The sequence below is a fragment of the Malania oleifera genome, chromosome 4 (genome assembly GCF_029873635.1).
Source record: "Malania oleifera isolate guangnan ecotype guangnan chromosome 4, ASM2987363v1, whole genome shotgun sequence".
In the NCBI taxonomy this organism is placed as follows: domain Eukaryota; kingdom Viridiplantae; phylum Streptophyta; class Magnoliopsida; order Santalales; family Ximeniaceae; genus Malania; species Malania oleifera.
Window position 1 is genome coordinate 99,701,709 of NC_080420.1, and position 72,089 is coordinate 99,773,797.

Genomic DNA, 72,089 nt, shown 5'->3' on the forward strand with positions numbered 1-72,089 from the left:
ACACTCCTCAAGAGCCTTTTCAAATAATAAAGGAATGAGAATTTCCTTTTTGTTTTTTTTTTTTTTCAAGCAAAAACCCCTTTTAGAATCCCTTCTCCTTAGAAAAATCTTCACCTTTCCTTCACTTGGACATTCCCTAAACTCTCCCACAAGGGTCCTTTTATAGACTTCCATGGATTGGAGGGAAACCTCTTTGAATTTGAATTTTAAAATTTCAAATTCTAAAACTAACTACCAAAAACTACCAACTACTGACTTTCATTGCCGGTAGTTGACAAGTGGCATCAAAGGGAAACATGACAAGCCCAAAATCACCGACCAATTAGAGAAAGACAACTCAAATTTTCCAAAATTGGTAGGACTAGTTGACCACCTATATAGGTCGTTCGACTACCTATGGATGGCACCAACGGTCAGTTTTAGAGGGAAGGTCAGTCAACCCCCCAAAGGGGGAGGTAGACTGCCTAAAGTGAATTTCCTTCTCTTTTTTAATTTGTCTCAATCTTTCATATATTCAAATCAACCTTTATTTTAGAAGGTAAAAAATGACTATCAAAAGTGAAAAATAAATAAATACATTATTATATTATATAAATAATTTGATAATTGGAGTTGGTGGTTATGAGCATCAAAGGTGAATTCTGAAAATGAAAGTAGTGAGAAGACTTGTGTTTGATGGCCAATGGTTGATAACCAAAAGACCCAAGCTTAAAAGTAAGGCAAAATTTTAAATACATTTTCTCATGTCAGCTGGACCAATTGAATTGGTTTGGATCAAGAACCCAATAGCTACCCAATGCACTTGCTTTTGAGTTTAAAAACATTGTATATAGATCCTTTATATATGTAGTACACAACTGGTAGTATTAAATAAATTTAAAACGCATTAGTCCAGCCAAAGGGGGAAACGCTGCAATTAATGGACACATGCAAAATTGAAAATTCTCTTCAATGCGGCTGGCCAACCATTTCCTATATAGTTCCCAAGCATAATTAATAGAACCTTCAAAATATTTATCACTTGTCCATTAATGAAATCAAGGTGCTTTAAAATAAATAAATAAATTGATGATGAATTTGTTTAGATTCTTTGGGCATATTAGAATATGATCATCATTTTGTTTGAATGTTCTTTTCTTGTTGCACTGGATTATAGGTCGAATCTATTCCTAAAGGGTAAGATATGATTCATGATCTATCGTTGCTATCTCCTTTGGAGCCCACAGAAAAAATCTCATGTTGTGCCTCACAAAGCTCACTAGACACTGCTTTATGTTTAAGCTGGTGAATCCAACCTCGACATTACTATTTACAACATCATCATTAAGAAGGACCTTGGCTATGGCTTTAGCTACCTGGGTTTCTACTCTATGAGGTGTTGGTTGAAGTTCCTATATGGCCATTGTCCCTTCTCAAGTTGCATTCTTTTCAAAGCCTTTGAAATAACATTTGCATATAATGACCTATCTTCTTGAAGTTTCCTATCCCATTGAGGGTTGGGAACTTCAACATAGATAGTAGGTTGAGATTACATTCCTACCAAGCTTAGACATGGTCTCTCTAGGATCATGTTATAAGGGAAATGGGTCTTGACCATAAGGAAATTTGTGATTTTTTAGGCTTTGCAGCGTCCAACCCCTAGTAAATATGCAAAACTATTTTATTTTAGGGTTGTACTATTTCTCTTACAAAGCCTACCAATCATGTCCTTCATATATTAAAACATCTATCAATATAGCATATTTTTAAACTACAATTGTCAAATAAGACCCTTGTGCATCGTAGTTCACGATGGTGATCATGACCACCACCAATGCATTGTCTTGACGATGATGGCGACCCTTTAAGGCCTTGATCTGAGAATGAAATCACTAGTTTTGCCTAGGTGAATTCTAGCTTCAGCTTTTTGTTGGGACCAAGTCGTTCCCAAGCCAGTTTTTTTCCAATTGATGTGAGATCTACTTCTTTAGGGACTCCAAATATCACATGGATGATGCGTTCTATTCAATCTTCCTCTCTTAGCTTCTCCTAAGTTGGTTCCATTATTCATAAGAATTGTGCTATTATCTCTTATGAAAGCCTCTACCACATCCCTCAAGTGCCAAGAGTCCTCTATATCATGATGCTAGTCTTGGTGTGATTGACATTGCATATCCAAGTAACTCCTTTACATTCTTAGCTTTGCTAGGTAAGGCTAGCATATCCTTAGGTCATTTCAAATTTGCGTAAGGATATCAACTTTTGTAGGTACTAATTAAGGGATTGAAGTTGTCAAATTTCTTTATGAGAGCTCGATCTCCAGGCAACTTAATTGGCGTCTTTTTGCTTCTCTTTTAGACTAGCTTGGAGTAATACCCAACCCACTCCTTAAATTTTTTTCCCATTCAATGCTTAGTCTCCCTCCAGGCTTATTCAATCACTTTTGCATTGCAATACTCCTCTATTTTCTTCAAAAGATACAAAGTCTCTAGCAACTTCTTTGAGAGCTCAAATATTGATTTGGAGGGTTAGCCTATACATTAATGTAGCAATAGCCACCCCTTACTCCAAATCCAAAACTTTTGTGCCATGAAGTTGAAGAATTTGAGGTAGTCACTTGAGGATTCTCTAGGATTCTAACATATCTCCATGGTGCTTAGGGAGGTTTTCCTCATGCACTAGCCATTTATCAAGTTTCCTATAAATTGTAAGTTGAAGCCTATAAAAGTTGAGATTAACCCCAAATTTTGGTCAAATGCCATGCCAAAGTTGCCTTCTCAAGGGTGGTCATGAGGTCTTAGCACTTGATGGCATTTAAGACTCCTTGTGACACTTAGAGCTCGTAAGTCTCCAAGGGTGATCTACAAGGTTCGCCACACCATTAGCATCCGAAACTTGGTAAGAAATCAATGGTCCATCCATTATTTCTTTCAGTAATGGATTTTCTTCAATCTTATTTTTTGGCTCTATATTGCTAATGCTCTTTGACAACGCTAGCCAATCTCCATTCTTCCTACCTTTAGCATGAGTTGTTTGTCCACCCTCCTTCCAACTCACTTAGTTAAAGTAACCGAGCTCCCTTCTATCTGGAGCCTTTTGCTTTCAACGCGGTTGTAGTGACCCGAACCCATATGGGTTCCTATAAATAATTCTACAACGGAAGCAGATATAAAATCCTCGAATATATTTATTACCAAAGTACTAATTACTTAATTACAATAGTATCTCCAATATTAAAATAAACATTCTCAAAAATTCCAAAACATTAAAAATATAACTAATTTAATATTTAATCTAAACAACTCTTTCTAATCCCCCTCACGCTTTCGCTGTGTCACTCTGATTTCCGGAACGCTCTTTAATCCTATTTGTAATATGGAATAATGATTGGGGTGAGACAACGCTCAGTAAGTATAGGCTAGATTATTATCAGTGTGTAACAAAAATAAGTTTTAGGGTAAATAACATTTAATATTGTAGGTCATGTTTACATATATAACAATCTATCTTTCAGTGACAACATCCGGTACATATCCAAGCACTCACTAAAATTGAGCACTTATCCAACACCCTACCCTGTACAATAGGCCTACTCCGTAAGTCCCCCCAATTTAGCAAGCCCTCAAACTAAAGTCCGGAGGATTGGGGTCCGTAAGTCCCCCCAATTTAGCAAGCCCTCAAACTAAAGTCCGGAGGATTGGGGTGTTACGTATCGCCGTCCCCCTTTGCCTTGATATCACCAAACATATCCTTTAGATATGCAATAAAATACAACATCATATAATCTTACCATATCTGACATGCATCGTAATTAAATACAAATAAGCTCATACCACACGATTTTCGTGCTAAAAGTATGTATTTTTAACAAAATATAATAATGCTGTAAATTATTCCAAAATAAATAAACTTGGAAACATTTTAATAAAAAGCTTAAATAATCAAGCCCACTTACCTTTCAATCAACTCTTCTTTGAAATTTCTTATGAAAATGAATTTAAAAACTGATCCTATTTATAGGGAATTCATAATTTCATAAATTTCTTAAGAATTAGGAAATGAAATAATTAATTAATTAAATTAAAAGGAGAGAGAGAGAGAGAGAGAGAGAGAGAGAGAGAGAGATAAAGACGAATAGTGGGGTGGGTGCCCATCTCAATGGATTCAATCCTATCTTATATATATATATATTATTATGATATCTTATATACTTACATATACATATGCTTATCCATATATTATATTATATTATATATTTATTTATTTAATAAATAAATTTAATTTAATTTAATATTTTTATTTTTTTAAAAAAAATTTATCCTAATCATGTATATATATTTTTCGGGTCGTTACAGTGATTAACAAAATTAGTGAAGAACAAGTCGCTTCTCCCCTTATTTAAGGGGTTATGTTCTAGCAATACATGAACATTTTATTTTAGTAACTCTATTTGATATTGCATAGTTTGGAATTGTTGTTAAGCAAGGAGAACATGTGCTAAGGAAATTGAGGTTCATGTTCTCTGAAGGGGTCACCAAGATATGAGAATACTAATTTATGCTCTTCACCCCCCTCTTAACACATATTGCCTTCATTATTTTGAGAACACCGTAAGTGCACTATGGCTTATTGTAATGTTTTCCACAAACTGTGGCGAATTCTTGAGGCAATTTTTGTATTGGTAGTCTCCTCAATCATCTTGCCTCCTTGGATTCAGTGTTCTTACAAAAATAGAACAAAAGGGTGCCTATACCGAACTTTAAAAAAAAATTCCTCTCATGCTTAAATTATTTAGGATTGTAAGAAGGATATTCAAGAGAGCATAAGATAGAATTTGGCTTACTCCTCCTCATGTTGTGCCTCCCTATGCTCCTTGGTGGTTACCTAGCTAGGGTTTTAACACCCCCCACCCCAACCCCTAATATTGATAATGGGCCATTTTTGGTGATGCAAGGTCATATTATTGGACTTTAAGTTCTTTGGTTGGTGATGGAGTTCACCTAGTGCCCCCTTGTACCCTTATGTCTTCGCTGTTAAGATTGGAGGAGCTCATGAGTGGGCTTGATATACATGAGTGAACGCCAACTTGACCCAAAAGCTTAAATCTATTGGGTCTTGAGCCCAACCATGTATATAAGCACCCATCATCCACTCAAATTTTCCAATGCGGGACAAACTCACAAGTGAAATGATCTACAATCTTCCCCTCACTTGTGAGTTCCAACTGCTCCCCCCTTAAACGGAAACCGTCTCCCTTATGGGAGTAAGCCCAATTTCCCAAAAGTTGCTCAAGTGGGTCTTACCACTGGCGTCTTACGTGCCTTAAATTGCATTCCACGTGCCTCTGAACCAATCCTACCTCCCACGTTTTGACCCTATTCGGATCCATCCTCAGGTTAGATGATCCTTATTGGCCTCAGTCATACACTTGATCCTCCAACTATTAGCATGTCGGGAGAATTAGTTTCACGTCTCAACTTTTACGATGTCACTGACTCAGAGTTACAAACCGTTAGCTCTGATACCACTTGTTAAGATCAAAGGAGCCCATGGGTGGGCTTGATACACATGAGTGAACACTAGCTTGACCTAAAAGCTCAAGTCTATTGTGTTTTGGGTTCAACCATGTATATAAGCACTCATCATCCACTCAAATTTTCCATTGTGAGACAAACTCACAAGTGAAATTCTATACATTCATTTCATCGTCAAGCAACTCAATATCAAAAGAGAAAGATAATTTGAATGTAAAAAAAGTAAGGACCAATTTGTCATATTAATTGGTGTCATTTATAGAGTAGATGGTCATAATACCAGATTTTTGCATTCCCCAAACCTAACGTTATTAGGTAGACTAAAATCCATGATTAATTAGTGCCATTTGTGGGAACATGCAAGATGTAAGCACTAATACACCATTTATGCATAATTGTATTCCAAACTTAGCTCTATTATGCAAGTTAAAATCTTGCATTTTTCATGAACTTGATTTAACATAAAAACTAATTCAAATTGCTAGCTAGTTAGGTGATGTAATTGCACCTAGACTTTAAAATAATAATAAAAAAAAAATAGTGTCAACTCCATTGAATTCAAAAGCAAAAGATCTAACTAGGCTTAGGACCTTGACTCCATGTTTGGGAAAGACCTTCCACTATATTTGGAAATATGGATTTTGAACTTTGAATTTGGATTTCGATGGATTTCAACAAGATTTAATACAATTTTATACTACATTTTGTTGAAATCCAATATAAATCTAAATCTAAGGCCTCTTCAAATATAGGGTTAGATTTCAATTTATATTTTCATTTGTGAATTTGGACTATTACATTTTATCCAAATCCACACAAATTCAAATTTAAAGTGTGAAATTGCAATTTAAGAGTATCAATAAATCAAAATTTAAAATTCTGCACTTACATTAACCACATAAAATAAACAGTGAAACAAGAGCTATAAAATATTAAATAATTCAAACATGAATTTTTATTTCAATATTTAATTTAAACCTAATTTTAGTACATCCCATGGGACTTATATATAAATACATCTCTCTATCTATATATTATTTCTCAAGCGGGAAGGGGACACGTGTCAATTCCATATTTTTCAGCCAATTTTTTTTATCGTCTTTTGTCTTCTCTTATTTATTTATTTTATATCTTACCTTATGTAGTTGTGTTCTCCCATCTCTTCCCCCCCTCTCTCTCTCATACTCTCTCTCTCTCTCTCTCTCTCTCTCTCTCTCTCTCTCTCTCCATTATATTATATTTACATAAATTAAAATTGTAAACCCTATCTAAATTATTAGTCTCACTTTCTTTATCCTTTATTTATGTTTTTATACATTAAAATTATATAACTAGTTCAGATATAAATTATTAAAGAAATATAAAAATATGCATATCATATTACATTTATGTTTATATACATTAAAAATTATTAAAGTAATTCAAATTATTTTTAATTATTAAACTAGTTTAAATCCAAGCTGTTAAAAAAATAGAATTATATATACCATTATATACATTAAAACTATAAAAGCCATTAACATTATTTATAAAATATAAAGATGTGTTTATCAAGCATGTATGTATGCTCATTGATTTTTAAGAATATGTAACGTGCATTCATATTTTATTTTTAAATATAAAAATAAGGGTAAAAGACATTGACCTCCCTAAAATTTGACAAAACGACAATAACATCCCTGGAGGTTTGAAAACTTCCAAGGACTTCTCCTAAAGTTTCAAAAATTTTAGAGACCTCCCTTGAGGTTTGTCAAAAAGACACAGACTTCTCCTTTTATTTTTGAGGGAAACTATGCATCTTTTTCTGTAAACCTCAAGGGAGGTCTATGATATTTTTGAAACCCCAAAAGAGGTCCTTGTCTATTTTTTTTCAAATTTTAGGGAAGGTGAGTGTCTTTTGTTCTAAAAATAAAATAAAATATCATTTGCTTTGCCAATGTTTAAGTTTGTCTTACAAGTTAAACATGTAAAGGTCATAAATACTTATGCTTTAGTTACCAAGAATTCAATGATATTTAAGAAGAAGAAAAAAGAATTACAACTTAAATTTGTAGACCATTTTCCAATCTTTAGAGTAAATTCACTATATTGTATTCTCAAATTGAGATTCAAATTACTTAATAAAGATTTAGATTAAAAATGTAATTTCATCCTATCAATGACAATACAATTATCTAACTAGACCCTTTTATTGTTGTCATTGTTTTACTTTTTATTTTTTTTATCACATAGGAACTCCAACCACCAACGAACCCTTCGAATCCCCTGGTATGACACCAAACCTACGGATTAGCGTCATTCGCCCCTAGGTCTCGCTGATCAGCCCTTCGGACCCGTCAATCCCTTTCTAATTATTACTAAAATATTTGAGGCACTGAGCTGAGTTCTAAAATTAGGTTATCTGATTTGTGGGTGTTTTCTATGTGCAACTTGGATTGCAAATTACCCATCTAAGCTTCAAAGGTCTTTTAGGTAGATTTGGAGTATGTGTCACTATAGAGCCTATAGACCTAGCCGTAGAAATTGACCATACTCAGTGCCGTTTGGCAAGGGCTATCCCTATCCCTATTGCCAGTCCATTAAGAATGTAAGACCAAGAGTTAGGGATGGTGACCTACTAAGCATTTTCGTTGAAAAATGTTTTGGTGGGGGTGGGTGGGGGGAAGAGAAAGAAAATTATGAATGAATTTAACTTTTAAAATTTAGTTGTAAAAGAAAGCAAAAAAATTAAAAATATGTATAACAAATGAGTGGAAAATATTTAATTTTGCATGGCATTAATATTTGATTTTTTTAAGTTTTTAATTATTAGAGTTAATTTTTATTTTTAACAATATTTGACATAAAGAGATACAGCAAAAAATGAATTTGCTTTTTATTTTCTTTTTCTTTAGGTGGTTTGAACAAAATCCATGGTCCAAATAGGCCTTATTGTGCAAGTATAAATAATTTTGTGGGCAAAATATTGAATAATGTACATATACTAGCAACAAGAATGTGCAATCCTTTACTTTTCCTCCATAGAGGCAATTTACTGATCACTTTTAGTGAAAACACCACCATAGTTATTACTTCTTGTCGAGTCTTGCAATGATATCGATGGAATGTGAAATTGGGATTCTACGATAATAGTTTAAGGGTACATATGTGTCATGGGCCGAATATTTTGCATCTTGTGAAGGCTGTGTAGCGCTACTTGAAGTACTCTTATTTTTAACTAGTTAGTCAAAAATTACCATAGTTTACTGACAGAACATATTCATAGTAGTTGAATGTGAAGTAAGCGAAAGCAATAAGCGATTCAAGGAAACAAATGACAAACAAGCGGAAAACATTAAAGTAACATAATTTATTAATAAATACTTTTGTAAGCAACGTATATTTAGTGAGAGAAGCAAGTGGATTAAATACGATTAACAAATGCTAGTGAGTTTTACAAAACTAATTAATATTTACTCTACTCTAAAGAGTTTTATATGTTATTTTGGCTCCGGTAGTATGAAACATCCAATCGTTTTGAAAAGTCATACTTCTTTTTTACACTAAGTCTTACACCTACTCAAACCATAAAACCTATACTGGTATTTATATGATAGTAATCCACCACATGCACACAAGACAAGCAATCACTAGTAAGCATAATGCCCTAAACAAGTTTGACTCATGACAAGAGGTATCGCCATAGATGTTGAATTTGCTTCCTCTATTGAAAGTCTGTTGTAGATGCTCGATTGGCCCCTGCTGGCATTGCATCTGTGATGAATCCCACAACCATTGCTAGTGCTTGCTACCACCACCGACCACTTTGATGCTAACAAAAATATATAAAATATAAATTTTAAGATGCACACATGCTATTGTAATGATATATTATTGCAATCAAATTTTGATAAATTTTAAAAATAATTTTAAACTTCAATTCATGCAAATTGAATATAGGCTTTTGGTTGTTCAGTTGATGGATGCAAAAGCTCAATATGAAAGGAAATCCAAACATAAAAAAATAAAAATAAGATGTACGTTGAGCACATGCTAAAATCTCTTGAAAAATTGAGATGCTACAATATTGTTTTATAAAATGTCTAGGGACATGAAATGAGAATTTTTTAACAAGGTCAAAATTGGGAGCCTTGTAAAAAGGATATGTTGGGGATGTGGCTCATATTTAGAGCGAATCACATGTACTAGAGAGAGTTTCGTGAAACGAGGGATAGTTGCATGAGAAGAGGTTTCAAGCGGTATACAGGAGGACCTTTGCTTAGGGCAAAATCGTCAACGATTTCTATCGGTGCGAATCACATAAATTCAAATCGGGGCTTGTAGGTTGGGTTTATCTGGAGGATTTTCCTCCAGGGGATTGCTACAGATGTAGTTTAGATATACTAGAACACTTCTGTATGCATTAGATAGTTATATAATGATTATTATGTAACCCTAGAATAGATTAAGCTTCAAGTAAGCTTCAAAGCTTGCAAGCTTCATTGATCATAGTGAAAACTGAAGTGCTGCTCTCATGGACGTAGGCTATTTCCAAACCACGTAAATCTTGTGTATTCTATTTGTGTTTTTTATTCTTGTTATCATTGTTCGATTGTTTCTTGAGTATATTTCATCGTCGAGTGCTTGCATTAGGTTGTTGATTCATTCATGATTGATTGTGTGCTTCTGCTACACATGTTCAAGTTGAACGAATGTCAACAAGTGGTATCAGAGCTATTGGTTCTACAATGGCTAGGGTCTCTTTGATTAGGTTTGATGAAACTTGTAATTTCGGGCTTTGGCAACAAATGGTGAAGGACTTACTAATGTAGTAAGGGATAGTGAAGGCATTATACGGAAAGAAGTCGGACGACATTAACGACGCAAGTTGGAAGGAGCTTGAAGCAAAGGCGGTTTCCACGATCAAGTTATGTTTGGCCGATGAAGTGTTGTATCACGTCATGGATGAGGACTCGCCAACAACGATTTAGCTGAAATTGGAGCGTCGATACATGTCCAAGTCGATTGGCTTAAGATGGCGGAAGGTTCGAACTTGACTAAACACAACAACACATTTAATCAGATCATTAGTGATCTAGGGTGAGTTGATGTGAAGTTCAAGGAGGAGAGAAAGGTGTTGATGCTACTGAATTCAGTATCTACGTCGCCTACATACGAGAATTTGGTTACGATGCTAACTTGGGGGAAAGAAACCCTAGAGTTTAAGGATATCACGAGTGCCTTACTGAGATTCCACCAAAGGAAGAAGGCCAACGATGAGGGTTCACATGGTGAAGGGCTCATGGTAAAGGGTAATCAGTATCGTGGGAGAGGCAAGTCCTGGAGTGGATCGAGTGGTAATAAAACTTAGTCTAGTAGGAAAAAGGATGTTCATTATTTTAAGTGCAGGAAACTAGGGCACATAAAAGTGAAATGTCCAGAGTGGGAGAAGCGAAAGGCAAAAGCTCAAGGGGGTTCGTCAAAATTTGTGAATGTAGTTGAAGAAGGGGACTTGGGGAGCAGGGATGGTGAGATGCTTACTGTTTCATCAAGTTCAAAATGCTTCACAGGTTTATGGATCCTAGACTCGAGATGTTCTTTTCACATGACGCCCAACAATGTCTGGTTCACCACTTATAGATTGGTGAGTCCTGGTTCCATTTTGATGGGAAACGGAGTGGTTTACAAAGTTATCGAAATGGGGGACATCAAAATCAAGATGTATGATGGGTATAGTTATAAGTCTAAAGGCGGGACGATGATGGTGTGTGATGGTGTATTGATGGTGATGAAGGGACAGAGGATAACAAGGAATCTCTATGCACTGAAGGGTAACATAGTTGTAGGTGGAGCTACAACTGAGTGTCCTAAGTTAGGAAATATTGTTTTGTGTAATGTAACCACACACAAAATGGTGGGAATTTTTAACTACATTGGTGCAGGTGTTTGGGGACCAGTAAAGGCAGCATCACAGGTTGGACATGGGTATTTCATGAGGTTATCACAAAAGGTTTGGGGCATCTCATGTGGCACAAGTTGGAGATGTTTGTCAGGTGTAACTTGTGGCTGAGGTGGAGTACCAGATCAGGAGAGAGTTCCTCAGGTCAGATATTGTTATTGAGAACGTTGGCAATCTAGGAGTTTTGTGAGCAGGGCATAGTGTATGCAGGGCTTGCAAGGGACTTCTTGGTGAAATCAGTGAGTATGACACGTTTCTCGATTGATCGATCGCCAAAGGTATCACTAGAAGGGAGAGTTACAAGAGAGACTTGGAATGGTTATGCGATAGACTTTGGAGGTCCAGCCATGCACGTTTCTAGTGAGGTGGGGTCTAGGCTTGGTGTTATGTCCAGACAGTGCATCTTTTTGGTATATAAGAAAGATGGGTTAAATCTGGGTGGTCCAGTGGGGAACAAGGTGGCGATTGGTGGAGATATGGTTTTAGGTGTTAAAAACATGGGACAACGTACTCATGTAAATGAAAAGAAACGGGTGCCAGAAAGCTACAGTAGCAGTAATGAGCATGTTATGCAGGTGGAGTTGGAGACTCAGGGCAGAAGGGTAGGGAGTTCTAACTCAGTATACTTGCAGTATCACAAGATAAACTAGAGTAGAAAGGAGATTGTGATGAAGGTGGAGTTTTAGACTCAAGGTAGAAATGTAAGGAGTTCAAACTCGGGAGACCAGCAAAATCACAATAGGCTCAGAGGCACCATCACGCCACTGCCCAGGTGTGATCTAATGTCTTATGCAACCATTACTACCAGGAATGATCCTACTACCTTTTAGGAGGCAGTGCACGGCCAGGAAAAGGTTAGGTGGACAAGTGTCATGGTGGAGGAGATGGAGGTATTGTATAAAAATAATACGTGGGGGTTGGTGGTGCTCCCAGAGGAGGAGAGGGAGATAGGCTGAAAGTGGCTAGGTATTCTGTTGTTTTATGTGAGTGATATGTCGATTGCTAGAAAGGTTCTGACTAAGGTAAATTTGTCGAGGACTCTGTTAAGAAAGGAAGTTAACATGAAGGTGCTGGGTGCTACCAAGAGTGTTCTTGTGTTGGAGATTCACAAGGTTAAAGTTACAAGGAGATTGGTATTATCTCAGGATGACTTTGTAGCTGTGGGGAGATTGGTGTTATCTCAGGGCGACTATATAGAGAAAACTACATGGAGGTTCTGGTTATCTCAGGGTGGTTTTGGGGATCAAGTGTTGGTGAGGTTTAACATGGTTGATGTTAAACCTGTCAGCAGTACACCATTGGTTAATCTAAGTAAATAGTCTACTGCTCAGTATTCAAGGACGAATGGTGATGTTTGGGTCATGCCAAAGGTTTCCTATGCTAGTACAGTTGGGTACATTGGCGGGCAACTAAGGGTTTCGTCAATTGTAAGGTTCGCAGATGGAAACTACACAATGGGCTTGGATGAAAGAAGGCTTGCAATGAGATACGTTGTGGGAAGGCCTAATTGTTGTAATTCCAGGCTATAATCTTAAGGTGCACTGGTTACAACTAGATTGGAGTTCTTGGCAGAGATTGAAGCTACCAAGGTAGCATTGTGGTTTAGAGGATCGTTCAAGGAACTAGGTGTTCAGTTAGGTGAAGTTTGTGTTACCACGGTAAAATTCAAACATGGCTTGGACTTCGTTTACGTCTCCAAATGTTAGAGGGGAGGTGGGTCTCAATCTATAGGCCTAGGTAGAGCAGCGGTTATGCTTTCAAATTTCCAAGGTAGTGAATATTTGCCAAGGTGGAGATTGTTGGGGATGTGACACATATTCAAAGTGGATTACATGTACCGAAGAGAGCTTCAGGAAGTAAGAGAAAATTGCATGATAAGAGGTTTCAAACAGTACGTAGGAGGACCTTTGCTCAGCACAAAACCGTCGATAGTGTGGCTAAACCATCGACGGTTTCCATCAGCGCAGATCATGCAAATTCAAATCAGGGGCTTGTAGATTAGGCTTATCTGGAGGATTTTCCTCCTTCCAGGGGATTGCAACAAATGTAGTTTAGATATACTAGAACACTTCTGTATGCATTAGATAGTTATATAATGATTATTATGTAACCCTAGAATAGATTAAGCTTCAAGTAAGCTTCATTGATCATAGTGAAAACCGAAGTCTTGCTCCTATGGACGTAGGCTATTGTCAAACCATATAAATCTTGTGTGTTTTAGTTGTGTTTTTTATTCTTCTTATAATTGTTTGATTGCTTCTTGAGTATATTTCATCATCGAGTGCTTACATGTTGATTCGTTCGTGATTGATTGTGTGCTTCCGCTGCACATGTTCAAGTTGAACGAACATCAACAGGATATATATTATGTACTAGAAAATGTAATTATGGGTGAGAAGATCTACCAATGTTCCAAAACTCTAGTCTCATTTTTCTAAAATTTTTTTTCCTTGAACTCAATAATACATGGGTCAATGGGTCATTTTTTAAAAAAGAATTATAAATAAATATGTTTTTTTTTTAGTAAAAGACATTGACCTCCTTTAAAATTTGGCAAAAAAATAAAAATCTACCCTCGGTTTTTAAAAATCTTAGAACCTCTCTCGAGATTTAGAAATTTTCGCATATATTTTGCGAAAAACACACAAACTTTCCCTAATATTTGGCCAAAAGATAATTTTTTAAGAGGCATAAGCATCCCAAAAATTAAATGTTAGGGGAGACCTCTAAGAATTTTAAAATTTGAGAGAAGATTTGTGGGGTTTTTTGAATCAATAACAAACTCAAATACACTTACTTCCTTTAAACTATTTACAGTCTCATAAACCCCTTTAAACTTTTAAATGTGACATTATAACCTCTTCTATTATTTTTTTAATTATAAAAATCTCTTTATATTTAAAAACCAGTTAAATCTAAAGAACAACGATCACGTGCACTACATATAAATTATCACAATGTCCCGAAAGGCTATCCTTAGAGAGGGGATGGGATCAACTTTCTAGATCTCCTCAATTAAGTGGAGAACTTGATATTACGTAAACTCTAGTGTAATATATGGAATTGAGGAATGAGTTACTTAAAATTCAACGAAATCCTTACTAACCTATTTATTATGAGTGCGGTTAGAACACCTATTTAATATACCACTAGTTCGTTGGTCATTAGACTACATCTAGGTTCAAGAAAACCAGTAGTCTATAGTTTGCATCACTAGGTTTGGATTCGGGAGCACTGTTATATAAAGGGAAGATATTAGTAATGTAACACTCCCTAAATATGCTATGATATAATAATAATAATAATCATAATAATGTCATCACATGACATCTCTGATACCATATTGTCACGTCCCCATTTTTTTTTTTCATTTTTCATAATAATCATAAAACATATATTCACAATATTTCAAATATTACATCTGTATATATCCACTGCTTGCAAAAGTAAAAATAGACCTTTCCAAAACTATACATACCAGAGTACTACCTCTTAACCAGTACTATACAATTTCCCAAGACAGAACTATAACCCAAAAATTACCAAAAACATTTATATACGCCGATTCATATCAGCACTTACCCTATCTATAATATCTATACCCCGACCCTGAGCTCCTAGGCTTGCTTTCCTGGCTATCCTGAAATGTTGAAATATTTATTGGGGTGAGACACCTCTCTGTGAGATGGAATAAATTATTATTAGTGTGTGACAAAAGAATTTTAGTATTTATAAATTGTACTCTCACCTATATAATTGCATAACACATATTTATTTTCAGTTCATAATTTGCCTAAAAAACACCCATTAAAAAAACTACAAATTACATAATCCGTACATATCAAGCACTCGCTGAGATTGAAGTGTTTCGTATTGTCGTCCCCCAATTCAGCAATTCATATCAAGCACTCGCTGAGATTGAGGCATTCATATCGCCGTCCCCCAATTCAGTAAGCCCTCGGGCTAAAATCCTGAGAATTAGAGCATTTCGTATCACCATCCCCCTTTGCCTTTCTCCGCAATTACTTTAACAAACATCAGTATGTCCACAAATCTAATCATTTACGAGATCGTATCAAACTATCAAATTCGCAACTCGGTATCAAAACATCATATCCATAACTCGGTATCAAACCGTCATTTTTATAACTTGGTATAAATTCACATTTCTGTGTGTAATTACAACTCAGTATAAAATTTCAACTTTGCATATAATCATAACTCAGTATAAAATCACATTTCTACATAAAATCACAATTTCTCTGTATAATATCACAAAAGATTACAACCAATTTATTTATGTAATTATAACCATTTATTCTCATGCTACACAATTTAAATGCTTAAATCATAATCTGATAAACTGCCCGGGAAAAATATATTTTGCTGAAAATTAGGGTATGATCATCTCCATAATTTTACTTTAACCCATAATATACATTTTTTAGGAAAAATGAGATGATTACCCTACTCACTTGGTTTTTCCCAAATACATATATAATAACCAATTTGCATATGACTAAATCATTCAGAAAATCATATACAACATTTCCGTACTCATAATCTCAATTTTAATCGGTTAAATTTCAAAAATAAGCTAACATAATTTATTCTCCTTACCTTATTTCTGAGGTGGTGCCTACGATGCCCAAACAATGAAACCACTCTGGCTAAAATGTTGAGGATCGGAGTTAAGACCCAGAAATGATATTTATTTATCAATTTAGCTGAGTTTTGGAGAGAAATTGAAGAGAGAGAGAGAGAGAGAGAGAGAGAGAGAGAGAGAGAGAGAGAGAGAGTTTAAAAAAAATGAACTTCTATCTTTTTATAGGCTACTGGCTTAGACGAAACCTTCAACGTTTTGGCTTTTAACTAAACCGATTTTTACCGTTTTACATTTACTAGCCCTCGGTAATACGAGTCGACGGTTTGGTCCTGCACTAAACCAAATTCCCCTTTTCATTATTATTATTATTATTATTATTATTATTATTATTATTATTATTATTATTATTATCTGAGTCTCCACAAGCACCCCTTCACATCCGCCAATGGACGGTACCTAATTAACTATGGATTACCTTAAATTGATTTGGATGATCTCTAATTAACTTTTAAGTTATCAGATAAATAACGAAAATGTAAAACATGGTGTGATTTACGAATTTCTAATAAGACCTCCAAAAGAGGGGATCTTACTAAAAAAACTCTTCTCAGAATTAATATAGGTGAAGTCAGAAATACTTTTTTACCTTTCGTTTTATCATTGGGTCACACATGCATACACATGCGAATATGAAGAATACAATAATTAAACATGCAAAATGATCATGCAAACACATCAATTTAAGCAAAAATAGTCTAGAAATAATCTCCTAACTTTAGAGAAATTTCTATAATTTTTTAAATTTTATTTAGAATTTTCTACAATTTTTTAATATTTTAAGGCATTTGCTCAATTTTTATATATTTTTTAAAATTTCTATTTTTAAAATTTTTTGGACCCTCTGAATAAAACAATTTTAAAAAATAAAGCTCAAAGAATTTTTTTTCTAGTTTTCTATGAACTTTTATATGGTTTTTCGACAATGTTCTCAATTTTTTTTGAATTAAAATGAATTTAAAAATAAATTTAAAATTAATAAAAAAAGGAGTGATTCAAGAAGATTGAATTGGGTCAAACTGGTTCAACTAAAATGACTAGGTCAATGATGCAAACCTAAGTCAAACTAGGTTGACCCAAATCAAAGGAGAGAGAGAGCACTAGTTCTACCATGTTTCACCCATTCGGGGTGATATGTGGCCTTCAATGAACAAACTAATTTTTTTTTTAATAATAATGAAACGACACATGGCAAGGTGACGTTATCATAACGTCACTTGCCACGTGGCACTACACTATTGGCTAAAAGTAAAGACTTGGACTTTTTATGTGACAACAATCCAGCAGTCCATAGAAAACATAAAGTGGACGATCTAGATTGTGTCACGTCATTAAGTGACATCATCAGGACATATGGGCTAGGACGCATCACGTGTCACCATTTGATGGGTGACATATGGACTACGAGAATAATATATATATATATTCTTTTATTTTTATTTTCTAAAATTCTCTCAAAAACTCTCTCGCTCTCTCTTGTTCTTTCCTCTCACAGCTCTCACCCCTTCTTTATCTCTCCTCTCTCAACTTTGCAGCCACCTATGGTGACTTAGCCTCCTCTCACTGCCATGGTGTAACGCCCCAACTTGGGTCTGCCAGGAAGCACTGCATCTCTCCTCCTCTACCTGAACCAAACAATAAGAGGTGAGCCTTATCGAAGTAATGACTGGCCCCACAGACCAACACGTGTCCTTTTCAGTGTGTTTTGTCACTCACACACTTCCTGAGAAAAATTCCCAGGAGGTCACCCATCCCAAGATTGCTCCAAGCCAAACACACTTAACCGTAGAGTTCTTATGGGAAGGTTCCCGAAAAGAAAGGTGCACCTTGTTGATATGAGTAGTAACATCTAATCTTTTAAGTCTTTCATCCATGGGATATCACATTCTCCCCCACTTATAGAACGCAACGTCCTCGTTGCGAACCCACATTTCCAAACCCAGGTGATGTGAATCTCATCACACTTCCGACTGGGTGTTAGCTCCGATACCATCTGTAACGCCCCAACCTAGGTCTGCCAGAGAGCACTGCATCTCTCATCCTCCACCTGGACCAAACAACAGGAGGTGGACTTTATCGAAGTAATGACTGACCCCACAGACCAACACGTGTCATTTTCAGTGTGTTTTGTCCTCACTCACACACTTCCTGAGAAAACTTCCCAGGAGATCACCCATCCCAAGATTGCTCCAAGCCAAGCACGCTTAACCGTGGAGTTCTTATGGGAAGGTTCCCAAAAAGAAAGGTGTACCTTATTGATATAGGTAGTAACATCTAATCTTTTAAGTCTTTCATCCATGGGGTATCACACATGGCCATAGCCATAGGTGGCCTTCACCACCTCCGATGGACCTCGCATTAGGTCAAACGTCCTTCACTTTCTCCCCTCAATATATTCTCTCAATCTCTCATCTTCTTTCCTAAATCTCTCTCTTCACTCTAGATCTCTTACCTCGATCCCTCTCTAATCTCTTGATATCTTTCTCTTTTGCAAGTTCGAGTGGAGGCACAAGAAGAGAGAGCCATTTTCTTTTTGTCTACCCAACCTTGGATTTATGTATAGCCCCTTGATTCCCCCACTCTCTCTCTTTCTCAACCTCTACCAAATCTTCTCTCTGTCTCACCTGTTGGGGATGTGGCTTATATTCCGAACTGATCACATATACTGGAGAAAGTTACGTGACATGAGGGACAATTGCATGAGAAGAGGTTTCAGGCAGTATGTAGGAGGACCTTTGATCACCACAAAATTGTTGACGATTTGGTCAAACCGTCGACGGTTTCCATTGGCATAGATTACGTAATTTGAATTCAGGGGCTTATAGATTGAGCTTATTTAGAGGATTTTCCTATGAGAGATAACTATAGATGTAGTTTAAGTTTACTAGAACTCTTCAATAGGCATTAGATGGTTATATAAATATCATTATGTAACCTTAGATAAGATTAAGCTTCAAAGATTGTAACTTTGAAAAAAAGTTCATAATGAAAACCAAAGTGCTGCTCCAGTGGACGCAGGCTATTGTCGAACCATGTAAATATTATGTGTTCTAGTTGTGTTTTTTATTCTTCTTATTATTGTTTGATTGCTTCTTGAGTATATTTCATCATTAAGTGATTGCATTAGTGGTTGTTGATTGTTTTGTGTTTGATTATGTGCTTCCAGTGTGCGTGTTCAAGTTAAACAAACATCAACATCACCCATTCATTTCTGCATTTTTCTTTAATTTTCTAGTGCTTTCTTGTGTTTTCCTACAGGCCAAACAGGGGATTAAGATTGACCAACTTGGATTTAGGGCTTGGTTTAATGTTAGGCTTCGTTTAAGGGTTAGTTTGGGTTAGTTTAGGTTTAAGGGTTTGGGCTTTGTTAGGTTGGGTTGGTCTAGGTTTTAGTTATGGAAGATTGAACTCAGGTAAATGGATATGTTAGGGTTGGGTTGATTAGACTCTAGGTCAGTTGACCCAAGTCAAGGTTGACCTAGATCGGGTTAAGTTGACTTGAGTTAAGTTGACCCAAGTCAACAGGTTGGTTTAACTTGGATCTAGGTCACAGGACCAAGGTCAGAGGCAGTATCCAGGTCAAATTGACCCAAATTTCATGTTTGTTTGGGGATTTTGATAGGGTTTTTGGTAGGTTTTTAGGTTGGGGATTTTGATTCAAATTTTGTGTTTTGAGGAACTTGGCTCAAGTATTTTAAGTCAAATTTTAGGGCTTTGGTTCGGGCACTTTAAGGTCATGTTTTGGGTTCTATGAAATATAAATCAAGTAGTATTCATGAAATTGAGGAATTAAACCCAAATTCAAATTTTCAAAGAACCCTTTTTATGCAAAGTAAACTGATTTCTACTCAATCAATAAATGAATTTCAATTTCTTTTCATTCTATAGCCCCTTTAATCAAACATTGTGAACAACTTAAAATGAAATAGAAATAGGGACAGGGATAGGGTCCTCCCTTGTAGGCTTTCCTTTTTCGTGCCTCCATTCTCCAACAACATAGCACCTTTGATGTCCTTACAACTACCTTCTTCTAATTTACTTATGTGATTCTTTGTTGTTTCGTTCTTCAATCTTCAATTTGTTTCATCCACTTTTCTTCACTCTTTGAATGTCTCTTCTACTAGCTCTTACAATCTCTTTCTAAGTAATTTCTGCTAAAATTCTCTTTCCACTTTCTCTATTTTTCCTTTGGCTTCTCCTTTCAAAATCCCTTTTTGCTTGCTCTAAATTGCTCCCTTCTTTTGACTTTCTCTCAATGGACTTTGCCAAAAATTCACCCTTTTCTCTCAATAATATTCATCCCAAATTCCTTTCTTAAATTAGCCCCCACCTTTTTCCTTTCCCTAAATTTGAACCTCTACCCCTATCAAAATGTACAAAACATTTCAAACTATTACAAAACATCACAAGCTCCAATGAAAAGTCTTTGTATCGTGTTTGTTCTTTTCCTTTCACGTATAATAGCAATTTTATCAAAAACTTATTAATTAATCATGTGTCATGCATGTGATACTAACTGGTTCCTAAAGTAAAAAGATAATTGAAGATATTTTAGTGACATTAAAAGTTTAATGAGATTTTTGTAATTAATAAATAGTTAGGGGTTGTAAAGGTTTTTTTTATTTTTTATCATAAGGGTAAAAGTATTGATCAAAATGAGTATTTACATAGATCTCTGGGCATACCCAGATATAGGGGAGACATACAAATCTCATCTAAATTGCAAGAAATAAGTCATCAATCAAGTTTACAAAAGAACCTGAGCATTCCTAGGGGCCTTTTGGCCAATTACAATAATCCGAACCTTATACAACAAGGTCCATATTGAGATTATACTCATCCAACTGTGTGTAGCCCAAATCTGTAATAGACCACTATATATATATGTTTCTGAATAGTCACTATCAGCTCCTTTGGGGATATGGATTTACCTTCAAATCTTTTTCTATTCCTGGCATTCCATATGAGATGAACAGTAGAGGTCAGACCAACTCTCTTGCCTACCGAATGTATCCTAGTGCCCCTAACCTCTTTTCGTAGCCATTTCACTGCAGCTCTTAGTGTTGACATAGCCCTGTTGAGCCCCAACCATCCTCTAATTGTGTTCCAAACCAGGGAGGAGAATCTGCAGTTGAAGAATATATGATCAATGGAATCATGCACCTAGCAGCAAAAGGTACAGTTCAGATCCCCATCAAAACCAATAAGTCTATCACATGTAGGCAATTTCCTTTTAATTCCCATCCATAGAGTGAAAGCATGTTTAGGGGTACTTCCACTCTTCCATACCTCCTTGGACCAAGATACCGTAGTTCCTTTGGCTCTCTAGAAGTTATAACAAATGGAGGAGCTGGTGTGGTCAAGCTCCCACTCCTCAAAAAGTTGAAGCACTGCATCCAAATGGTTGGCACATCTTAACATAATCTGATTCTTAATTTCAATGAGCTTTTTGAACAGTGGGGAGTCGTCATGTTTTACCCCGGCCTCCCAAAGACTTGAACCTTTCAAGTATATTTGATTAACTCATTTGGACCAGAGAGAGTCTTTTTTAGAATGAATATTCCAAAGGGTTTTTGTGAGCAAGGAAATATTCCTGGCTTTCAAATCCATCACCCCCAAACCACCTTCTGATTTTGGCAAACACACTTCCTTCCAACCAACCAACAGCTTCTTCCTCCCCCCCCCCCCCCCAACAAAAAAAGAAAGGCCCTGCATAATTTAACAACATGCTTCAAAACTTTATTAGGGATTGGAAAAATTGATAACCAAAAGCATTCAACACCCTGGATTACAGACTTAATTAACTCAAGTTTCCCTGCATAAGATAAAGTGAATCCAGGCCAACTCTTGAACAAATCAACAATCCTATTAATCAAGGGGGAATAATGGCTTGAGTTCAGTCTAGATGTAGCCAAAGGGATCCCAAGGTATCGAAAAGGAAAAGATCCATCATTGAAGCATGTAGCCTGTTTGATGCATTCAAGGTCTTATTCTTTTATACCTGTATGAAATAGGTTAGATTTCATACAGTTAGCTGTCAATCCAGAACAATTTGAGAATCCCTCCAGACAGTCCATAAGGGCTTTAACTAATGCAACATCGCCTCTAGAAAAGAGTATCAAGTCATCAGCAAAGGTCAGGTCAGTGATCTTGAGATTCTTACATCTAGGATGGAATTTAAAGTCAGGGTTAACTTCCAAGGATTTCAGCACCCTTGAGAAATATTCAAAAAAAATCATAAATAAAAGTGGGGACAAAGGATCACCTTGGCGAAGTCCCTTACCCCCTTTAAAGAATCCAAATATACTGCCATTAATGGATATAGAGTACGAGGCGGTGGAGACACATTCCATAATCCAATTCTCCATAGTAGGAGGGAAGTTCAAATGAGTCAGCATATCTTTAAGAAATCTCCATGAGATTGAGTCGTATGCCTTTTTAAGATCTATCTTCAGCATACATCTTGGGGATATCCTTTTGATCGCATACTTCCTTATTAGTTCCTGGACAATATATATGTTTTCAACCATGCTCCTTTTCTTAATAAATACAGATTGTGCTGAGTTTATAATTCCTTCCAGTGCAGCCTTGATTCTTGAAGCAATGATTTTAGTTATAACCTTGTAAAATACATTGCAGCAAGCTATTGGTCTATAGTCCCCCACAGAATTAGCATGATTGGATTTAGGGATCAAAGCAATCACAGTGTGATTAACCTGTTTCAATAGCTTTCCAGAGGTAAAAAAATTCCTTCACTGCACTTGTGAAATCATTCCCCACTATGTTCCAAGCTTTTTTGAAGAAGCATGCTAAGAAGCCATCAGGACCAGGGGATTTGCCATCCCTGATACTGAAAAGGGCCTTCTTAATCTCCTCATTCAATATTCAAGCCATCATATTAGCATGTTGAGAGTCTTTTATCAAAGGAACCATTGCAACAATGTTCCTATCTATCATTGCATAGTCCACTTCCCTTCCCAGCAACTGACAATAGAAATTCAGGAACTCCTCAGCTACCTGAGCCTGAGAGCTTGTCTGATCCCCATTTAATTTGGTAATTGCTGAGATGTAATTCCTATTCCTTCGACTTCTCATCATACTATGGAAGAAAGCAGTGCCTCTGTCACTTTCCTTTAAGTATCTACATTTGGCAATCTGAGAGATGAACATTCTATTGGCTTCAGCAAGTCTGACAACTTCAGATTTTTTTTTCATTCAGGAGCAATTGCAGGTCACCATCTGAGGGGTTATCATGCAGTTTCTGTTGTATCTCGACCACTTCCTTACCTGCCTTCTCTGCTCTAGTCGATATGTGGGAGAAATGGGTGGCATTTAGAGCCCTTAGAGGCTTCTTCAAGCCGTGAAGTCTCCTCACCAGTTTGAATTGCTCAAAGCCCTAAACTTGAGCATCCCAACCTTGTTTAATTATGTCCTGAAAGTTATGGTTTAGAGTCCACATGTTAAAAAATTTAAAAGATCGCCTTCCCAGACACACCTCTTCAAACAGTGAAACAAGGCATACCGAGTGATCAGAGAGAATCCCAGGGAATTGGAATTCAACCTTAGCACTCAGACCCTCCAATATCCATCTCTGATTAGCAATCACTCTGTCCAACTTACTCCAAACCGTACCATTTGTCCATGTAAGGAAACACCCTGATGATCTCAGATCAGATAGTCCAAAGTTGAAGAAGCATTCACCCATATCTCTAGTATCATAGTCTAAAACAGGTTGACCATTCTCCTTTTCAGTAGCTGAAAGCACACAATTGAAATCCCCTAGAAGAAGCCATGGGAAAGGGAGCTTACTATGCTAGTAGATGCTATGCCACAAAACTCTCCTAGCCATGATAGTATTGAAGCCATACACAAAGCTTACATTGAATTTGTTAGAAGTTACTAAACATTCAATGCAACAGTGAATTACTTGGGGGTTCATATCAATCATCAGAAGGTAAACTTTCTGAGGGTTCCACATCACTAGAATTCTCCTTGCCTTATGGAGATCAAAATTGTTGATCTGCTTCCAACTCTTGAATCTTTTCCTCATCATTTCTTTTATATTTCCTGTAGGCATCTTTGTTTCTAAAATGCCGATAACATCCAATTTATTCCTTCTCACGAGGCTTAATATCCCATTTTTCTTTAGGGGTTTGTTTAGACCCCTGATATTCCAACTTACAATATTCATCGGGCTTTAGAAGGGGCTCTCAACCCCTTACCAAACGCGAGTGGATTAAAGTGAGGACCTTTCCCTTTCTTCTTTCTTTTGACAAGTTGGAAATCATCAACCTTTCCTTTTCCTTTGGAAGTTTGATTCTGTTGTTGCCCAGGGGGGTTTAAATCATTCTCATTATCATTCTTCCTTTCTATTCTAACCCCCACTATGGATTTGCCTTTGTCAAGCACTGGACAAATATCATTATTCTCCTCAGCTACAGCTTCATCTGCAAACTCTGAGGAATCTTTACTATCATTTTCTATCTCTTCTAAGGGGTCTTCAAGGACCAAAATCCTTTGCCATCTTCTGCACTAGCCTGAGCAACCCCAGAATTTTTGCCTTCACCCACCACCTTCATAAAGTTGGACGTAGCCACCTTTTCATTTTCTGACCCTACAATTCCGGTAGCATCAACATCTTCCTTAGTATTTAGTATCCTGGCATTCACCTTGGGTCTATATTGAGCAACTAAAGGTTTTTTAACCCCTTCTCTAGGACCACAAAAAGCCTCATAGTGGCCAATGGACTTGCATTTATGACAGAACCTCGGAAGTCCTTCATACACTATTTCTTGGGAGATCTCAACATCATCTGGAAGTAGAATCTTAACTCTATGCTTGACTTCTTTTGCTATGTCTACCTTCTTATTATGTCTTAGGATTATTCTCTCATTATCAAGCCCCTTCTGATCTTGTATCTTTTCTAAAAGGCCTTCCACTTCAGCATCCAGATTATTATCCTTCTTACTACTTAGTGCCACAATTTTCCATTTATTTCGAGTCTTACTTTTCAAAGTCTAAGGGGATATCATTAGACCACAAACCTCTAGCTTCTTGGGGAGAGACATTGTTTTCCTCTACTACGCATGGCAAACTAGGAGCTCTTATCCCCTCCAGATTGCAACAAGGGATATCTTCACTGGAACAACGGGAGGAAGAGCATCTGTTGGAGCCCTTCTTAAGATTCAAGCCTTTCTCCTTCTCAAGGGTCGAAGGAGCATTCATTAAGGCCTCCTGAGAATCTGAAACCCCAAACTGATACTTGATAGCAACCTTCTTCAAACATCCTTCACTCGCATTACTCGAAGAAGGACAGAAGTCCTCTCTTTGTTTCTGTATCGGCACGAGAAGGTTGGACGTTTCTAGAGTCCTTTTCTCTAATACTTGAACTTTCTTCAATTGCTCCCCAGCAAGCCGAGAGAACTCGGCCATTATCTCATGTTTTTTCTTTCTCATCCATAGATCTTTATTTCCACCTTTTATTACAATGAATTTCAAGGCCTCCTCAACTTCCTTCTTCGATTCTTCTTCTTTACCCTCTCTTCGTTATGCCCGAAGGACTTCCTTTTGACCCATCTGGTTCGTACAAACTAAAAGAATTCAAACTTAACTTAGGCGGGAAAACCACAATCTTCTTTGTTATTAGACCAACAGGAAATCAACCACAGAGTTCAATACCAGCAGGAATTCAAATAAGGTTATCGCAGATTTACCCCGAAGCCATGCGCCTCTCTAGAGAGAGAGGAGAGAGCTTCTCTCTCTAACATGGTTCTTTATCGCCAGTTCTTGTTTGTAAAGGTATTTTTCTTCTTAAATGTAATTGATTTTGTGTCCATCATTTAATTACCAACATTAAAATTTTAATTTTAGCAATGATTTATCACCATCTATACATTGTTTAAAATCTTAACTCGCAATTCGGTCAATGCACTTTTTTTTAACAAAAAAAGTTATGATTCAAAAATATAAACAGTGACAATAGATGGTCGCAATAGATTTTGGTAATTAAAAATTGTATTTTAGTTTATTATATTTCTAAAATTGTGAAAATTTTAAGGGTTCATATAGTTGTGAAAAATAGTTTTCATTTTCCATGTTAGTTTTTCAGAGAATTATGAAAAAGATAAGTAATTTATTAGTTTTACAATTGTATAAATAAGTGAATAATAAAAGGTTTTGACACCATTCGTTTCAGGAATAGTTTTGTTTTTCATGTTTAAGTGTTCAAGTTATTCCAAAAATAACACATTATTTTCTAATTTTTTAAAATTTATGACGAAAAGTAAAAAAATATTTTTTTTTTATTCTCTACATGTCTAACATATTACTTTGCATATGCAAATTTAAAATTCGGATGTTAAACTTTGATTCGTATAAACCATGTAATGAGTTTGTTTTAGATCCACACAAATCCAAATTCGAGTTCCAAAATTTATTATTCCAAATAATACCTCATATAATTTTCAAAAAATTGCAAAATAATTTTTTTTATAATTATTCTAAAATTTAGAATAAAAAAATATTAACGAAGGCTTTATTTTTTACCATCTTAATATGAACTTTTAAGAACTAAAAATAACTTGAATTTTTTGTAGTTCTTTGAAAAACTAAAAAATAGAAAGAAAAAAAAAATATTTTCCACAACTAAACGAGCCCTAATTATTTCTGTAAGACTTTATCTAATTAGTATTCAAAATTTATATTTTTATTTATAATAGATTCAAAAATTAATGAACACAATCATTCCTTAATTTATTTATTTATTTATTTCACATTTGACCATGTACAATTTCCAAATACTAAAGCTTAATGTGAATGGCAGAACTTTAGCTTAATAGTGCAAGCCACAAGCTCAGAAAAAAGTGCACGCAATATATAATTAAGTGTTAAATTGTTTCATAATTTTATTATAATAGCTATAACATGAGTTTTACATTGAAAATCTTAGAATAACTACACGTGCACTTAAATTCATTTTTAAAAACTAAAAAATAAAAAAATAAAAAAAAAATAAAAGATAGAAATAATTGATAGAGATTAAAAAGAATAAATTTTTGGTTGAAGTTTCAATTGCAAATAATTTGAACACAATTTCTACTAAGGATGAGAGAGAGAGAGAGAGAGAGAGAGAGAACTAGTCCAACAAAATATTGAGCCACAGATCTTGTACCAACAATTGCATTTCTTTGAAGTAAAAAGGGGAGGATTACAGCCACCAATCCTCAGAAGGAATTGTTTATAAATGTACAACACGCTGTAATGACCAATAAAAAAACAGAGACATCACACGTTACATCTTCACATTAGACATAATATTAGTCACACTTTCTCCAAAGAGATGAACCCCTTTGGATTTCATCCATGAAAGGAACCAATTGATTCAGGAAAAAATTAAAGAGAGTAGTGATTTTCCTCTCCTGGTGCAAAAGCTCTGTTGGGAAAGTGTTCTTCACTTCCTCTTCTCTGTGCCGAGAGACAAGAGTTCAAAGCTTCGAAGTGAATCGTCCCGAACACCCCTTGTGCCTGTGCCACGGGAGATGGTAGCCGATCTGGGCTCAACCCCAGCTTGCAATCTTTGGCTGGAGGACAGGCGGCCACTGCCTGAGACGAGCCGGCTTGATCGATTCTCACTAGGCTCACCGGAAGAACTTGGCCTGCTACTTGAAATGAGAGCCCTCCTTGATGCACTGCCATGCCGGGAGGAAGTACGACCTCTCTCAGAATCTAGTTGCTGATGAAGGATGGAAAAAAAAAAAAACGTGAATTTCATATATCCTTAACTCCTAATATGCACCAGTCCAAGCCAAACGTTCAGACATTACATGCACAAGCTGTCACAGGAGTGATGCTAAACAAAAGGAAGTTTGCTTGCCTAAAGCTTGTGGATATTTTTTTGGTTCCCATTTTCATAGCCAACTGAACTAGGCCATGCAAGCAAGTTTCACTATATTTTTTAACCCTAATATTCACCACTGCAGTAAAATATTCACATCCTACATGCACAAATTGTCACTGGGGGCGCACTGAACTTGGCCGCACAACTAGGGTAGCCTATCCCCTATCAAACACTCCTCCCTTCCTCATCCAAGGTTTCAAGTCAAGATCTATAGCATGTCCCATACTCAAATCATTGGGTTGTCACCTAGGGGGCAATAGCTCATGCACTTCTATGTATGCAATGCATGGAATAAGACACAGAATAAGGACAAAAAAAAAATAGATAACACAACAAGAATTCTATATGCAGTTACTCTAGCCTTTCATGCCATCCAAAATGTCCAATCAAACAACACTATTTAGTGTGACTGAATGCATACAGCTAAAAGAAAAATTCTTACAAAAAATACTGAAAAAAAGATGTGCAGAAGCATGCAACAGATCAAATTTAAAGAAAAACATACATAAACATAAAAGCAAAATATTATCAAGAGGTGCAAAAATAGAAAGAACTCAATGCAAAGTACCATGCAAGAATGCAACAAAGCTATAAATGATAGAAAGTAAGCCCAAAAACACAATACAAAAAATGGCTAAGCCAAGTAATGCTTACAGGCCCAAACTAGAATGAAAATACTCAAAACTCAAAAACTAACCATTTTCTATAATATAGTGAGTTCTTGATGAAAGTGTTGCCAAACAACCTTATTCCCCAAAATCAGGTTTCACCCATTTCCAATAATATTTTCCAACAATTAATGCTACAGAGTTATTGCTTTAATTTTTTGGTCAGCTAGCACCAATTCATGCTGTAGGCCTTGAATGAAATCTTAGTCATTTATGCACAATCGGTCCCACCTTTTAGAAACTTTGATGTTCCATTATTGTCACTAGAAGATCCCAGAAAAAGCATTTGCAACCATCTAAGACGACACAAGAAGCATACAAAGCTTCTTGATCTCAAGTTTTCTCATGCTCATATTCTTCTTTCTGATGATTAAATACTTCAAATTATCACAACACAATGATGAGTTCATATACATACATACAAATATATATATATATATATATATATATATATATAGAGAGAGAGAGAGAGAGAGAGAGAGGCAGAGACAGTGAAAGAGCAAGAGAGATAAGAAATTGGATTCATATTCTATGATAAGCTTTTCATCATATTGGAAGTCAGGGAATCATATGCGCATGATAAAGGGGCAAGAATTTACTCCTCCTAGAAAATGCATGCCTTGAAATCAAATAGAACATGCAAACAGAAGGATCAACAGCACAATACAAGTAAAACAAATAATGCCACGTTGCTTACCACATCTTTAGATGATGGTCCATCTTCAGAGGCTTTGTGCTTTGAGTGATCACCATGCAGTCCAGAAGGGTTTCTCCTAGTAAACGCTTCGACTGCACCTGAGAATTTATCACGGAGCTCTTGTCCCACTAGACAGAATCAAGCACAACTCAGTGTAAACTAAGGACTTCAAATTTCATGAGAAGCGAAACAGGAATGACTACACAACATTTTTAAAAAGCTAAAGCACCCTATAGATGTCCAGATTGATCCAACTATCAAGATTTGAATTAGTTTAGAAGGGATAGCACATATCCAAAGCCTCATAAAGCTATCCCCACACACCTTAATCTGACAACTGAAACTTTACATGAAGAGAGTTGTTGATCCAGTACTTGAAACAAAGAAAAAAGACAATTTAAAAATTCTGAAAAAAATAGTTCAAAACTTTTAATTTCAATTCCTCAGAATAGGACTACATTTCTTAAACTTGCTTTCCTGAGTAGACAACACACCTGAAATCTTGTCAGTTCTTTCAACAGAAGGGCCAGCATTTAAACCTGCTTTCCCACCAGGCAGCTGAAACAGACCCAAAAAAGAGGATTAAGAATTTCCGGTGGAGAAAGAAATCTGTATCATGATTTTCCCAATACTGACCCGCAGTTTGGAACTAGCACCAATCTGTGGGTACTTCAATATAGTCCAGTCAAACACGTAATCAAATTGATAACCTGCACAAAGGACAGTTTAGTAATTTCTGCAGAATTCTCAACAAACATTTAGAGCAGCACACATGAGAAACATTCACCAAAACAACTAACAACAACAACAACAAACCAAGCCTTTTGGCTACATGAATCTTTTTTCACCAATTTTTTTTTTTAATAATAAAAGAAGAATTCATAAATAGAATAAGAATTTACATATAGGAGAATAATACATACCCTTAACAAAGTCTTGAAAATCGATAAAAAACATAAAGGAACAACCTACAAACTAAAGAACAAAAGAGAAAAATCCATCACTAACTAGCACTCCAACCCATAACACCAATCACACTGAAAATCAGAAAAGCCCACCCCCTTAAAAATTCCTTGTCCCACACACCAAAGAGAAGTCACAACGTATCTTTCCCCAAACCAGCACCTGAGCTGCCTTCTCCCCTAGAAAAATGTGCGCATTACACTCCATCCACAATCCCCAAAAAACTGCAAAAAAAAAAAAAAAAGAGGCACATTTCCTAAGTGCTGCCCTTTCCTTTTTCCCACCAAATCCAGCTAGTTACTGCCAAAAAAGCCTCTACTATCTTAGAGCTCACCCAACATTTGCCTAAAATACCAAATAGCTTATTCCAAACACTCCAAGCATAGTCACAATGAATGAACAGATGTGATGATGATTCTAAACCATTAAAGCAGAGAACACATATGTTTGGAGATATAGCCCTCAAAGGTCTCCTAACCTGCAGCAAGTTATTGGTATTAATTCTATCAAGCGCAACCAACCAAATAAAAGCCTTAATTTTAAGAGAGACTTTGGCCTTCCAAATGGAACTATAGAGCGAAAAAGAAAATTTTGACCTATTCAAAAAATCACAAAAAGATTTACAATGAATAAACCCCCAAAGGCTCCAGAGACCAAGACCACCTATCCTCCTCTAAAGAAAAATGACAATTATTCAACAAGACTAGAAAGAGAATAACTCTCACATCTCCCTACCATTTAATGATTTGCAGAACTAGAAATCTCAAGAAGGCAAAGGACCGCCCAAATCAACAACAAAAGAAGAAATGGACTCATCCTGCATTGAGCTTAGGTGAAAAAGGTGTGGAAAAGAAGTGGACAAAACTACATTCCCCAACCAACGATTTTTCCAATTTATGAGATCATGAACAATGTCGTTTGAAAAATTCAGGGCTATTAAATAATTACTCACTATGTCATTCCAAATTATTTTAGGTCTATCCCTACCCCTTCTACTACCCCTCACAGTGACTCACTCACTCTTCCTGATTGACGCACTATGTGGCCTATGTCGCAAGTGCCCAAATCATTTAAGTCGTCCTTCCCTTATCTTATCTTCTATAGGAGTTACGCCTAACTTAACGTGAATATGTTCATTTATTAATTTATCTTTTAACGTTATATCATTCATCCATTTAAGCATTCTCATCTCGACAACTTTTACTTTTTGGATATGTTGTTTCTTAGTCGCCCAACATTCTTACTTATGTAGCATAGCTGGTCTTACAGTCACCCTATAAAACTTCCCTTTCAATTTTAAGAGTATTCTACAATCACAAAGCACACATGAAGTACTTCTCCATTTTCCTCAACCTACTTTAACTCTATGCATTACATCCTCTTCAATTTCTCCCTCAGGTTGCATAACAGATCCAAGATATCGAAACCTACCAATTCTATTGATTTCTTAATCATCAAGTTAAACTTTGTCTCCAATATTCCTCCTACTACTACTAAAATTAAAATTTCATATATTCTGTCCTATTTCTACTTATCCTAAAGTCTCTAAATTCTAAAGTCTCTCTCCATAATTCTAACTTAGAATCTACTCCACCCATAGTTTCATCAATCAAGACAATATCATCTGCAAACAACATACACAAGAACCTTATCTTGGATACTCCTAGTCAATTGATCTATCACTAAAGCAAAAGGATAAGAGCTCAAAGCAAATCCCTGATGTATACCTATTATGATTCAAAATTCTCTAGTCTCTCCACCTATAGTCCTAACACTAGTCATTACTCCATCATACATACCCTTAATGACGTTAGTAGACCTACTAACTACATACATCCTTTTTTTTGCTAGAACCCACCATAAAAAAATTAACAATAAACAGTCATTAAATGGTAAGACTCCCACCACACTCCCTCTGCTCCTAAAAAAAAAATGCATGCAGAAAATAAATATACTTCTAAGATAACTCCCAGTCCATTTTGAACTACTAAAAAAATTAATGACATTAACAACATTCAAGTAAAAATATCACTAATTCTTTTTATATCTGGCCACAGATGGAATAAAATAGGGATCAGAAGATTCAAGGGGGGTACCCACAACAACAGTCATTTCAGAAGAGGATAGATTCCTCTTTTCTACTTCAAAAGAGAGATAATCAGTAAAACAAGCCATTATTTGCTTATGAATTTCCATAAACCCACTCCATAGAGTTCCTTCCTCTCCATTATCGCCCATTACTCTGGCATACTTAGCCCCTGCCACCCTCCATATCCCTCCCCCCTTATTCCACCATAAATCTCTGCTAGATTACCACTTAAAAACTTAAGCTATTAAGTAGTGGCCACCAATGTATATCAAGCCATGCAGCCTGATTGCAAATGGAGAGGTAAATAAAAGATAAATAAACACCCATTACAATGAACAAGATAATTCTTAACCAAACAACAAATGCGGGCACCAGGACCTCCTGGCAACCATGGTCCTAATATCGTGTCAGATTATCATTTTAACTAAAAGCTTAAGTTTTCAGGTTGCGGGCCAACAATGTAGATCAAGACCTAACAATCTCCATAACCATTACTCCAAAGTTTAATATTTTTCTTCTTTTCCTTATTATCCCGTGCATAGCATGGCAGTTTTGCTACTACAAAGATATGAATTTTGTTCAATCTTTTTGGAGGAATACAATAGTAACAACACCCATTTGGAGCCAAATCTTTGTAAATGAAAATTGGTTTGATTTCAAATTAAAATCACAATTAGAATCTAACCAACTCCATTAAATTTTATCTTCTAGAAAAATAAATAAATAAATGGCTTGCATTGTATTATACCTTTCTCAGATCATCGATGATAGCAGAGGCCAAAACAACAGTTTTAAAGGACATAAGCCTTGTGGTTATAAGGATTAATAGTGAGAAGACACTACGTGCATGTGTGTGTGTGTTGGTCCACGGCGAAGATTTCAACAAAGAATATAAAGTACTTTAGTTGATAACAGTGACAAATAATAGGGATAGGTGGGAGGAAGGGGAAGAGATTTTGTGGCGAGACATGATAGTTTCAAAAAGTATAATCTGCAATGTGGTGGGTATGTGTGCAGGGTTGGGCAGTGAGAGAGAGAGAGCACTGGAAGTCATTCACGGGAAAGGGTAAAAATAGAAAAGGCTGAGGCCAAATGAATTCAATTTTCACCCAATCAGACCTAGATGTCTTTTAGGCTTTTCTCTTTCTTTTTTAATTCTCTCGACCAATCAATTCAATTCCTTTTTTTTCCAGCTCCAAACACCAAATTAAGTAAGTATTATTTGAAATAAATTCTTTCCTAATTCTAAGAGTTTCCAAATACAGATTAAAACTTGACAACACAATGACTTTCTTGTGCATCTACAAGAATCAATTGCCTGGATCGAGAACAAACCAATCCAACCAAAATTTACAAGGTCACACTAATCCAACATGCATATCCCATTCAGTTCAACATTAAAAAATAAATAAAATAAAATAATAAATTCATAATAAATGTATTGGATTAAAATAGATCAAACTAGGAAGCACAAACCAAAATAAGTAACATTTTAGATCCATGTTTGATAAACCTCCACAAACCAAAACTATACTCCATTTTTTAAAAATTTGTTTCCTCAGATGAGTAGTAGTCTAAGAAAAAAAGTGTAAAAGTCTTAGAAAAATGGGATGATTATCCATGCCACAGTGATACATGGAAAATCACATTCACATATGAAGCTCAGTTCGCTCATGTGTGGTGTAAAACCAGTTACTGTTACACTTCTTAGTATTTTTGGTGGAGGGACCCACATTTTGATAATCCAATTGTTGGCTCATGTTGTCATCTTATTCCTGTCATGCAAGTCAAATATCAAGATAAGAGAAGACAACAAACTAAATTCAAACACTGCTCCAAATTAATGTTTTAATTATGTTTTATTGACGGTAGAATGGCAGTTAGATCTATGTAGGATCAAAAGGGAAAATTAGGGAAATCAATTTAGGGTTAGGTTTGCCAGGGAAACTGGGAATAATTTATCTTAGGGATACAAAAGAGGTTCAGGAATGACCCCTAGGGAGAAGTAAACCTCACAACTTCAGCTCGTTTGGTTCAGCAGAATAACCATTCATTGGAATAAGATGAAATATAAATTGACTTTTAGGAATCAAGGGAAAAGTTATTCCTTATATATTCGTAATTATTTCATTCAACATATAATAAGAAAGGAGTAGACATCCCCATGATGAAATTTGGGAATAGTTTTTCCTTGTCTATTCCTTATTATGGACCCATAAAATGTTTCACATTATTATTTGCTTTTGGTTGTAGAAAGCCAATAAAAAGCTTACATAGGATCTTACTAGCTTCATCATAAGTTCGTAACGGTTAAATTCAATTGTTAAAATAAATTAATCTTCACTATACATAAGTAACAATATAAAATAGAAGAAAAAATCCAAAAATAACTCAAAGAACAAAATAATCCTTAAATAGGACTCTTTGAAAATAGAAAACCAAAACTATCCCCGCAAACAACAGTACCACTACAGTGCTGCAAACTGTACTCACTCTATGGTTCTACCAATGGTACCCAAGATTCAATTGAACTCCCAAGTCAATCCTCCTCCACAATCATCCCACTAAATCAATGTTTGTTATTGATCAAGTCGCCTTTCTTTTATTCTGTTCAGTGACAGCATCACTAACACAATCTTATCGACATCATTTTTTGCAGGCATTACGAGCACGAATAGTGTATCTACTGATACAGCAGGACTGTCCAAATGTGAACATAGAAAAATATTAAGGTGTAATTTTAACAGGTTTTACAGCTGGTGTAAATGGACCCTGCATGGCTGCCCCACCAAGTGTTCAGGATCACTTGATGAGCTCTTTTTCACATATACCTTGAATCCCGGGATATATTTCTTAACCGTTGCGTATATTTATAAAGAAGCAATGTAGAAGGACAGGAGAAAATGTGTCAAGTATTTGGCTTGAAAATTGGATATCCAAAAAAATGTCTTTTGGCAAGCGATTTTTCTCTTTCCCTTTCTGTATCAGAGAGTATAGTTAGTGGATGTGTCTCACATAATTGAAATTAATGTTCACAAAATTGGAAACACGTTTTCCAATGGGGAGACTATTTGTACTGTTGTCTTAACAAAGCAAGGACCCTTCACAGAATCCATTTCAATGAAAGCTGGATCTAAGCAAACCAAAAATACATTTTTTTTAAACATTCGTTTTAAAAATAAGCAATCATATTGACACGCATACCGCATAATCACACATAAACACACACATACATATGAGTGTGAGCACATACACAAAAGAGCACGCACACACACACACATCCACATGTGTAATGTGTGTGTGTGTGTGTGTTGCTCCAATTGTACTTTATGAATGGAGTGTATTGCAGCAAGCACATACTAATCTAAGCTTCTAAGGTCGGGGCATTTTATGTCATGTCACACACTTGCATTACATCAAGGCATATGAAGAGAATGACAACAGTCCAAAATAAGAGCCAAAGTAATTGCTTAGTGTCGCGACGTTCACGGACGCGAACTGGATGAGGTGATAAAGGTGGATTTTAAAATGATATTTTCTTGAAAAACATGGTGTGATGGAGTTGCCACAAACCTTTTAGTGTGGTTAAAACAATTGATTGCTACCCCATTAAGGATAGAATTGCTCTACATTACCAGTGCCAAGATCGGGAGTTCGGTTATGCGAGGGGAAGGTATGAGCACCCCCTACACAGCCGCTCTTACAAACAGTGCCTAATTAATTGAAAATTATCCCACCAATTAAATTTAATAAGCCTTTAAAATTACTCCTTTTTAAAAATTGTAAAGAAATGCCTACTAAAAATACAATATAAGGATTCCCTCAGAACCAGAGCATACCATACTCCCAAGAGCTCATACCTCCCTTTTGCAATCATCGGGATGGAAAAAACGGGAAAATAGAGTACAAAATAAACTCCCGGGATTTTTGAAATTTTTATAGAATCTTCTAAGTATGAAAAATAATATTTTGAGAGGTTTGGGACTTCATTTGGGGTGAAAAGAGTGTCAAAAGTGTTTTTCAGCCTCAAAAATATTTTTTGGATTTTTCTCTAATTTTTCTGAATTTTTTTGTAATTTTTCCATTATTTTTCTCAAATTTTGAGCAATTTAAATATCAAAAAGAGAATTAAGGCAAAAACGATGAAAAGTGAACTTGAAAACTTTTTCCTAATTTTATGATTTTTCCAAGTGTAAGAACAATTTTTGGTTTGCAAAAGTTTTTTTTTTTTTTTTTTTTTTGAAATTTTCGGACCTTTTCTTGATTTTCATGATTTCCCTGAATTAAAATCAAGTACAAAATAAGCACACAAACAAGTCAAAAATATCTTTTATTTTTCTGATGATTTTTCTAAATTTTTTGTAATTTTTTCGGACTTTTATGATCCTTTTCCAAATTTATTGTGGATTATTGAAAGTCTAACTAATAAAATAAAATAAGAAAAGATTAAACCGGCTCCATACCGGTTCAAAGGACCCAAACCAGTTTGGTGAAGAACCAGTTCAAAAGTGGTCAACACGTTTAAGGCCTAGTCAAGACCATATGTCAGCGGCAAAGTGGATGGGAGCATGTGGCTTGGACCAAACACGTGGCTCAATACTGGCTGTGCGAAGAGGTTTCAATTGAACGGAGGCGGATAGGGTGTGTGCGGATTGATGACACGGCACAATCACGTCCGTATAAAGAAGCACAAATTCGGACAGCCATGATCTTGCTGCGTAGTTCCGTAGATGCATGGAAGAGGTGACACCACGTGTCACAAAACGGTGGTCTCGAAGCCCAAAATATTTAAACCCCCCATTTTTGCTCCGGCTCATTTTTCACTCTTCTCTCACACGCTCTCTTTCTCCCCTTTCTCTCCTTCCTCTCCCTCTCTTCTCTTCCAATCCTCCTTCAAGATCTTCGACCAGTCTGGTATGCTCGGCAGAAACAAGGATGCTACCGCCAAAACCACGCCGGCACCTGAATCGCCTCTCTCTGACAACGGCCTCTTCGCCAGCCGGACACTCAGAACCGGCCTCCGCAACTCCGGTGATGACGAATGCATCGCGTTCCAGATCTCTGATTCATCGAGCTCGAACAACTGGTCAGAAACGATCGTCGGACAGTCCCAGCCACCAGGAAGAAACCTGTAACTCCCTCTACCTAAGTAACTCCTACCGGCCGCCATTATTGATCAAAACTCGACACTCACTAACGAAAATCTCCTCTCTCTCTCTCTCTAAGTCTCTGTCTCTATCTCTTTTCTTTCGCCTCTCTTCTTTTGCAAGCCTGCGATCAGATCCCGAACCCCTAGCCTTCTCTGCAATTGCCTCTCATTCTTACTCACCAATCTCTTCTCTCTTCTTTTGTCCTTTCAAGTTCTTTCCGTCTCGGTTCCCTGTTATTCTTCAAAACCCCTCTCTCCTTTCCCGAATCTGAAAACCTAGCTTCGCACAACTTCCTTCTCGAGCCTTCGTGGTCTGGTCTGAACCATCTCAAAGTCTTTTGGTGAAACTTATGATGAGCGGTGAACACCCCAGGGGGGTTGTTTCGAGGGAGTAGGTCGATACGAACTTCGGGGAAGGCCTCTTCATATTCCGAATATATTTCCCACAAAAATAAGTCTATTTGCTTTGATTTCTTTTTGTTTGATTCCCTCCCCCCCCCCCCCCCTTTTTTTGGAATTTTTCATGGTTGCCCGTGTGTGCTCTATGTGTGAGGTTGTTCTACTATCTTGGGGGTCCTAGGTCAAAGATCGGTTGGATTAGGGTTTTGTTGCAGGGACAGGGTTGAAGACGAATCACCTCGTCTCAACCCAGCGAGTAATGTTGGGTCGACTCACATGAGTCAACATGGTGAGTGGGGGACTCGGGTAAACCCGAGTGGGGCTGAGACACGTGGGCAGTTTGGCCTTTTGGCTTTAGGGTTAAATGGGCTTGGGGTAAAAATTAAAATGGGCTTGGTTAGTTTTCAAAAGGGCTTGGGGTTGATTTTTCCAAAACGGGCTATGGGCTGGATTATTTTAGAAACTGGTTATTGGGCTTGGGTATTTTGAAATGAAGGTGAGGCCCGGTTATTTCGGAAACTGGTTATGGGCCAGCTTTTAAAAACAGGAGGCTGGGCTAAGTTTTGAAAATAGGTACAGGCCCAGGTCAACTTTTTGAGTTGGGCTTTTGATTTCGAAAGCAAGGCCCAAGTGGATTTTGAAAATAAAATGGGCCTGGGGCATTTTGAAAAACAAAAGGGCCGGTTTAAAACAAATGGGTTTAAGCTCAGGTTTGGTTTTAAGGGATTTGGTTCGGGTCTTGGTCCGATTTTGGATTCAAATGGGTCAGGTTTGCAGTTCGGGTTCGGGTGATTTTCAGAATGGACTCAGACCCGAATTCGGGTTTGGATTTGGGAAACTGGGGATGATTTAGTCCAGAGTCCTCTCAGGTTCAAGCTCAGGTTTAAGCTCGAACCTGAGACTTGGGAAGGGGAAAACCCGCATTCACTCACATATTCACAACAATCATATGAATTGAACAATTCTAAGGGAAGTAGAGTTTTAAGGGTTACCCTTCTCTTTCCCTCCTCCGGCCTTCTTCTCCGGTCTTTGTGCGTGTCTGAATGCTTGTTCTGTTGTGGTGAGCTTTCTGTAATCCACTCAGCTTCTATGCTTGAGTGTGAATCACTGCTCTGCTTCTGTAATGCAGAGCTTCTCTCTGTTCTCTGCACTGTGTAGTGCAGAGCTCCTCTCTGCTCTTTCAACTTCTGCAGAGTGATTCTGCATTTACCTGACCCCCTCTCGATTTTTGCTTTCTCCCTTTTTCTTTAACTCTCTCTTAATTTCTGCAGAATTTCACTTCTGTAACCCTCTCAGTAATTCTACAGAATTTCTCTAAGGCTCTCGTTGTCTTCCTTCTTTTCTGCAGAGTTTTCTTATGCTCTCCGAGGGTCTCCAGCTACAGTGCGAGACCTCCCTCTTTATAAGGAGTCTGGGCAGCCCGGCTGGCGCCAAAATGCCTTTTCTTTGCAACCCAAATCCGCTTCCACTACCTGTCCTTTTATTCCTGTGATTCAGGTAGTGGGGACGTACCCCTTAGCTCAGGTAGTGGGGGACCTGCGCACATGTGATTTTGCATTCTATTTTATTTTTTTTTTTTCTTTTTTTGAATTTTAACTAACCCCTCTCTGTTGTTTCTTTTGTGCGCAGGTGGCTTGGGCGAGGAAACTCCAGCTATGCCAGCTAGCAACCCAGGAGTGGAGGGCTGTCATTTTCCCTGTTTTTATTCTTTATAATTTTTTTGTAATATTTTCTTTGTAGGTATGTACCCCCATGCTCATTCCCCTGCAACAACTATTTGTAACCTGTAACAAGTTTATTTCCAGTATGTATTTCATTTTTCGTATTTTCTTTTTGTTTTCTGGCTACATGTGTGTACCCAGTGGGCACGTGCCCCTTCCCCTCTTCAATAAAATGTGACACCATGTATGTGCTTTTCAATTTTGTCCCAAAATAACTTTAGAGTTGACCAACTTTTGACCTAGGAAACCCACTGGTAATAAAACAGGACCTTAAAACCCAAACAAATACCCAGTTTCAAAATTAACAGACCCAATTGAAAGATTTAATCCCAAAAATTACAAAAACTCAATTTTAAGAATTTCTGGGACTCAATAAAAAGGATTTTGAAGTTTCAAGGAATTCAACTAAAAAACTTATTTCACCGAACCGAGCATAATGAAAAAGGTTAAAAGAACTTAGTTCAAAATAGAAATCAAATGGACTCGAGATTTTTGAAATGAATTTAACTGAAAATTGAAATTAAATTCCATCAGGGTTGTCAGGATTTATTATGATTTTGGAATTAGAAGGGCTTAATTAAAAATGACCGACACTTGGACTTGACTTTTAAAAATATGCGGCCTATTTCAACCCTTTATAAGGAGTTTAATTTTGCAACTAAAGAAACCTTTATAAAAACTTAGCTTAGAACTACAGTGAAAAGGACTCAACACTTTTCTTAGAACACCGGGACTCCGAGAACTATTTTGAAAAAACTAGGACTCTAAGCGAGACTCAATCTTTGAAAAGGACCCAATGGAACACGACCGGGGCTTCCAATGACTAGTGCTTGGACTTTAAAGTCAGTTCTATTATGCCTGGTCTCCTTAGGTAGTGGCCTGGTTAAAATTGGGGTGTCTACACTAAGCAGTAAACACAAAAGAACAGGCACAATATTTTGAAAAAAAAAAAAAAATGAAGTGAATTTACCATCAAATAATTGTCAGCACAAAATTAGAATAACACAAAATTTCAACGTAAATCTTATGAGTACCTTCTCGAATAAACAAATCACGAAAAAGCCTCTTCAAATATGAATAATCTGGTTTGTCCTCAAACCTCAATGAACGGCAATAATGGAAATACGATATGAATTCTGATGGATAAGACTTGCACAACACCTGTAAATGGTTTTGGCACAAAATGTAAATTCAACATCCATGCATCTTTTCTTTTGATAGAAACATCCATGCATCTTTAGAACAAAAAATACAGATAATGATCAGGTTGTCTGTAATGATACCTCTATAGGAGTTAACATCTTCTTTTCACTAATCTTATCATATTTCTGTTTTTTTGTCCCTGCTTTTAACCCCTGCCAGGGAAGACTAAAGCCAGCAACACACAAATTAAGAAAACATGAAGAGGGGGGAAAAAAAGAATAATCCTACACAGTAGAGTACAGAAGATCAAAACAAAAATTGAGAAAATAAGGGTGGAACAGCACTATTATGTTTTCTACCTTCCCCTTAGAAAATACATAAGAACATAACCGAGAGACTCCAGATCATCTCTTCTACTTTGTTCTGTGCATAAATAAAATAACAATGACATTAAACATAAGGTGTAAAAATATATAACACTGCAATTAATTTATTAGCAACTAAAAAACAACATAGGACTGACTCACCAACTCCAAGGTGAGTATTAACACTGGCATATCGAGCTGTTCCTGTGAGATTCTTGTTCTCCCTGAGACAAAAAACCAAATTATAAACTATATAATTAGACCTGTATATATGCAAAGAAAATTTTAAAAATGATTAAGAATGCACACAAAGACATTCAGTTGAACAATATAAAGAAATTCATACTCAAAAAACATTTTTCATCACTCAAACATTCTGCCACTTAATGCACTTACAGAATCATGGCAACTGACGACTATCGAGCTTATGCTCAATATTAGATATCATACCAAATACCCTATCAAATGTTCAACAAAAGGACAACTGTTTCTACCCCTCCGGAAAAATTTTCAATCAGGGATAAACAATTCCCTTATTGAAACAGGGTAGAAAGGTAATTTCAAATAAGTAGGAAACAGCAGCCTATGTGTCAGAAACTGGAGACATGACTGTCTGAGTGCAAAAGAGGGATTTCATGAAAACCAAATGACAAATATGTACCATACATGCAATAACTATAAAACCACACTGATATTAACCATCTTCAGTTAATATAAATGAAATGCAGAATCAGATAGATTTTAGAACTTATTCAGCAATAACTAATTTAGACATTAAAAGTTGAATAAAATGTTGTAGTTAATTCTTAAGTTCAATTTTTTTACATCAATTTTAAAAGTCAATTCTTTTACATCAATTTTAAAAGTCTTAAGCCATAATTCCTATCCTTTCTTCTAATAATAGCTATTTTAAATTTTAAAATATATATATCTTGACAAAAATTTTGAATTTTTTTTTTTTTTTTTTTGGGATTTTTTTTTTGGGCTGGGGGGAGGGGGTGGTATTAAATGTCAAATTTGAACTAGTTTTGTTGAAATCTTGAGATTTCAATAGTGTAGATGATTTTTTGGAAATTGCTGGATAGAAAAATCGAACTTTTTTTGGCAGGCTTTTTTTTGTTTGGGGGGGGGGGGGGTATTAAATGTCAAATTTCAATAAATTTTGTTGAAAATTTTAGATTTCAATAAATTTTGTTGAAAATTTTAGATTTCAATAAAGTTTAGATGATTATTGGAAATAGCAATAGAAATTTTATAAGGAGGAAATATCATAATTTATATGCTCCTAGCTTGTTATAGATAAATTTAACCTTGACGCGCTCCCACAGACTTGATAAACAAATAAGCTAATTCATACGTAGAATATAAGGGAGTGGGGGCTCTCATACCTTACGCTTGCAATGGTGCTGCTCTCTCGTGAGTAACCCTATCTTCGCACAGCTCACTGGTGCTCGAAATCATGGTGACAGTACAAACTGATGGTGGGGTTTATTCAATAGTTGGATATGATAGGGAATGTTAGAGCTCTGTTTGTCCATGAGAAGAACCATAAGTGCAATCAGCGGGTACTTTTCTCTTCAGTTGTGGCTTCTTGGTTTTCTCAAGGATTCCTGTCTCCCAAAGGTAGGTTGTGCAAGGGTTTTCAAAGAGTCCGAGAGGGGTATTTCAATTAATGGATGGGGATTCATATTTAGTTTATAGAAACCTTTTTTTTATAGGAAAGGAAGTTAAGAAAAAAAAAAGGTTTTAAATAGAGAATAAAAGAGAAGAAAATAACGAAGGAAGAGAGAACAAGTTATTGCCAAAGAAGATAATATGTCTCAATCCCAGATTAGCTGCAGCATGTATTACATATATTGACATTATCGGATCAATCACCGGTTTGACTGACCCAGTGGCTTCACTGGGTCGGTCACGGGTCTGGGTTTTAAAACTATGTTCCAAACAACACAAGTGAAGGGGCAATGAAGAAACAAGTGTGAGCAAGTCTCCCCACTACTCAGACGAAGGACACAAACATCCGGTGATGGGGCCTATTAGGCCTTCTCTTCTGAAGCACATCATTAGTATTAGTTCTATCAAGTACCACAGTCCAAATAAAAGCTTTTATTTTTGATGGAGCTTTAGCTTTTCAAATAAAAGAGCACAAACCAAAAGGATCCTCAGTTGGGTTGTGAGTCAATCAGTCAAATTAGAAAAAATATATATATTTACAAGAGAAATCCCTAAAAGGATATAAACTCCAACCCATCTTATCATTCCCCAAATGAACGTGAAAAAATCAAGCGAACTGGTTAAAAGAGCCAACTCATTAATCTCTCTAATGTTGAGATTTCTCCCGAAATGGAAATTCCAAGAGAGACAATCCCCTTGCAAAAGAAAACAAATGAGAAGGAGGGGTATCATGAAGAATAGAGACTCGATAAAGACAGAGAAAAGCAATAGCCAATGTCATCTCCTCAATCCAGAGGTCCTCCTAGAAACGAATTCGCTCCCTGTTACCCAACACGTATTGGATTTTAGCAAAGAAATAATCATAAATCTGAAACATAAACTTCCAAGAACTCGCATGAATAATATTAACCCCAACTTTAGCATCCTACTCATTCTATGATAGACCAAATTTACTACAAATGACCTTATAGCAAAGAGAATTAGAATTCTAGAGGAAAGCACTATAACCATTTCCCCACCAAAGAAATGTTTTTGGACACCAAATTACCAAGGCCCAGACCTCCCTCCCTTTTAGACCTGCACAGTCTCCCAACCTACAAGGTGGTCTCTTTGACTCTCTCCCCCACTTGACTACAAGAAGTCCCTAATTAATTTCTCAAGCCTACGCACTGCTCTCACAGGAATTCTAAAAAGAGAGATAATACAACGGAATGGAAGATAGACATGCATGGAAAAGAGTAATCTGATCCCCTAAGGTGAAAAACGCTCCTTTCCACCCATCCAATCTCCTAGACACTCTCTCAAAAAACAAGATCCCAGAAATAATCAGCATTAGGATTACCACCTAAGGGAACACCTAAATGTATAATTGGCCAATTCAAAACCGCACAACCCACAAGCCTAACAAAAGGGTCAATATTAATGCCAAGACCCACCAAACCACTCTTGGAAAAGTTAAACTTCAAACCAGAAGATTTCCTAAAAACCTGAAGGATAGTTAGCAAATTAGAAAAGCAAATCATGTTGTCTGTGAGGAAGGGAATAGTATCATCTGCGAATTGGAAATGCAAAATGACACACTCCTCATTTCCTACCTTATGGCTTAATCCCTTCCACCAGCCCTCTACCAACTCCTCTCTTAATCATCAGGCTCAAACTATCAACTACATTGGTAAAGAGAAGAGGGGAGAGGGGATCCCAATGCCTAAGTCCCCTGGATGCATGAATCCATGACCTAGCCTCACCATAAACTAAAACAGAGAAGACTACAGAAGATAATCACCCTCTAATCCATTTCCTCCACCTCAAACCAAAACCTTTTCTATCCATAACCTTGTCCATGAAACTCCAGTTCACCCTATCATAGGCTTTTTCAAAATCTAGTTTCAACACTAGACCCCTCTTTTTCCTACAGACAGCACCTTCAACCATCTCATTAGCTATCGAAGCAGCATCAAATATTCGTCTATCACCTATAAAGTGCTCTGGCTAAGAGAGATAGTATCCTCCAGAACGGTAGTCAATATCTTAGGTAACACCTTAGTCAAAATCTTATACACACCTGTGACTAAGCTAATTGGTCTAAAATCTTTGACTGTAACAGTCTAACTGCACAATCCTTTTTAGGCACAAAGGTAATACCAATATAATTTATGCTCCTTCCTACTACTCCAATATCAAAAAATTCACAAAAACTTTGAGAAGGCCTCCCTTCAAAACATCCTAACAATCCTGAAAGAAAGCCATAGTAAAACCATCCAGCCCAGGGGCCTTCTCTCTATCCATAGAAACATGCCATTCATGAAATATACTCCATCCAGTCTTAAAAGGACAGCTTGTTTGCTTTACTGATGTCCAACCAAATACAGAAATCATGCCGCCACATTTTCCCTAGGATCTAAGACTAGACGTTACACCAACCGGAACAGCTTAAGATGAATCCAAGTAAACACAACTGCACACTTGGAGCACTTAAAATTTTCAATCCGCAAAAAATATACAACAACAACAAAAAATTGCTTAAACAATAATGAGCTTCCCCGATACAATATATGCTCAGCCGTTCTAGGAAAATTATTGTGATAACCCTACCACTTAATTTATGTCAAACCTAATTAAATTTAATGCTTTAAATCTATGATACTATGTCAAGAATACCTGAAGCATAGGACAAAAGTAGAAACAAATAACCATGGGGAGAGAGAGAGAGAGACTAATGGTCTCTCATTTCAGACATATTTATATTAAAATATGCATGAGGTGACGCTATTACCTTACACACTTACAGCTTATTCATAACAGCAAGCATCAACCATTTGACAACTTACTGAGAATTATTGTTCATTTTCCTTCCAATAAAAGATACTAGATTTTATTCATCTACATCACTACATGTCATTAGTTGAGGAAAATAGAGTAAAAATTGTCTCTGCTGTGCTTTGAGCATTTGATTTTGGTTAGACACAACTGCATGTATTTACAGTCAATCTCTGCCTTTACAGTTGCTTTGGGATAGAATTCTTTTTCCTGCTCCTCTGTAGACCTTTTCAGCTGCCTGTTTTAAGAGATCAACACGATTGGTTGGATTTATTAGCTTCATCTTATTGATGTATGAGTTGTGTTTCTTTTCTTTCTATGTTGTTTCCCTTCCTTTTTTTACTGTTTTCCCTAGGAGGATACCTTATCCTCCTCTTTATACCTCTTTCTTCTCCCAATACATTTTCTTCTTCCATGAGAAAAAAAATAGAGTAAGAAATTGTTGAAAGCAAAAAAGGGCAGCCTCGTGCAATAAAGTTCCGGCATATGGGTGTCCAAGGAAGAGAGCGGACCATGATAAGTCTATAGTACCCAGCCTTAACTTGCATTTTTTGCAAGAGGCGGTTCCCACGCCTGAACCCGTACCTCCAAGTCACACAGAAACAACTTTACCATTGTGCCTAGGCTCCACTTTAAATAGTTGAAAGAAAACATGATAAAAATTCCAGTTCACAAAACTTAAGGAAACTCTTCACTGGGAAAATTACACAAATATTGCTACCAAGCAAGTGCTCCGGTCAATCATTCAAGAACTTGAACAAAGCAATTCTCTGAAGTCCTTAAGGAAATGCATGACAAGATAATTTAGTGTCTTTAAACAAAGAAGGTGTCTCGATAAAAGTGATGGCAAACATCTCACTTATCACCTTCAGTGATTATAATAATGACGATGACAATACATGTTTTTTTTTTTTAAAAGTATGCTGTGTGCAGCTACATGCACACTACATGAATCTTAAATGAAACATATAATGAAACACAGGCAGTATTAATGTCAGAGAACAGGAGATAAAAACACATGCACTATCACAGTAGAAGTAACAAGTATATCTCTTCCAGTCAAATCTAAGGTCAATAAAAATGAGTGTTTGCACAGGCGGTGGCCTAATAAGACTTTATCACCCGATCTTTGTGTGTTGTGCAGGCAGAGTACTAGAGTCGTCAAACTGTAGTCCATCTTCTTATGCATTGTTCTTTTACTAGGAGATTATGGAATTTCCTTTTCAACATTGCTAAGGAAGAATGTTGTGCTCCTCCCAGCATCATGGAAGAGCTGTTTTTATTAGATTTCAAGGTTTGGGAACAAGTAAAGGTGGTACCATTTTAGGATTTCACATTAATGGCCTGGTGCAGTGCATTTGTTAGAGAGGAATTCAAAAGTTTTTCAGGGTAAAACCCTACCGAGGTGTTTGCATTGGGAAGAGGCAGATTTTTTATGCTTCTTTGGGCATCAGTGGCGGGTGCTTTTCCCAAGAATTCCATTGTCTCATATTCAGACTGACTGGTTATCTTTGTTATATTAATTTTTTTATGACAATTGCTACGTCCTTTTGTATTATTGTTTTTTCTTCTATGTGCAAATTTCTGATCCTCTGCTTTCTTTGTATATTCTTCATTCTTTAATAAAAATTCATTTTCTTATAATAAAATTAATTTTCCACCACCTATTAACTCCCCCAGTGAGTGGAGATAACAAGCAAATGTTATCTTCCCTTTAAGAGTACTTTTAACCAGCGTTTTATTTAAATCTTCTGGGAAAAGGGTTGCAGACTAAGCAGCAGGAATGTTGAAAAAATCGCAATTTAAAAATCTCACAGTGATTTGAGAAAATAATAAAAGGGCAGCCCAGTGCTTGTGGCTCCCGCCAAATCAGAGTCGGGAAGATCAGATGTGTGCAACTTAACACCCCCAAGTGTGGAGAGGCCATTTCCACAAATGAAATGAGAAGAAAAGATATAATACAAATAATTAAACACAGATACAGATAATACCTGTATGGTATGTGCTTATGAGTTTGAAGATCCCTATACTTTTTTGCAAGGCCATAGTCAATGATGTAAACCTGTAGATCAGGAAAAGAGGAGCAACTTTAACAGCACACATGGTGAAAATCCTTGCTTCAACAAAATTGGATGTTTCATTAACACAGGCACTTTTAAAAACTTTCGCAAGCACAAAATATGAGAACTTGAATTGTTTGGAATTATCGAATGCAAATACATGGGAGATGAAATCTTGACAGTCCATTGCACAAAAAAATGCAACAAGAGCCTTGTCAACTGTTGCATAAGGTATTAATAAGTTTGTATCAAGGTTATGAAGTTTCTTCAAAGGCTTGCCAGGTGGAAAAGGCAGGCATAATATGTAGTTGGACTTCAAATTAGAAAAACACTCCTATCAATAATCCTCACAAACCACAAGAATCCATACCTTTTGCTCCTTGGTCATCAAGCATGCACTTTGTACAGTCATTTTGTTATTGTGTTGCTTTTTTCTTCTCGTAACTAATCATATCTCTCTTTCACCATATGAACATATCTATTAATTCTTTAAATTTTGATTACACATTTTTTATTGAATAATTCACTAATTACCATATTCTGTCTGTTTGCATCACTATATGAATTCTTTAGAAACATACATGCACACATGATTTAAGCTCAACAAACATAATATTTTTTTGGGGAGGGGGCGGAGGGGAATGGCACCTGCAACGTAGGCCAAATAATGCGCAGTATGCACCAATGAAGAAGAGTGAGCTAGGCATTAGGAAGGGCAGAGGTAGACCTAAAATAACTTGGAATGAGCTAGTGAGTAAGAATTTAACCGCCTTCAATTTGTCAAGAAATTGTCCAAGACAGTGTAGAATTGGTGGAACAAGATTCATGTAGCCAACCCCGCCTAGTGGGGCTTAATGGTTGGTTTGTTGTTGTTTTAAATATAACCAGGGATTTTCATTAAGATGATCCTAAAATGTCAAGAAAAAATGTCTTTCAATTTTTCATTTTATACAAAAGTAACTTCCTAAGAGAGTCAAAAAAATACAAAAAGAGGAACAAGACAACTTCCTAAGCGAGGAGAACAAAACAAGCTCCAAGAACAAAGAAACAAAATAAAAATTACATGAAAACAGCCCTCCAAATGTTGCAGGTCATCCAAAGAAATACCCCAAAAATACCAAAATAAAAAGCTGGGACACAAGTCTATCCCAAAGCAAAAGAGGAGTAACTTCACACAGAAAATTCTCTCATTCCAGTCTAAACACCCAGGCACATCTCAGCAAAATCCTTTTCTTCTCCCAAACCCACAAAAATATATAAAATCCCTTACACAATAATCATACTTCCACACCTCAACAAAAGCACCAAGCAAGTTACCCCACAGTAGCTTAACAACCAGATAATGAAGGAATAGAAGGCATTATTTTTGTGTGAAGAATTACACATCATACACAGCTAAAATCCTTGTACAGCCCTCCTGGTGCAGGATAGACATCCACACAACTTTAAATTTATCATCTTCCTATCAGATATGGAAGCTTAGGTATCAAATCTCTATCTACTTTCAACAAAGCCCTTCTCGGGAAATGGCTTTGGAGATTCATGAAAGAGAAGGATCAACACTGGACGGTAATCATCATTTCAGAATATAGTTTGTCAGCACAATGGCTGGATCACGACAGCTGGGAGAGGAGCACATGGTGTGGGATTTGGAAATACATCAAGAAAGGATGGGATGATTTTTTTTCTCCCTCATATTCTTCCAAGTGGGGAATGGGTGCAACATTTTGGCATGACATCTGGTGCAGTCGCTCTCCCCTTCGCATTGAACTCTCTTACAATGGCTGGATCACTATAGCTGGGAGAGGAGCACATGGGGTTAGGGTTTGAAGGGTGGGAAGATTTTTTTTTCTCCCTCATCTTCTTCCAAGTGGAGAATGGGTACAACATTTTGGCTTGACATCAGGTGCACTCTCCCCTTTGCATTGAACTCTCATCCATTTTCAGCTTTGCTTGTACGTTCTAACAAAGATGTCCTTATCAGTAATCATCCTCAAATTTTTGACCAAGGGATTCTCTGGAATGTCCCCGGATAAGAAATGCTTTCAATTGGGAAACTGACCATCATACAGATTTTTTATGGCAATTAATACAAAATCCAAGCGCAGAACCCTACTATCGATCGCACATGGATATTGGACAAGAATGTAATATTTACGGTTAGATCTTATCATAGAAAGCTCATCCCACAGGCAGAAACCTGCAGCAACTTCCCTGGAAGCCCATTTTGAAAAGCCGCATTTGCATGGAAGGCAACTCTTGGGAAAATTGTCATTTTGGATTACCTGCAGAAAAGAGGACTGCCTCTTGTTAACATGTGTATTTTGTATTTGGAAAGCGCTGATTATATTGATCACATCCTCTTATACACTGCTCTTGGACCCGAACCCTTTGGGACTTGACTGCTTCTCTAATCAGACTGCAGCGGGTTACTGCCAGAACAGTGAAAGAAGAGCTGTGGGCTTGGAAATGTATCCATCCTAGCAAGGTGAGGAAGGAAGCTTTGTCTCTCATTCCCCTTGCCATCTTTGGTTTGTTTGGAGGGGAGGAAACAACAAAGCTTTTAAAGGACCAGCCACATCCACGCATATTACTAAAGACCAACAAACTACTACTGTAATCAGATTGCAAAATGATTTGTTTATGGTTGACTCTGGTAATTCTTGATTTTTTTGAAAACCTGCAATGCAGATGATTTTCTTTGTTTGATTGTGGGCGGCATCCCCTTGATGCCGTTTAATGAAATTCTTTCTTTGCTGATAAAAAAAAAAGCTAGGGAATTAAGAAAAGTAATTTAAAAATCCTAAATACACCAAAATACTACTTTCCTATATACCAATCCCTCGAATCATAAATATATTACTCAAATAAAAATACCCTAAAATTTTAAAATAAAATAAAATTTTTCTTTTCTTTTTTTCCTTCCCACTTTTATGGGAACTCTGTCTATGTGCAAAGACTCGTGTACTCTGTCTTTTTCTAGCTGATCACAGGTAATTTAATGAGGCTATATTAAGCCAAGTTGTACCATCCCAATCTGATTCCTGTAAATATAGGCCATGCTATTGTATCAGCATGCAGCATGGAGATGTTCTGCACAATGAACAAGCAGTTACATCCTGGATAAAAAACAATATCACAAATATAAATCTAAAACAGCTTACCTACAAATCTGTAAAATAATAGCTCATTCTCAAAGAATTCAAAGTGAAGTTGATATCAATATAAAATCTAAAATGATCCCCAGACTAAGAATTATTTGCACTTTATCCTTTGAGAAACTTTATCCTTTAAGAAAATTTGGAATCTAATTTATACATAAAAATTCGAGCCATAAGATACTACTACTACAACACAACCATGCCTTAAGTCCCACTAAATCAGAAACCTCTTGCACCATTCTGCATGTTTTAGGGCAATGTCCTTCGTAAGTTGGACTGTTTTCAAATCCTTACTATCTCTGTCCAAGTTATTCTAGGTCTACCCCTCCTATGGCCACTAAGGCCCACTATCACTAACTAGCTCACTCCTCACTGGTGCATTATTTGGCCCACGTTGCCAAGTGCCCAAAATATTTTAACAACCTTTCCCCTATATTATCTTCAATGGATGCTATGCCTAACTCATGACAGATGTGTTTGTTCCTTAATTTATCATCTAGAATTATACCAATTCAAGTCACAAGGTAATGCTTAAAAATGCATTCACTATGGTTTTCAACTAAGCAAGAGCGCTGCAGGAAAACAGGTACCTGATTGGCTTTCCGTCCTAAGCCCATTAAGAAGTTGTCGGGCTTTATATCACGGTGCAGAAAACCCCTCGAGTGCATATACTCAACTCTATTAATCTAAAAAAATAACAAATAGGAAAATAATCACATTTCAAAAAAAAAAAAAATCACAATGAAAGTGGGCATGCCTAGCCAAAGAATATTTTAACTAATGTAAATTATGTGAATACCAGCTGATCTGCGAGCATTAATACTGTTTTCAGAGTAAACTTCCGATTGCAATAGTTGAACAAGTCTTCAAGACTTGGTCCAAGGAGATCAATAACCATGATATTGTACTCGCCCTCAACTCCAAACCACTTAAGGTGGGGAACCCCAGCTACATTTGAAAAGAAAAAAATCAGATTTCCACTCATGGTAACACAATCATATCTTTTTCAACGTTAGTTCATAGTTTACTTTGCTATGATTATAACATGTTCTCAATGAAATAATATAACCAAAAGAACTTACTTCCTCCCTGAAGAAGCACATACAGTTTTGACTCATAATGTAGCTGAGGATGCTTAGTCTTTGCAGATTCCTATATTTACAGATACACATGGTTGCCAGGAAACATATGTTAAAAGGATAAAATCGCCATCATGAGAGCACATCTTTCACAAAGAACGTGTCCTGTGCCAATATATGCATGTGAGTGTGTGTATGCATGTGTGTGCTTGTGCGTCAAGTTACAAAAATGATAACAAAACCAACTATCAATTTAAACTGTTTCCATTGTTACTGACTAAACAAAGAAAAGTGTGCACAAGTCTCCACACTTGGCATGGGCTTCTTATCTCTGCATTCGGAGAGACTGTGTCTGTGACTTGAAAATGTGATAGAGGTACAGGCTACAGGTTTAGGTGTAACACTCTTACCAATAGGTCTAGCCTTACCAAGTGTGTGCTCCTAGGAAAAGGAGAGATGTGTACAGGTTATATATGTGATAAATGGTGCAGCTAAGGGATGGTAATAGCTTCAAGAAGAATTGCTAAGCAGAAAAACCCCCCCACCCCAACCCCTCCCCCTTTTCCTTTCTTTTCACTGTTTGTTCTAGCCACGGATGTCCTCAGTAGGCCAATTCTAGATGCACCAATCTCTAAGGTCAATGTGCCCCAGAAATGCAGAGAAATTAGAAAATACCAAGTGGATTTTGCAATTTTAAATTGGTGGCAATTTCAATAGCTAACCTAATCAAGAGCCGCACTGCATGTCATAATACAGAACATAACGAGTTTAGCCACCTCCACAAATCCTAAGACGTAAAATTAGTGATGTGTACTACAATAGTATAACCAAAGCATTGAAAAGAAGGACATCTTAAAACATCAAGAACATGGTCCTGTATTATGAATTGGTAGATAAATTAAACTATTAAACACATAATGAACCCCCCCCCCCTCAGGGCCAAAAAAAGAATATATATTATTTGCAATCCTCACTCTGCCATTTTCTGTCTCTTGCAACACTTTAATCCAGTCTCTATAGGTAGGCCAAGAAACTTAAATCTCTGAGGATCTATTTAAAAGAAGATGAGTACACATCTAATAACATGGCGAGGAATTATATTTCTTTAATACCAAGTAACCTTAATCCAAAATATCTTAAAGAATGCCCATAGAAGTAACTTCAATTCAAAATAACAGGAAAAGGAATTCTTTAGTGCATTACATGCCCATATTCAAATCCTGGTCAAAGTTACCAATTCAATCAGTAAACTTTTATGAGTTCAAGATGTGAAAAAAAACACTAGCTGTCCTTGGATTGTGTCATCCTTGTTAAAGTAGCATTAGTTTTTAGTAAGGGTTGTACTTGTTCAGCTGAACTGGCCCCTTCTCCCCAAGCGGAACTGTATTATCCCTCCCTCTTCCATCGCATCTTTGACTTTTTTCCCCTACTACTGCTACTCCTGTTTTTCCTGGTACTGCTACTCAATCAGATTCACAACATGGTATCAAAGCACTAAACTTCTCTAAACTTAATTTATTTTTGTCCTTGAAGCCTAGGACTTAATACTCTTAAGTTTCTCTTGCCATGGGTTCAGTTACTCATACTTGTGGCTGTTGAGATATTCCCTCTTTTTGTTTATTCCTCTCTCATTTGTATTGCATGTGCCAAATTTCCTTTATTTTTTTATCTTTTAGCCATTTGACAAAGTATCTTAACTGTTCAGCAACCTTTCGTCCTTAGCGTGTTCAGGCAAAGAAATTTGAGTGCTAGACAAGGCAGCCTATATTTACTTCAATGGAGATAGTAGTTTAAGTTTCTCACACACAGCATCTCCATTCTCCTCACATGGGTTTTATTTGGATCAGTCGCATGCTCAACTTGCACATGCATCTCTTCTAAAGCTTTGCAACTCCAGCAAGTTTTCCAATTTTTAAAATTTTTAAGCTTTTGAAATCTTGGGCATCCATTGCTATTCCCTTGGTATTGAGGTTGTCAGGAGCAGCAAAGAATTAAGCCCCTCACAACGAAAATATACTTTCCCTCCTAGATAAGACCAGTATGTTCTGAACAAAGCATACTCTCAAAACTTATTGTTAGAAGAAAATGTTATTTTAGAAATTAGGTTGTGTGAGTGGGGGTATTTTTGTCCTTAAACCATTTTTATTCTTACTAATATATAACAGGGAAGATATGGAGCTGTGCATAAGGCTCCAGGAAACCGCCACCTCTTTTTTTCTCTTGCTTTCTTCTTCTTTTCTTGCTCTTCTTCTCTTCTTCTCTGCTCCATCTCTAACTTTACAACATAGTATTAAAGCGTTAATCTCCTCCAAGTCTGATTTATCTGAGCAGTTTTTTAGACAGTCATTTTTTCCCCCTTATCTTCCCCTAATTAGCTCTCAAATCAGATTTTCTAGTTGGTTTGAGTCTTTTAGACTCACTTTTCATCTTGGTTTGGCTATGCTATGCAGCATCCTTAGTAGGATGCTGTGTGTTTTTGGTGATTTGCTGATGTGAAGCAGTTATACCCTGTTTTGTGTACGCAGCTGGTGTTGTTCTGCAGTTCATGAGCTGGTTGTGGCATGATGATGGTGTTTTAGAGCTGCCTCCTGAATCACTGATTCCTGGAGTAAGTAGAACAATGGTTGTGGATAGACAGTGTTGAACAGCTGCATAGCCCATTAGCGAGACAGCCAAACGAACCTTCTGAATTCCCATGTTGTTTGCACCCTCTAAGAATAACTGTCTCCACCCCTCTACCTGATAATCAGAGTTGAACAGCCGCATAGTCCATTAGCGAGAGAGAGCCAGAAGAAAGAGCCAGAAGAACCTTTTGAATTCCCACGTTGTTTGCACCCTTTAAGAATAACTGTCTCCGCCCCTCTACCAGACAACCATTTATGGAAATAACTGATCTCGCTACGAAAAAAGTTGACCTCACAGCCTCTCTTTGGACATCAATGTTTTATTTCAAATATATTCCAGTTTCCATTATCCTTAAAGGTTGGAACTTAGAAAGTGTTTGGTTCCTCAACTTTACTCCAGAAACCAGATAAAAGCAAGAAAAAATGAAAAGAAGAAGAAAGATAATGAAAGGAAGAGTAAGAAGAAGAGGAGGGAGATGGCTGCACAAGAGCGAGAGAGAAGGGGAAACCAATCTCAAATTCAAATGATAACTGTCTCATATGCTACAACTACCAATGTATTCATGCCCTACAATTAATTAAATAATTAATAACAAATAAACCCAGCATAACAGAAAAGTACGCAATAGAAACTAAAAGATCTAAGTAGCATATATTTTCTAAATCTACACCTAAAATAAGAATGTTAAATAGGCAGTCCAAATGATGAAGGCTGTCCTCCATCTCCCTAGTTCCTCACATAATGAAAATTCCACAAAATTGTGCTAACCCCCCCCCCCCCCCCCCCCGGCGGGGGGCAGAGGGGAAGGGGAAAAAAACTTTTCAGCATCATCATATGATGACATTCCTCCACCCCACTCAAGGGAAATCATAATGATTTGTCCAGGCATTGAAAGCTTATCTTCTTGTCTCACACATTTGTAGGTCCTTCAGCTATGCTATACGTTCGTAGTATGACACAAAGTTGAGTTATCAATCAACTCAAAATTATCATCCAAAAATCTTCAATAAGCTTTCTAATCAAGAAGGGCTGAATCTAGTTATTTTTCACAGTTATTTTCAAAACCTTTTCTGTTAATAATTCAAAAATTCACATCTTTCTTAAGAAATTTTCATATTCTGGTTGTAAGATGGAGCAGATAAACCCTAACTGCTCCAGACATTCAAAGCCCTGAGGAGCAGGATTTTCCCTTTCTGCTTGCACTAGTAACATGATTAAAAAAATAATTATAAAAAAAAAAAAAAACTCATACTCCTTTGGAACTTTCCCTCTTAAAACATCTTCATTTTGCACCTAGAAAATGATTTTTTTTTTTTAAGTTTAATAATCACTACAAAGCTTTCATAGCATGCGAAGCAACCCATTCAACTAGAAAGGTGCATTTGCTAATTGCTATTACTTTGCTAGAGTAGGAAACTATGACATTGTTTTCAAAACTTATGGTGCAAGAGAAGGAACATAAAATCAATCCTAAAAAAATGACACAGAAAATCAATCTTAAAATTAACATAATACACCAAACAGCAAATGAATGCCTGATCCTGACTGGCGATAATGGTACCAGAGAAGTCAATAATTCAACATCAATATGGCAACTTATCTAGAGCAACATCGTACCAGCTTAATAGCCACTTCCTCTCCACTTTGTACATTAACACCTGCAACATACCAAGGCACAAGAATAACGTAGTTGCCATCATAATAAAAATATTAGAATGACCATACGTATTCAGTCATTCAAATATTCCTTGCTCGTCAAAAAATAATAATTAAAGAATATATAATGCCATTAAAAATGAAAAATAAAAAGTTGATTGCTGAAATTGCATACCGAGATAAAGTTCGCCAAAAGACCCACTTCCAATCTTCCGACCTAGCTTGAACTTCCCCCCGAGAACATGATCCATGATTAAATATAACCAAAACCAATTGTAAAAACAACCCAAAAATCCTGTCTTTCCCCCTGATCAGATCTAGACCCCTCTCACTCAACCATCATCAACGTGCATGAGAATGGATCAAAAGCCATTAATTTTCAATTGAACTAATCCAAATTAAAATACGCCAAGGGCACTAAGATCCCGAGAATAATAAACTGTAGGATTGAAAACTAAACAAAACACCTAATAACCAGGCTCAAATCCACGAGATCCCCCTCAAACAAGAATCATTACCCTTAAAACCTCCTCCTCAAAACAAATTCTCACGGATCTACCTACCGATTCTGACTGAGACACTTACTGTGGCAGCCACAAAACCACATTGCCCAACAAATGAAATTAAAAACCAACCGATTTCAAAAAAATTGTAATCAAACCCATACACTGAAATTTAACAAACGGATATGAAATTCGGCGGAAATGGCAAAAGAAAGCCGTAAAATTCACATAAAACGAGCATAATTTTTGAGAATTTCTCAAACGATTCGACGCTACTGGAGAAGGAGAATTGGAGACAGGCGGGGGGGGAAGTGGAAGGGGAAGGAGAAGAGGAAGAGTTGGAGAAATTTGTTTTGTATGTTGATCTTTTGATTTTTGAGACCACAAAACCCAAATTAAGTCTTGTGTTTGTTGCTTTTTCATTTTTAATCTTAATTAATAGGAGCTCTGTGTTTGCTTAATTCTCAGCCTTAGGTGTTGTAAGTGGTCCCTCTCTGTGGGCTGCGGGTCGGGTCTCTCTCTTCCCGTTGGAAGATCCGAATAGGAAATTCAATAATGACATTCAACATCAACTTTGTAAATGAAATAAAGGGAAATACAAAAAAATTTAAAACTATAGTAATTCAATGGTTTAGTTTTTCAGAAACTAAATGTTGTTAATCATCTTATTATCTCATTTTGTTGTAAAGCATATTCTTATATAAACAAATACATTAGCATCCCAAAGGTTAACCACATAAAATGTTGTAACCTATTTTCTAGATAATCATCCACATAAATATACATGTTTTACAACACTTTCCATTTGATGGCTATACACTATGAATATGTTTTATTAAAACTTTGCTAAGGAAAATCCTGTGGGACAAAATCTTGAAATTAGGATAACTTCTCAAGAGGGGGGGTGAATTGGATATTTAAAATTATTTCAATTTTAATACTTTGTTTTATATCAACAATCACAACAAGTAAATTCAAAATCAATTCAACCACAACCAATCAACAAGATAATCAAAATCTTGATCTTTGTATCAATAGTCTTATAATAAATTGTAAAGCACGTTGAATTTATGTCAGTATTGTGTTATTCCAAACTCACGCTTCTTCTTTGTGTTTAGTTTTTAAACAAACTTTCAGATTAATAAGTTTAGGATGATCAACCAATGTAGTCCATTTCGATTTCCGCAATCAATGCTGATCAAATCAAAACGAATTATCCTCCGGTCTATTTAACAATCATACACTCAGAATTTAACAATTTAAAGCATACACACAGGTTGTAAGTTTCGCTGAAAAATAAAGAGTAAGGAAGAAGAGAGAGACACAAGGTTTTACGAGCTTCGACTTATACCCAACCTACGTCCTCGCCTTTGACAAACCACCAAAGGATTCACTAGTTCAGTTCCGTTTATGGGTGAAACAATACCAATTACAATCACTCCTTCCTTTAGGCTAGAGTCTGCCTCTCCAAACGATATTCTCTCGTTTGGTCCAACGATTCTACAACCTTGAATCGTCTATAAACAAGAACCAAGATAGAGAAAAGGTTTGTGTACAAGATACACTCTCACAACAGAGTAAGTTAGTAGAACATTCAGTACAAAAATACTTCAAAGTAAATCAATTATAAAAGGAGTGAAGTTCAATACTGATTTTAGATCACCAAATATCTTCTAAGTGAAATTTTAAAACACAAAACACTAGCAGTCGCCTGTCAGAACTCAGGAAGTTGCCTGACATGACCACCCAGGTGTCTGGCTGTGCTCAAGCAAGCGTCTGGCTGTGCTCAGGCAGTCGCCTAGCACCCTACTACCTCTTTGAAAATATTCATTTAATTTGGGCAGTCGCCTGGCCTTTCTGTTTCTTAAAAAAATAAAAACTTTATTTTAAACCATTTTTGCTTTGATTTGAAAAACATACTTTAGGGTTTTTCTAAAACTTTATTTCTAAGTGTCTTTTGATTTTATGAGAGCTTCAATTCAGTTTATATTTGAAGTTCACTTAAAGTACTTACATACAAAGCATCCTTAAAAACATATTCTTTTGATCTTTGAGTAAGTCTTTGTTCTTCTATTATCTTTAATCTTCTAATTATTTTTGTTTTTTGATCTTTTTGAATAGTATTTTCTCCATAAACTTTATCATCCTTTTGAACTTTGAACTCTCTCCAAGCTTTGTCACTATCTTTAAGCTTTGCCTTCTTCCTGAAAATCTTTCACTTGAAATAAACCATATTAAACATATCATGATTTGTTATTATCAAAATAAGAATTGTAAGTCTTGTTAGGCCAACAAACCTTAATAAGGGAAAAAGCGCACAATATTCATACTTCCCTTAAAAAATACAATCAATTAAGAAATGTTCTCAAGTTGTGGCATTCCAATGTTATGTACATGCTTCTTAAAAATTGAAGTTCGAAATGCTTTTGTGAATAGATCTGCTGAGTTGTCACTTAAACAAATTTTGCAAATGTCAACATCTTCTTTCTTCATAAGTTCATGAATGTAAAAGAACTTTTGTGAAATATGTTTAGTTTTATCACATTTTATGTACCTACCTTTGATTTGTGCAATACATGCTGCATTGTCCTCGTACAATATTGTTGGCGTGTCATTCTCCAGTGATAATCCACTTGTCCCTTTAATGTGTTAGATTATAGTTCTTAACCATCCACATTCACGACTTGTTTCGTGAACTGCCAATATTTCTAAATGGTTTGAAGAGGTAGCGGTGATCGTTTGTTTTACGAATCACCATGAGATAGCAGTATTACCATATATAAAGATATAACCTATTTGTGATCGAGCTTTATGAGGATCAGAAAGATATCTACCATCAGCATATCCCTTATCAGAAAAATCTATATTTGGTCTAGTGCAATTTGTAAGATACATGAGTGTTCCAATTGCACTAAGATAGGGTACTTCAGGACCAAGGATTTTTTCATCATCTTCTCAATGACGAAAAAGATCCTTTTTCACATCAAGTTAACGAACAACCATTGAGGTGCTTAATGGATAAGATTTATCCACCTAAAATTTGTTAGCCTTGGTGTATTCCTAAGAGGGGGGTGAATAGGGTATTTAAAAATTATTCCTAGGTTAAACTAGATTCCACAATCTGTAATTCCCAACTTAGGGTCTGTCTAAGCACATACCAATACCCCAACAAAATAATACTGAACAAATGTAGCAGACTCAGTATTTCTCAATCATTCACAATATTTAAAACATGCACAACATTCATATAACAATTCAAATATAAACATACATGTGCATAAATTAAATTGCGAAATATAAACTACGAAAATAAAAAGTACACGCACGATATGTTATCAGGGTTCAGCCAATATTGCCTACATCCCCACCTCTAGCTCACAAGTCTGAAGATTTCACTAATGCTCACTTAACAGGTGGAGCAGTACCGGTCACAACCATGTCAATTCTCGGGGCTGAACTCAACCAACACCTTACCAGGATGGTGCACCTAACTTTCCTAATTGGGTCTAAGCCAATCCGGGACTATTTACTAGGGCTAGCCAAACAGGGTACAGTGATTGTGCTTCTCAATCAAGCAGATATGTACCAAATGACAATCAATCAACACACATAAACAATATAGGAAATGTAAGCTCAGTGATGTGACTATGTGCAATCAACACTCAGTATTATGGATAATCTCAAATATGCACAAGAGTGTATTAACAAGGTTTTCTTTGAAACACAATATAAAATTTCTCAATGCAAACTTAAGGTTTCAAAGATGCCAATCAAAATATTCAAACAACTTCAACAATATTTTTTTTGATATAAAAGGCACAAAAGTTGTTTGAAAAACAAGCTTTAGAAAATGGGTTTTTGCACACACAAAAATGTAGCACAGAGAATCTTGCAACGAAAATGCAAAGATCCTAAGGCCAATGAGTTTTCCCACACACACTTTATCAAATGAAAATGGTGGGAAACACCCTTGCTTAACCCTCAAAAATCAAGCACAAACAGTAAGCACAAGAGAGAGTATTTAGCAGTCTTAGGATTTACCATAATCACACTTGGATTACTCATAATAGATGGATGATCAAGGATAGGAGTACATATGAGTATTTGGAGGTAGTATAGGCAAAATAAGGTTATGGATTTTCAAAGAATTTTTGCCCTAATCTTTTTGCTAATCCCCCACGAATTTTGACAAATGATTGGGTATATATAGAAATGAGGAAAAATAACCGCTGGGGACATGCTGGGAATTTTCCAAAATGTTTTAATTGTGTTTAGAAAAATCCACCTCAATTACCTTTAATTTTCTTAAGTAAAAATTCACCAACCCCAGAGTTTCGGTCGACCGAACTTATGGTTCGATCGCCCGAACAGACACAATGAAAAATGCACATTTTCATTATTTGGTAGCCTGATTTTAAGTTCAGTAGGCTGAACTAAGGCGAAAATCATTCTATTTCCGTTTCGGTCGCTTGTCCCTAAGTTCGGTAGCCCGAACTTGTCAATTCGGTCGCCCGAGGGTAAAATGAGTTGTAGGTTCGATGCCCGAGGATGATAGAAAAGTACATAGTACTGGTTTGGTTGACCGAGAACGCTACGGTCCTTTTGAGTTTGGTTGCTCGAACCCAGGTCAGCATTTTGACCGATCAGCGGTTCGGTCGACCGAGGCAAAATACACTGCCAAGTTCGGTCGCCCAAATTCATAAGATTTTGTATATTAAGCCCAATTTCAAAACATAAGATTCTCCATATAATATATGTGATGATGGGGACAATCCAAAGTGTAAATGTTGGGACCTAGGGTCTTTTTAAGGTCATTTTGCTTGCCGAAAAAATCCGGCGTCAGTCGACCGAATCCTTAAGGTCTTTCCATGGTCTATATATAATTTGCTGAGCTTATTTCCTACATGCATGACGTGCAAAGATTATTACAAACCCATTTAAACTGAAATTATTACAGACCCAATGATAAACATAATATGAATTACAACACAAGATAAATCTTCTGGGTCTTCAGGCTTTATTTCATGTGTCGTCAATTGATCTGCTAATATAAACCTATACACAAACTAGATAACCATCAAATACTTGAGTATTTGTCATTATCAAAACCGAGAATGACCTATAGGGTCAACAAAATTGTTTTGAAATTTTTTTTATATAAGATGATTGATGAATAAGAATTCCACTTGTTAAATGTTCAACTTGAAAACTAGGGCAAAATTTTGTCTTCCCAAGATCCTTTATCTCAAATTCTTTCATTAAGTAGTAAGAAATCGTTGAGATCTCTTATGGAGTTCCTGCTATGTATATATCATCAACATAAACTACGACTATAGCAAATCCAAAATTTATCTTCTTAATGAAAACACAATGACACATAAGATTATTTTCATATTCAATTTTCAATAAATAATCACTTAGACGATTGTACCACATTCGTCTAAATTGCTTCAATTCATACAAGGATCTTTGTAATTTAATGGAATACATTTGCCTTTGTTTTGGATTATATGCTTTAGACATTTTAAATATTTCGGGGATTTTCATATATATGTCATTATCAAATGAACCACACAAGTAAGTTGTTACTACGTCCATGAGGCATATGTCGAATCCTTCATAAACCGTTAAACTAATCAAAAATTTGAAAGTAACTGCATCCATAACAGGGGAATAGGTCTCATTATAATCTATACCAAGCCTTTGGGAGAAACCTTGTGCTACAAGACGCACCTTGTATCTCACAATTTCGTTCATTTCATTTCTTTTACGTACAAAAACTCATTTATACCCAACAGTTTTGACATTCTCAGGTGTTTGGACTACTGGTCCAAATATCTTACATTTGGCTAATGAGTCTAGCTCAGCCTATATTGCTTCTTTCCATTTTGGCCAATCATTTCGATATTGACATTATTCTACAGTTTGAGGTTTAGGCTCATTATCATTAATAATTTCTGAAGCAATCGCATATGCAAACACATTATCAACAACGACTTCATTTATTCTCCGCATATTTCTAAATTTTAATGAGATCTCATAATTTTTCAGTACTGGAACCACTTCCGGTGTTGCTTCTGTGGAAATATGAGATTGTTGAAGTATATTTTTTTTAACCCCTTATTGAGTGTTAATGAACTCTTTTGGAGTGTCACTTTTATTAATTTCCCTTTTCTTTCGAGGAGCAGTATCCTTTGTACCAATTGGTCTACCACGCTTTTGGCGCACTTTAGATTCATTAGCTGCTATTCTCATTGGGTGTTATTCAGGAACAATCAATCTGGTAGGAATATTTGCAGCCTGAACATGTGATTGAGTGACCCTTTTGGTGTCTGTAAAACCATCTGGCAATTGATTTGCAGTATTCTGCAAATGAATTATTCTTTAAACTTCAAGTTCACATTAATTTGTACATTTATCAAAATTAGACAAAGTTGGTGTGTCCCAAAAAATTTATTGTGTTTTTAATCCTTTACCTTTTCCTAATGACAGAAAAATTGATTCATCAAATTGACAATCTAGAAATCTTGCTCTAAAAAGGTCACCTGTTAGTGATTAAAGATATCTAATGATAGAAAGAGAATCAAAACCAACATAAATACCAAGAAGATGTTGTGGTTTCATCTTACTTCGCTGTGCAGGTGCAATAGGAATATATACAGCGCAACCGAAAATTCTAAGATGAGATATATTAGGTTGGTAGTTAAACACAAGCTATGAAGGTGAAAACTTGTGATATGCAGCTGGTATAATTCTAATCAAATACACAGCATGCACTATAGCATGACCCCAAGCAGATGCAGGAAGCTTTGATCGCATAAGTATAGGTCTAGCAATAAATTGTAAACGCTTAATAAAGGATCTCACTAAACCATTTTGTGTATGAACATATGCAATAGAATGTTCACACTTATTCCTATTGACATGCGATAGTCATAAAATACTTTTGAAGAAAATTTACCTATATTATCTAAACGAAAGTTTGAATGGGATAATTAGGAAAACTTGATCTTAATTTTATTATTTGAGCAAAAAATTTAGCAAAAGTAACATTACGGGTTGAAAGTAGACAAACATGTGACCATCGAGTGGAGGCATCAATTAAAACTATGAAAAGTAAATGAAAAAAAAATTACCAAGCATATTATATGTAAAACTTTAAATAAAAAAAAAACATAAGTAAATGAAAAGTAAAATTTAAGAATTAGGAAAGATAACAAAATATTACCAAACATATTATATGTAAAACTTTTAATAAAAAAGTTACATAAGTTAATTTTTTCAAAATAACATAAACATGATGCACTTTGTTATTTTGTTCATAGCTTTCTTTATTCTTTGCCCATTTCCTTTGAGTATTTTCAACACATTTCCTTTCAAACTTTGAAGGATGATTATCACGGGTTCAATAATTTTTCCTACCACGACCCCTTTTACCACCACGACCTTGTCCACAACCTTAAGAAAAAGTCGCATTCACTCGAGGGAATGGTGTTGAGCTAGTTTGACGAGATTAATGATTTTTCAACAAAAGCTCATTATTTTGTTCAGCCACAAGAAAACAAGCAATTAACTCAAAATATTTTATAAATCTATACTCTCGATATTGCTGTTGCAGGAGCACATTTGAGGCATGAAAAGTCGAATATGTTTTTTCTAACATATCATCATTGGTAATTTTTTCTCCACATAACTTCAATTGAGAGCTAACTTTAAGCAAAGATGAATTATATTAACTTACAATATTAAAATCGTGCAGTCGCAAGTGTATCAAATCATATCAAGCTTTCGGAAGAATTACCATTTTTTTGTGTTCATATCTCTCATTTAAGTTGTTCCGAATGACTAATGGATCCTTAATAGTAAGGTACTCAATTTTCAATTCCTCGTGTAAATGGTGTCAAAGGAAAATCATTGCCTTTGCACGATCTTGCAGGGATGTTTGATTTCCTTTTTCAATTGTACTTCCAAGATTCATTGCATTAAGGTAAATCTCAGCATCAAATACCCATGACAGATGATTTCTTCTAGAAATATCAAAGGCATCGAATTCAAGTTTTGTGAGGTTTGACATCATAAAGTCATTTTGAAAACAAATAAAAATTCAAAGTTAGGTAAATATTAAATGGAAATATTATTCTCACACATATCCCAAACATAAAAATATTTAAGGACGCGTACTTAAGATAAGAGATATAGTTAACATATAAATATAATTTGACGAAAAACTAAAGTTATATAGATAACAAATGTTAAAGGAAACAAGATTCTTACTTTAATAATACCAATGAAACTTGCTATACCATTAGAGACTTGATTGTACTGATAACATGTTGTAAATGAAATAAAAAAGAGGGAAAAAAGTTTAGAGTTATAGAAATTCAACAGTCTAGTTTTTTAGGAAGTAGATATTACTAATCATCTTATTATCACATTTTGTTGTAAAGCATGTATTTATATAGACAAATACATCGGCATCCCAAAGGTTAACCATATAATGAACCATTATGTGGACATACCAAAGGTTGTAACCTATTATTTAGATGATTATCCACATAAATATACATGTTTTACAACAACCACAAAATATTTAAAGAGTGATGCTCATGCTATTATTATAGACTCAAATCAAATTATAAAGATAGTGTAAGAAAATATAATTTTTAAATTTTAAATTTATAAAAAAATTAATATAATTGTATATTGTGTCTTTATATACAAAATTAATTTAAATTTTGAATTTTGTATTGCTAAATATAAGGTAAGTTTTTCATATTTAAAAAGTTGCCTAACTTCAACAAAATAGATCAATTTAGATAATTTATGATGAATCAGATAGATAATATACTATAAATCATATATTTAATTAATTTAAGTAACTAATTGTGTTCGTTTGAATTTATACTACTATTAAAATTTAAATAATAGTTGTTCTTTGTGATTTAAATTAATTGACACTTTATTCTTACAATTTTAAAATAAAAAAGTTCTTCTACTTTTGTTTGCATCACTCTTTAAATTATAATATTTGGTTTTTATTATATTAAGTGGTACTAAATAAGATTGTGATCAGTAATTTTATAATGAAAACACTTTAAATGGTTTGCTAAGTTTATATATAAAGATGGTCCAACAAGTGAAGCATATTAAATATATATTGTTGACTAAAAAGAAAGTCAATCATAGATGCCAATTTTGTTGTATAAAAAAAACACAAATTTTGGGAAAAAAAAATTCTAATTGGAAAAGGTTACGGCATAGTGTGTAATTTAAAATACATACATCATTAGAAATTCCACACATCATTAGAAATTCCACCAGTAAGAATTGTCTCATTAATAGGTGTGACAAAATGAGTTAACATGTTGGATTCGGATGGGTCGTAAATGGGTCAAGATCAAACGGGCTTGGGTTCGGGTTGACCCGTTTGTCAATGAGTCACCCGTTTAAAAATATATTTTATTTATTTTAAAATATTTAAAACATTTGAAGCATTTTTTTTATAAAAAAATTTAAACGAGTCAAAAGAGAGGTGGAACCGTGGAAGGACACGCTGAGAGCAAGGGTGAGGGCGTCAGCAGACCTCCCGCCGTACCTCCGTTGGTTCGAAGATTCCGAACAATCGCTGGTTCTTGGCGGATGAGGAGTCCGAGAAACATGACCCCAAACTAGAAGTTGAAATTTTCTAGCAAAAAAAATGAGACTGATTCAAAGTGTTTCAAGGGATTTGATGGGTTCGCAGAGAAAGAGAAGTTTGAGTTTGAGTTTTGACTAAGGACTCTGTTTTCACGAAAAATTCTTCCAATACAATCGCCAACAAGTATCAATTCCTATGCCGAAAAGAATTTACCGGGTTGGTAGAAGAGCTAGGAACTATGAGTTTTGTAGTACAAGAATTGCATGCTACATTGATTGGTTCTTGTAGTCAAGTTCTTGATACCAGCTCCCCTACGGACAAGGATTTTTGTGAGTTTAGTTTGCAAGCAGAGGTTATTAAGCAAAAAGATAATGCCGGAAAAGATTTTACCGCATTCAAGTTAGAACCTAAGGTTGAAAATTCGGCCGATGCCGATGACTCTGCGGGCAGCGAACAAGTTTTGGAACTTGATCCATATTCCACTCACCTCCACTTCCACATCAAGCTTCCCAGTTGAAGCCATTATGGGGTATATTGCTGCTTGGAGGAAACAAATGCAAGTTTCAGTTTGCAGAGGAAGCAAAAGAACTATATACATAGGCAGATAAACGGGTCAGTTGGTATTAAACCCAAACCCGATTTCAAAGGGCAAGTCACGGATTATCCGTCGATTTTTCACTCGTTTTGCTACCCTTGCTCACTAACGATGAGTGGCTCATATACATAGTTTGGGCAAAGGGTTCATTGTTTAAATCAATGTTTTAAAAGGCTCAATCAAGGCTTGCCTCAAGGCAATGCATGCTTAAAACGCCTTACCACTCAATCTAAAATGTCAAATCCTAAATATATTTAGGCATTGCATAGTAAGGCTTACATTTTTTTTTTTGTATATATAATAAAAGAAGAATTTCATTAATAGATTAAGAATATATAGTAAGGAGAATAAGATATCTCCTTAACAGAGTATGGACAGTCAAAATAAAAAACAAAGAAAAAAACTTACAAAAAAAAAAACAAGCATGAACTAATAATTCAGCACATAATGTATATTGCACTAAAATAAAAAAACTCACCCCCTTTAAAGTTCCCTTACACCACACCAAAGAGAAGCCAAACAATGTATCTTTTCGCAAACCAACAAATACAACAACTTCTTTAAAAAAATACGTGCATTACACTTCATCCACAACCCCCAAAAAATGCAAAGGAAGCACGTTTTAAAAGCATTTGCCTTTCTTTTTTCCTACAAAAACCAAAAAAAGAAACTACCAGAGGTTCAGTCGACCAAATCTTTCTGGGGGTACGTTCAGTCAATCGAACCCTCTCTTCAGTCTACCGAACTGTCGGGCTACTTATAGTTTTCACGCAAAAAAGCCCTCATTTTTTCCCCTCTTTCAAACCCTAACCTCTCCTTCTCTCTTTAAACAACCTAAGCCTTCATTTCCCTCTAATTCTTGCCATTTCTTTCTCATTCAAACCACGAAATCAATCCTTTGATTCGTGTATCCTCCATGGCAAGACGAGATAAGCGTAAATCCACCCAATAAGAGAGTGAAAGTTTAGGAAGAAGCTTCGTCTCTGTCAATGCAAAGAGGAGACGATTCAACGAGAAACTTAGAGGTATTAAGCAAATACTTGGTAAGATACTTGATTTAACATTCGTTTCCTTGTACTTTCCTAATGTTCTTGAACTATTTAGAGTTTTGGGTTAGTTTAAGTTCCTTACCTACCAACCTAAGAGCGTATTTCCCCATTTAGTCTGCCTCTTTTGTGCCAATTTGGACCATGGTCAAGATGGATGTTTCACCCAAGTCCTAGACAAGCCTTATAGATTTAATCTCGAAATTTTATCTAAGCCTTTGAATTGATAAGGGTTTCATTTTGAATGTCTAGACCCTAGCTCATCTTGGATTATAGAGTAGGATGATAGTGATGATTGGGCTGCATAACTGAGGGGAGCATTTTATTTTTATTTTTATTTCTATCATATGATCTTCACTTTATCTGATGCTACTTATTTTAAAACACTTTTTTATTTTGGTCATGTTTTATGCCTTTGTGTGAACAACATTGAGAATATTGTCCATGACTTGTTGAATGTTTAAACTTATCTCATGGATGATTAATTTATTTTTATTGTGGCATGATTTGTTCATTGGAGATACTCACTTGAATATCATGCCTATTGTTATTAGTTATATATACATTTGAGTATGTAAGGACTCGAATAATAATAATAATAATAAATTTGGTTTGGTATAAGACCAAATCGTTGACGGTTTCAAGGAGCTCAAGGAAACCATTGACTGTTTCAGACAACTAATAACCTATATGTAAGAACACGGAAAAATTGGTTTGGTATGAGACCAATTCGTCAACAGTTTCAGGAAAACCGTCAACAATTTCAAGCAGCTGAGAGTCTTTAAGTGGGGAGGTCTTATATTTTTTTTAAACACTCTCATCTCTCTCTCTCTATAAATATATCTCTTCCTCTCTCTCTCTTTTAGGGTTTTAGGCTTTCTCTCTCCCCCCTCTCATTCTCACTCGTCTCTCTCTCTCTCTCTCTCTCTCCTAAGCTCTCCCAGGCCTCCCTCTCACTCTCTGATCTTCTCTCTCCCCTCTCAGCTTGTCGGCTTCTTTCTCCTCGCAGGGGTTAAGGAAGTTAGGGTTCATTTAAGGAAACATAGCAGACTTATCTTTGGGAATAGGTATGGGAAATAGATTATGTCAGTCAATTTTGGAATTTGAACCGATTAAACTTGATTATATGTGAGTATACAAATAGAGGGATATTATGTAGAGACCCGAATAATTATCGTAATTTAATAATACGAGGAGTAGAGGGAAGAAGGAAATTAAACAGGGTCTCGTCGACAAACACAGGGGGTTCGTCGATGAACACGCTTGAGGGGTTCGTCGATGGGGACACATGTCTCGTCGACGAGAGATACCGAGAGGCTATATTTCAGTTCTAAATTTTGTCAACGATGAGTAAGCATTCGTCGACAAAATTCCTCTTGACCTCATCGACGAAGGCTAGTGTATAAATAGCTTAAACTTGATTTTTCAGCCGAATTCTCACACACAAACCTTCCTCTCTCTCTCTCTCTCTCTCTCTCTCTCTCTCTCTCTCTCTCTCTCTCTCACTTGTTCGCCCCTTCCTCCTTCTCTCTAAGATTTTGGGCCGGATTCTTGCCGGTTTGATGATCCGATGCCACCACGACACCCCTGAGAATGTTCTCTTCAAGTCTGCTGGAATGGATTATTGGTGAGGCTGCCTTGAATTTCATCACAAATTCAAGGTAAGACTCTTTGTTCAATCTTTGGCTTTTCCATAGTTATAAGAAATGTAGTATATGGATAAATACTGAAATTTTGTTTTGGCAGATGTTGTTTTCCGGATGTTGAACGGGGAACCCTGCGGGTGTAGGACTAAACTTTAGAAGGGCTTTTCAATTGTTACGTAAGGGAGTAAACTAAAACAGTTATTTTTCATGAAAATTATTATTATTTATTAGCAAATTATTTTTCAGGAAGCATGTATTATATTTGAGGATATTGGTAAAATTGTATATTGGGAAAATACTGCTGTTATACAGGATTATGTACGTTCAGTAAGAAATGTCTGGAAATATGATTTTAGAATGGAATTTATGATTTTATTCAGCATTGTGTGACATGAATATTATTTTACACAAATTGTATTATGATAAGTAAATTTTTCAGAAAAAGTATGTTTCAATGATTTTCAGGAATAACAAAATAATACAGTACATTATGATTTCAGAATACATGATAAACAATATATTTATTCAGATCATTATGTTATGTTATGTTTGGCGCAAGCCCATGATTGATAGCTGACGCAAGACCATGGATTATGTATGTTTTTGGCGCAAGGCCACAATTATGAATGTTTTCGGCGCAAGGCCGCAGTTACGAATGTAATCGGTGTAAGGCTGCATTTATTTATGTTATTACAGAATTCAGAAATGCTATCAATCTATTTATATTAAACAGTATATTATCATGTATTATATGTTATCAGAACCCGGATGATAGTTCAGATCAGTTACAGAAGCATGGTACCGTAGCTATACAATTCAGTTCAGTTCAGTTCAGACTTGTGCTAACTGCCCCTACTAGAAGAGGGGGTGGGAGATGGATAGTCGATGTGGCTTTCAGTGTAGAGTTATAGACGTCCACCTGGCAGTCCGGACTAGGGTGTGGTGAGCCCATCATACTTACAGACATTTTTTATTAGGCAGTGGTAGGCCAGCCATTGTCGGGTCCCGCTTTTAGGCTGCACAACCCGTCATGGGGGGTAATACATGATACCAACTAGCTATTCATCTTGGGTAAATTTCAAAATTATAAGTTATATTATATGATTTATGAACAGTGTGATCTAGTAGAATTATGAAATTATATGTTTACTCAGTGTTTTCAAGTATGTGACATGTACTGTATATTTATTATAATATTAAAATATTCATGTTGCCACACAGCTGTATTCAGTTTATTTCCCTTACTAAAAGGTGTCTCACCCTAGCTTAAATCATTTCAGGGAATCCAGAAAGACCGACGGACCGAGGCTGCAGCTGAGGCAGTGCGTACCACCCCGCTAAGGAGGGTGTGTCCTTTGAACTAGGGTCAGTAGGTTTTTGATATTAGATCCTATAAATAACTTTTGATGATTTTGGGGATTGTATGTGTATACATACAACATTTTGGTGGAACGTAGATAACTCTGGTATTATATACTTTATGGTTTGGAGAATGTAATTTATTTTTATTGCTGCTTAGGTTTCTGCTATGAATGACAGGTGTATCCCCACTACCCACGGGTTCGGGTTGATTTTATTATATGGCTAACTAGTGATATTAGGGTGTTAATGTGATTAATAATATGGTAAATTAAGCAGGTCGTTACAATTTGGTATCAGAGACTACGATGTTAGGTTCTGTAGACTATAGAATGTAGCAGTAATAATACTAGAATATAGGATAAGGGAATTTGAGGTCTAGTTTTATAGTCTAGGTGCAGGACTTCTGTGATGGTTGTGTGACTTTCCTGGGGTGACAATTTTAGGAAAGTCATGGTAAACTATCGCCGGGTTGGGTATCTAGGTTGTAGGATTGAATTAAGATTAGGGGTGATGAATTAGTTAAGGATATAATATACTAATTGGATGATATGTTACGATGATAGGGTCCTAAGCTAAGTTTATTGTCTTTTCATGATGGACCCTAGAGGTAGTAGCGTACATACTAGTGGTAATGAGGGTGCTGGGCCCTCAGGTGCTGCAGGTGGTGATTCAGATGCAGTACTGCGCAACGTGGCATAGCAAGTCATGGCTGAAAATGCCAGGAATTCCAGAGAGCTGGGTGGTTCGTCTGCAGGCCACGATAGTTCGATTGATAAGTTTATTAAGATGAATCCTTCGGCTTTCTCAAGAGGAACTGATCCTGCTATCGCTAAAAATTGGGTGCAGAAAATTGAGAAAGTGTTTGCAGTGCTGCAGTGTATTGAGGAGTAGAGGGTGCTATTCGCTACCTATAAACTGACTAGAGAGGCCGAGAGATGGTGGATGACAGTGAAACTTTTGGAGCAGCAGAGGACAGTGCCTATAGATATGTCATGGGAGCAATTTAAGGAGATATTCTTTGATA

At 36.1% G+C, this 72,089-nt stretch overlaps 1 protein-coding gene across 1 annotated transcript; it reads right to left on the reverse strand.

Moving 5' to 3' along the window:
* Positions 1-27,264: 27,264 nt before the first annotated feature.
* Positions 27,265-57,228, reverse strand: LOC131153550 (casein kinase 1-like protein 10). The gene is made up of 14 exons (XM_058105929.1): positions 56,452-57,228; positions 56,238-56,278; positions 51,999-52,068; positions 51,716-51,864; positions 51,507-51,602; positions 47,687-47,757; positions 41,367-41,428; positions 41,199-41,262; positions 40,980-41,064; positions 40,731-40,857; positions 30,012-30,085; positions 29,870-29,933; positions 29,376-29,503; positions 27,265-27,845 (listed from the first exon to the last, which is right to left on the reverse strand). Exons 1-14 carry the CDS (start codon positions 56,525-56,527, stop codon positions 27,564-27,566), a joined length of 1,389 nt encoding a protein of 462 aa, XP_057961912.1. The 5' UTR covers positions 56,528-57,228; the 3' UTR covers positions 27,265-27,563.
* Between the last annotated feature and the right edge of the window lie 14,861 nt (positions 57,229-72,089).

What these genes read in the sequence shown, in the direction of transcription:
- LOC131153550 (XM_058105929.1), bottom strand. Translation starts at nt 56,527, where the DNA reads ATGGATCATGTTCTCGGGGGGAAGTTCAAGCTAGGTCGGAAGATTGGA. An exon ending in TAGGACGGAAAGCCAATCAG is followed by an intron (nt 47,758 to 51,506) that starts GTACCTGTTTTC and finishes CCTGATCTACAG; the next exon opens with GTTTACATCATTGACTATGG. An exon ending in TGATTTGTTTATTCGAGAAG is followed by an intron (nt 30,086 to 40,730) that starts GTACTCATAAGA and finishes TCCTTTGTGCAG; the next exon opens with GTTATCAATTTGATTACGTG.